Source organism: Medicago sativa, chromosome 7, assembly GCF_051527215.1.
Source record: "Medicago sativa cultivar Bolivia chromosome 7, Bolivia_mono, whole genome shotgun sequence".
NCBI classification, from domain to species: Eukaryota; Viridiplantae; Streptophyta; class Magnoliopsida; order Fabales; family Fabaceae; genus Medicago; species Medicago sativa.
The window spans coordinates 52,843,764-52,896,523 of NC_140755.1; the positions used below are offsets into that span (position 1 = coordinate 52,843,764).

Below are 52,760 nucleotides of genomic sequence, written 5' to 3' on the forward strand. Positions count from 1 at the left end.
GCTGCAATAAACATCTAACTAAACAACATTCATACCACAATCTTAATCATTAAAATCAATTCATAAGAAAAATGTCCAATTTATAAGTTTTTTTCATGATAAAAATTGGCTAATGACAAAATAAATAAAATTTTAAAGCGTGTCCATACTCTTTTATAGAGGCATGGGTTGCAATCTTTTTTTCTAAAATCAATTTGTATGTCAATAAAAGAAATTATATACTCGAATATGATTTAAAATGCCAACTCAAACAGCAAAAATCACTTTTACAAACCTTGCACAACATCACATATTACTTACTTGACATAAAATCTGACTGCAATAAACTCAACAAAAAACACAGCTTGCATCAAACAAAACGCAAAAAGAAATAGTTCTTATCGCACAAACCTCATCTGGATTGTACTCGACATGATAGGTACACCACTTAAGCCTCAAGAGCTACTTATAAGCCATATATGTTATATCATATACATTCCCATAGTGCAACATCTGTGAAAGCATGATTCAGACAAAATACATTAGAAACAAATAACAAAACCATGTATGATAGATACACGAACCAGCAAAACGAAACAGAAAATGCTAACTAAAAAAGAGCTTGTCAGCTTTTGAGAATGATACTTAATTCAATATCATTCTCTGCAAATTAGCTTAATTTTGTTAATCTGATAGTGTCAATGGCTAAATGGCACATGCATGATCTCCTTTACTCATCTATAATGCTTTTCAAGAAAAATCTAGAATGATAAAATGTCTTAAAGAATTAAATATAGTTGAAGGTAAGGAAAATTAACAAATTCTAAATGAAATAAAATAGAATAGTAAGCTATATACAAAGGCAATGTATACATGATATATCAATTGCACAATGGTGCAATGCATAACTCAAGACAAAAACTATAACATGTTATAGTTTTTAGACAAAATCAATGATCAGTCTAATCCATAACTCAAGAATGATGCATTAAGTAGTTAAATACACATAATTCTCAAACATAAAAAATGTCAAATTCAGCAACAACTATTAACAGCCACACCCTTGAATATTTGGTTTTAGAGTTATAGGCTTGCTTCTGACTCTAACAAATGGGATAATTTGCTTATACAGTATATTATATTGAAAAGAAATAAAGGTGGTACTAAAAACATAAAACAAAAATACTTCTTTAAACCATTGTTGATAAGTCTGAGCTTACTAACGAAAACAACTTAAAATCATATAACTGAAATACATAGAAATAACCCAACTTAAAAACAATTTACAAATAAAAAAAAAATTCAACTCAAAAATCAATTTCACGATAGAATTCAAGGTAAACAATTTCATTTTTGCCAACCATCAGAGCATCCAACTTGATCTGTGCAGCTTCACAAATTCTGCGCACAACTATCTTCCGTTTCCACTTGCCGGCAATTTCCTGTGATCGTACGATATAGATCCAAAAAAAAAAGAGTGCAGTTACGGCAGTTAGGGAAAGAAGCGGAGGAGTAAGGAGTAATAGATTGAAAAACGTGGTTGGGAAATTCAATCAGCTTATACAACATGTATATCAAAAGGTCTGTTACTCAAGTCATCATCAAAAATTGGTATTTGATATTGAAAGTAGCGGCAACGCAAATCGGCCACAAACAATTGCAGAACTCTTAAAAACTTGGTGTTTATTCCTATTCAACTTGGTACCAATTCTATGGTGATTCTAATCATTTTTAATAAGAATGCAAAATATGCTGAATTTCAGTTCAAAACAATCAAATTATGATACAATAAATTCAAGAACAATGATCACAAAAATACCACAAATGAATGAATCCAAGTTATCAAATTCATACCATTATTTTCAACCTCTTGCTTAGATGAACGGTGTTCTTGATCAGCATCAACAGATTCCTCAATTTTAGCTTCTTTGACCTTCCTATCCTTCTCCTTCTCTTTCACCACGTTCTCCTTCCTCCCAGAGCAATATGAAAAGGAACTTCAGTTCCACTATTAAACTCAACAACAAACAGCCACCTGCGTTACCATGAAAAAGTACATCAACCAAAAATCATGATTCAGATATAACAAAACACAAAATCTCTACCTGATAGATATCAACATAACTTAGAGTAGGGAATTGCATAGAAAATGATTTAAGAAAAATTGAAAATACAAAAGGAATGAGAAAGATGAGGCAAATAGACTAACGCAAAAATGATCGAGGCCGAAAGATTAATAGATAGAGATTAAAATTTGATGAAAGGCATCACATTAAGAAAAATAACGTGATTTTATTTGTTGGGTTTTTCGATTAGTATTAGCGGATTAGAGGAGGGAAAATAGGGAAAAATTGTTAGGCTTTTGGAGTGAACTTTGGTTCATTGTATGGGGTCTCAAAATAGGTCAGGGGTAATACAGTAAAAGTTAGCTTAGGTTTTAGGTTAAAATTAGGACTAAAATAATCACCCGGGTTAACTTTTATATATAAAATTTGATGAAAGGCATCACATTAAGAAAAACAATGTGATTTTATTTGTTGGGTTTTGGGATAAGTATTAGCGGATTAGAGGAGGGAAAATAGGAGAAAATTGTTAGGCTTTTGGAGTGAACTTTGGTTCATTGTATGGGGTCTCAAAATAGGTCAGGGGTAATACAGTAAAAGTTAGCTTAGATTTTAGGTTAAAATTTGGGCTAAAATAATCACCCGGGTTAACTTTTATATATAAAATTTGATGAAAAGCATCACATTAAGAAAAATAACGTGATTTTATTTGTTGGGTTTTGAGATTAGTATTAGCGGATTAGAGGAGGGAAAATAGGGAAAAATTGTTAGGCTTTTGGAGTGAAGTTTGGTTCATTGTATGGGGTCTCAAAATAGGTCAGTGGTAATACAGTAAAAGTTAGCTTAGGTTTAGGTTAAAATTAGAGCTAAAATAATCACCCGGCTTAACTTTTATATATAAGTTTATAGTAGGTGTCTTTTTATTAATCTTAAATGGAGGGGTTATTAGTGGGAAAATTCTGCGGAAGAGAAAGTTAAAGAAAAGTTGAGAATTCGATTTATTTTTTTGGCATGTGTTGAAAACAAATTACAACTCCCTTTTCCTAACTACACGATGACAATACCACATCTCACCCCACTATCTTGAGTTCCACTCTTTTAGGCAAGGAAGTTAATGGATGATTACTTCCTATTAGTTAGAGTTCTCTCTCCCTCATATTATTTTCTTTTTACGGATTTCACCCTAAAACAAAAATAGAGAGAAATTTAGAGTCTTGGAGAAGGTAGAAAAGAGGACCAAGGATCAACCTTAAGGATTAGCAATCAGACTTCATCACCAAGTAAGACTATTTTCTCGCCATTCTTTCTCATTAGTAACCTATTGTTAGAAACCTGTGAGTTTATGAATCATTTTCTTATGTCATATTTTAATTGAAAAACTCTCCCTAAATACGTAGAAAAATTGTGAGTCTGTGTATTATTTCATCATGAGGTTATGCTGTTGTATTGAGTAATGAAAATGAATGATACACATATAAACTATAGAACCAATTAATGGTAATTGGTTATTAGAAAACTAACAATTATATGTTAGGAAAATTATCAATATAGTTAACTTTCTGAAAATTACTTTTAAATTACAGGTTTATGATGAAACTTTTGTTAGTATTAGAATTGCTAGAAGGAGCTTGTAGTTCTTTCCCGGTTGAAAACAATTTTCTTGAGTATACCTTAATTTTCTACTAGTTATTGAGCCATAGAATCTTACATCGAGAATAAGTCTCCTTTAACTCATGGTGTTATAGTCCATTTGGAATTATAGAGATATTGGGCCATATCTTTCAAGTGTTGAGTGTCTAATTTCTTCCTGATGGAATAATCTAGGCCACCAGCGGCCATTTCGACTAACTCATGTTCAGACACTTGAGTGAAACATCTTGCCTTTAACAGTCTGAATCTATTGAGATAATCATCAATTGATTCAGAAAGTTTTCTCTTGACAGTCGCGAATTCTTTTAGACTTATTGACAGAGCCAAACCGCAAGTGCACGGCCTATCGAAGTAATAGTAGTAAGAAGAGTATCGTTCCGCTAGGGAGTTGTGAATTCAATTAACTTTTAGAGAATGATTAGAAGATAGAGAAGTTTATAAAAAAGGGGGTTTAATTGCTGAAAGTAAATAACAATAATATAAAAGAGTCTTGGGATTATTGGTTTGCCATAATAACAAATCCTTCACTAGACAAGACTTAAACATCTAATTTCATGGTTTACACACTAACTTCTAAAGACCGGTTTCCCTTAGCCCCTCACCTTTCCGATGAAAGTCCGGTGAGAGTTTACTTCTAGCAACCAAGCCTATTTCGCTGACATGATTATAGAAGATGCATAGAGGATTGAAACTACTCTTTGTCTCAATAATTGCAAAGACTATTTCACTGTTTTGCAATTATTGTCTAGATTCACTTGTTCCAACATCGAGACTCCGCTCTCGCTTTATGAATTGATGTTTGGGATGATGGATTAACGATTATCAAACCCTCCGCTTTCGCTTCCACAGTTTGATAATTGTTAATCCACGTTAAGACGGTGAATCTAGATTAGAAATTAGGGTTACATAGAAATTAGGGTTTAGGCTTGTTTTGTTTAGGATTGAGTCATTAGACTCCCCAACAATCCCAAGACGAAGAAGTCTACTCACTCATGTTCATCGTAGACATGGGGGAAGAAGAGAGAAAAAACAGTAAAATAAATTGCAAAGAAAGTAAAAGAGAAATAAAGACTTTTTATTAAAATAATACTTGAAATAAACAAAGTAAAGGTGAATGTTTTATGGTGGAGAGCTACTCTATTTATATCTTTACAATCGACTTAGAAACTAAGCAACTAAAGGGATAAAACGGTAAAGCTGCAACAGGGTAACTTGGGCCTGAAGAAAAGCAGCAAAAGAGTGTTCTGGGGACGGGCACGGCCGTGCCACATGTTGGCACGGGCCGTGCCAAGCTTCTGACTTTGGGGGAACATATTTTTGTCTCGTATCTTCGTATTCTTGCGCTGTATTTGCTCCAGTCCTCTTTCTTTCGCTTCAAGGCACCTTCCACCATATATTTATTCCTAAAATAAAATAAAATACAATTTGAAGTAAAATATTCTAAACTAAAATAAAATGCAATAAAATAAAATCAAATCTAAAATAAAACTAAACTAAATAAGGCAATAAATAAGACTATCTATGACTCATCAAACTCCCCCACACTTGAATCTTTGCTTGTCCTCAAGCAAAAGGCAGCAAACATAGCAGCAACAAAAGATTTGACTATGGCAATATTAAGAACAAATGTCTCAAAAGAAAGGCTTTCCTTTCAGTACACTAATTACAACTTCAAACACTTCTCATGAACCTATTCTACCCAACATCAAGTCTCAAGTGAGTGTGTGTGTGCAGTCCAACCATTTTCTTGCTCCTGTATAAGACAGATATTATGAGGAATATGTTCTATCTCTAGTGCTAAAGTAACCGAGAAAAGTCCTTTCTTTATTTCATATAAGAGTGATGGGAATTTAAGTTAAGATTGATTTAATTTAACAATTAAGCACAAGGGGCTGCAGATGCTTAGGGGCTATCTATCCTCGTAGGAAGTCTTCTCGGATGTAATTGTCCTTTCCCCCTAGATTCAAAATCACCTTAAGCAGTGCTGCAAAATTATTTATTTGTTTCATCTCCGGGTAGGAAGTCTTTTTGGATGTAATTGTCCTTTCCCCCTAGAATTGATGAATTTGTTTCACTTTTAAGTTCAAATTAAGGAGTCACCACCACAATTAGGAAGTTACGATGTAATTGTCCTTTCCCCCACATGTTGGTGCCATTCTCCCGCCCCATTTAACATTAACAAATTAAGAAGAATATAACAATTAAGAATCAATTTGATTAATTTTCCCACACAAACTTATACTACTTTTACTCTTAAGACTTTAAAGGGTCTAAGTTAACACTAAAGATAGAACGTGCTCCTTAAAATACCTATTCATACATTTACTCAAGGATTGCAACCGGGTGCTTTTCTCATTGGAGAATTTCACAATAAAACAAGACATGGGTATAGCAAGTACAAAAGAAACACAAGAAACTACTTTTATGTACAAGAAACAACCTTTAAAGAAGAGACAAAACAAAAAATTTCATGCCATATTTACATTAAAAACAAGCTACTTAGTTATGCCTCTTGCTATAAAAACAAAACAAAAGAATAAAGTTCAAGGGAGTTTGGACACTACGACTCTAGACACTTTATTAGCCCCCCCCCCCCCCCCCCCCCCTCCCCCACACACACACACTTAGGGGAAGTATTGTCCTCAATGATTCAAAGAAAAAGAAAAAGAAGTAGAAGGGGAAGAAAGGGGTGCAGAAAGCTCACAGTGTGCTATGAATAGCAAAAATTGATTAATTTTGGGATCTGCAATCTGGCACGGCCGTGCCAACCTCAGCACGGGCCGTGCCAACATTCTGTTTCTTGCCCCCCATTTTGCTTAAAAAAACATGGCACGGCCGTGCCAACATCAGCACGGGCCGTGCCAACCTTCTGGTAAGGAGGCTTCAAAAATTTTCAATTTCTTGAATTCTTGTCGAATCATACTTGGACAATTACCTACAAGACAACTTAGAACAAAGAAAAACAAAACAAAAGCGGTTAAAAGCGTGGGTTGCCTCCCACGAAGCGCTCTTTTACCGTCATTAGCTTGACAAAAAGAAAAACAACTTTAAGGCGGGTCAATAAGTCTCCAAGCAGCCACTACTTCAATCCCTTCCCCTACATTGTAAACCTTTAGTCTATGTCCGTTAACTTTGAATGGTCCGATTTTTTCAGAAAAGATTTCAATAGCTCCATAGGGATAGACCTTACGGACTTGAAACGGACCAGACCACCTAGACCTTAGTTTTTCTGGAAAGAGCTTCATCCTAGAATTAAAGAGTAGTACAAGGTCACCAATTTTGAACTCCTTTTTAAGGATATGTTTATCATGCCATTTTTTTGTTCTTTCTTTGTAAATGCGAGCATTCTCATAGGCATCTAACCTAAGTTCTTCTAACTCACTCAGTTGAAGTTTCCTTTTTTGACCGGCTAGTTTTGGGTCCAAGTTAAGATTCCTAATTGCCCAATAAGCCTTGTGCTCGAGTTCAACTGGGAGGTGACAAGATTTCCCATAAATTAGCTTAAAAGGAGTCATTCCAATGGGAGTTTTGTAAGCCGTTCGATAGGCCCAAAGAGCATCATCAAGCTTACTTGACCAATCTTTCCTAGAGATAGAAACTGTTTTTTCAAGGATGGCCTTTATTTGTCTATTTGACACCTCGACTTGTCCACTAGTTTGTGGGTGATAGGGTGTTGCAACTTTATGTTTCACTCCATACTTTTGTAAAAGTTTTTCAAAATGTTTAGAAATGAAGTGAGACCCTCCATCACTTATGACAACCCTTGGCACCCCAAACCTTGGAAATATAATTTTCTTGAACAATTTCATAACTACATGTGCATCATTGGTGGGGGAAGCAATGGCCTCAACCCATTTGGACACATAATCAACAGCCACCAATATGTATTGATTACCAAAAGAAGAAGGAAATGGCCCCATGAAATCAATACCCCATACATTGAAAATTTCAACTTCAAGGATGTTGTTTAAGGGCATTTCATTCCTTTTAGTAATATTACCGGTGCGTTGACAATTGTCACATTTAGAAACAAAGAGATGCACATCCTTAAAAAGTGATGGCCACCAGAAACCAGATTGAAGTATTTTAAAAGAAGTTTTTTGACTACTGGCGTGGCCACCATAGGAGGAGGAGTGACAATGGTGAAGAATACTACTTACCTCGCTTTCAGGGATGCATCTTCTAAAAACTCCATCCGAGCCTCTTTTGAAGAGGTAAGGCTCATCCCAATAATAGTGCTTGAGATCATGGAAGAATTTTTTCTTTTGCTGGTAGTTCAAGTTAGGTGGTAGTACTCCTGCTGCAAGAAAATTAACAAAATCTGCATACCAAGGTGTGTTAGCTTGTGCCAATAAGAAGAGTTGGTCATCCGGGAAGGAATCATCCAAAGGCAACTCATCCTCATTGGGTTCCCTAAGGCGGGACAGGTGATCAGCTACAACATTTTCAGTGCCTTTTTTATCCTTTATTTCAATGTCAAATTCTTGGAGGAGCAAAATCCATCGGATCAATCTTGGTTTGGCATCTTTCTTGTTTAACAAATATTTTATTGCCGAGTGATCTGTGTAAATAATGATTTTTGATCCTAGCAAGTATGGCCTGAATTTGTCAATAGCATAGACTACTGCTAATAGTTCCTTCTCAGTTGTAGCGTAATTTACCTGTGCCTCATCAAGGGTCTTACTTGCATAATAAATGGCGTGCATCTTCTTGTCTTTTCTTTGCCCTAACACAGCCCCAACTGCATAGTCACTTGCATCACACATTATTTCAAAAGGTAAATTCCAATCTGGTGGTTGTATGATTGGGGCAGTGACCAGGGCTTCTTTTAACCTGCAAAATGCTTTTAGGCATGCATCATCAAACAAAATTTGCATCCTTAAGGAGCAAGCTTGTTAGTGGCTTAGTGATTGAAGAAAAATCTTTAATGAAACAGCGGTAGAATCCCGCATGTCCTAGGAAGCTTCTAACTTCTTTGACCGAGGTAGGAGGAGACATTTTTTCAATAATTTCAATTTTTGCTTTATCTACCTCTATACCTCGTTCAGAGACTAAGTGTCCTAGGACAATTCCTTCTCTTACCATGAAGTGACATTTTTCCCAATTCAACACTAAGTTCACCTGTTCACATCTTTCCAAAACTTTTTCCAGGTTAGTCAAACAATTATCAAAACTAGATCCATGCACAGAAAAATCATCCATAAAAACTTCCATTATATTTTCAACAAAATCAGAAAAAATAGACATCATGCATCTTTGAAAGGTAGCAGGGGCATTGCAAAGACCAAAGGGCATTCTCCTATAGGCAAAGGGACATGTGAAAGTGGTTTTCTATTGGTCATTAGGGTGAATGGGTATTTGGAAGAGTCCAGAATATCCATCTAAGTAACAAAAGTGTGAATGCTTAGCTAACCTTTCTAACATTTGGTCTATAAAGGGGAGTGGGAAGTGATCTTTACGGGTTGCTTTGTTAAGCTTCCTATAGTCAATGCACATTATCCAACCGGTGACGGTTCTAGTTGCAATGGATTCATTTTTATCATTCTTAATAACTGTAAGACCACCCTTTTTAGGTACTACTTGAACCGGGCTAACCCATTTAGAATCAGAAATTGGATAGATAACACCTGCATCTAGGAGCTTTAAGACTTCTTTTTTCACAACTTCTTTCATGTTAGGATTTAGTCTTCTTTGGTGTTCAACGGAGGGCTTATAGTCCTCTTCAAGCAATATCCTATGTGTACACAATGAGGGATTTATTCCTTTAATGTCATCAATGGTATAACCTATAGCTTTAGGGTATTTCTTGAGAACATAAAGCAATTTTTCAGTTTCTACCTCATTCAAGCTTGCATTCACAATAACAGGGTAGGTTGAGTTAGGGCCTAAGAATTCATACCTCAAGCTTGGTGGAAGTGGCTTGAGCTCCACCTTTGGTGCCTCTTTTGGTAGAGAGGCTGCTTCTTCTTTCATTAATTCTTCCATGCCCAAACCTTCTATGGGAGGGTTTTCATTCAATAACTCCTCGTAGGCTTTGGCATCTCCTTCTAGCTTTGTACCTGCATCACTAACCAAGCATACCTCCAAACCATCATGTGTAGTTGATGCTAAGGAGCATTCTTTCACACAACGGTCAATTATGTCTAACATGCAACAAGAATCTTTAATGGAGGGATTTTTCATAAGTTTAGCAAGTTCAAATTCAACAGTATCTTCACCAACATTAAATTCCAATTTCCCATGTTTAACATCAATTATAGCCCCAGCGGTAGCAAGGAAGGGCCTCCCCAAAAGTATGGGTACTTGGTTATCCTCCTCTATTTCCATCACAACAAAGTCCGTAGGGACGTAGATTTCTCCTACCTTGACAGGGACATCCTCTATGATTCCAGCTGGATACTTAAGGGAACAGTCTGCTAATTGTAGGGTCATCCTAGTTGACTTAAGCTCCCCCAATCCCAATCTCTCATAAAGAGATAAAGGCATCAAGCTGACACTGGCTCCTAAATCACACATTGCCCTCTTTACTATTTCAGACCCTATGACACAAGGTATTGAGAAACTTCCTGGATCCTTAAGCTTGGGTGGCAACTTATTTTGGATGATGGCACTACATTCCTCCGTAAGGTTCACCGTTTCACTTTCCTCAATTTTTCTCTTTTTTGAAAGAATTTCTTTTAAAAATTTAGCATAGGTGGGCATTTGAGTTAGGACATCGGTGAAGGGAACATCAATGTAGATTTTATTCATCATTTCAATGAACTTTTTAAATTGCTCATCAAGCTTAGACTTGGCAAATCTTTGAGGGAAAGGAATCTTTGGTTTGAAGGGAGGTGGTGTAACTTCCTCACTTTGTGGTTTCTCACTCTTTTCTTTAGCCATCTCACCTTGCAGTTCACTAGTCTCTTCCTCACTAGGCTTGACTCTTAATGGGTCTTCTAATTGCTTACCACTCCTAAGTGTAACGGCGTTCATTCTAGGTTGGCAAAATTGAACAAATAGAGAGAGCTGAGCCTCTAAGACCTTATTGTGAGAGGAGATAGAGTCTACTTTTGATGTAAGTGAAACAAAAGAGTCATTCAAAAGTCTAGTTTGATTTGCAAGCTCTTTGAGCTGCTCGGATTGGTTAAGAAGATAATTTTCCATTAAAAGTTCAAGATTAGACTTTTGAATAACCTTTTGGTTATTAGCATAACTTGGTGGTGTTGTTCCTTGAACCAAGGGATTTTCATTAGGGCTTTGGTCAAAACTTACCCCTTGGTTATTTTGAATAAAGTTTATTTGCTCAACACTACCTAGTTTGCATTCACTACATGTTTTACAAGGGGATGTAGGAGTAGTATCACTAACATTAAGTTTTTCAAATTTGTGGGTTAGTGCATCAATCCTAGAAGCAAGGTGGTCATAATTAGAGACTTCGTACATACCTGCCCTCTTTTTGGAGGGTGAAGACTTTGTAGCGAGTTCTTCATCAGTCCATAGAAAGAGATTTCGAGCCATGTCTTCAATCAACGCATAGGCTGTTTCGAAGTTTTTGTTCATTAGAGCACCACCTGCAGCTGTATCAACAAAGATTTTAGTAGCATGAGATAAACCATTGTAAAAAGTGTGGATGATCAACCATTCCTCTAGTCCATGGAGGGGGCAAAGTTTAAGCATATCCTTAAAACGTCCCCATGAAGCATGAAGAGATTCCCCTTCCTTTTGAGTAAATTGAAAAAGCCTTGCCCTTAGTTGGCCGATTTTTGATGGGGGAAGGAAACGGATGAGAAATTCACGCTTCAATTGGTCCCATGAAGTGATGGAACCAACTCTTAGGGAATGGAACCAATTGAGAGCCTTATCTTTTAGAGAAAAAGGGAAGAGTTGTAGTCTCAAGGTTTCTTGGTTTTTCTTATATGTTACGGTGAGCCGCCAAAAGGTTGAGATATGGAGATTTTGATCCTCATCGGGGGATCCCGAAAAATAATTTTGCTGCACCATTTTAAGTTGGGCAAGCTTAATTTCAAAATCTTCATCTTCAACCGTTGGATACACAATAATAGCATATGGCTCTTCCATTGAAGGAGTCACGTATTCTTTAAGAGCACGTCTTTCAGCCATGTTTGGTATTATTTTTATGCTTTCCAAGAAGTTAATGATGAAGGAAAAATAAAAAGTTAAAAAAAATAAAAAGAAAAGAGAAAGAAGAGAGAATTCTAATCACTAAGAAAAAGCCAATTAAATTAGTTAACTCCCCGGCAACGGCGCCAAAAACTTGACAGAGCCAAACCGCAAGTGCACGGCCTATCGAAGTAATAGTAGTAAGAAGAGTATCGTTCCGCTAGGGAGTTGTGAATTCAATTAACTTTTAGAGAATGATTAGAAGATAGAGAAGTTTATAAAAAAGGGGGTTTAATTGCTGAAAGTAAATAACAATAATATAAAAGAGCCTTGGGATTATTTGTTTTCCATAATAACAAATCTTTCACTAGACAAGACTTAAACATCTAATTTCATGGTTTACACACTAACTTCTAAAGACCGGTTTCCCTTAGCCCCTCACCTTTCCGATGAAAGTCCGGTGAGAGTTTACTTCTAGCAACCAAGCCTATTTCGCTGACATGATTACTAGAAGATGCATAGAGGATTGAAACTACTCTTTGTCTCAATAATTGCAAAGACTATTTCACTGTTTTGCAATTATTGTCTAGATTCACTTGTTCCAACATCGAGACTCCGCTCTCGCTTTATGAATTGATGTTTGGGATGATGGATTAACGATTATCAAACCCTCCGCTTTCGCTTCCACAGTTTGATAATTGTTAATCCACGTTAAGACGGTGAATCTAGATTAGAAATTAGGGTTACATAGAAATTAGGGTTTAGGCTTGTTTTGTTTAGGATTGAGTCATTAGACTCCCCAACAATCCCAAGACGAAGAAGTCTACTCACTCATGTTCATCGTAGACATGGGGGAAGAAGAGAGAAAAACAGTAAAATAAATTGCAAAGAAATTAAAAGAGAAATAAAGACTTTTTATTAAAATAATACTTGAAATAAACAAAGTAAAGGTGAATGTTTTATGGTGGAGAGCTACTCTATTTATAGCTTTACAATCGACTTAGAAACTAAGCAACTAAAGGGATAAAACGGTAAAGCTGCAACAGGGTAACTTGGGCCCGAAGAAAAGCAGCAAAAGAGTGTTCTGGGGACGGGCACGGCCGTGCCACATGTTGGCACGGGCCGTGCGAAGCTTCTGACTTTGGGGGAACATATTTTTGTCCCGTATCTTCGTATTCTTGCGCTGTATTTGCTCCAGTCCTCTTTCTTTCGCTCCAAGGCACCTTCCACCATATATTTATTCCTAAAATAAAATAAAATACAATTTGAAGTAAAATATTCTAAACTAAAATAAAATGCAATAAAATAAAATCAAATCTAAAATAAAACTAAACTAAATAAGGCAATAAATAAGACTATCTATGACTCATCACTTATCTTAAATTGGGCAATGTAAAATTGTTCATGGAATAGCCTCTATAATTGAGTCCAAAGTTGAATCAAATGTGGTGCAAGTGTGGTAAACCACGTAAAGGCATTCTTTGTTAGAGAATTTGGAAAGTATTTCAAACTTAAATTCTCATCATTTGCTAGATCTCCTACCTATGTCAAATATCGTGCAATAAGTTCGACAGTGGACTCACTGGTATCTCCTGCAAACTTAGCGAACTTAGGAATCTTGTAACTGCTAGGAAGTTCAGAATGCAATACCAAATCTGACAAAGGAGAAACAAAATTTGGCCTATGTAGGCCAACATTCAAACCATTTTGAGCCATTATGTTTTCGAACAAATTGGCTATATTGTTGTATGCTCCTATGTTCTGTTGTTGGACATTTCTAACAAATTCATTGGCATCTTGATTCCTATTTACTAAGACAACTTCAGGTTGGACTTGAACAACTGGTTCGACAGAATTTAGTTGAGGCACATGTTGTGGCCTCTGAACCATTGGTTCGATCAACCATAACGGTTGTGAGTTTTGCACTTGTGGAATCGGTTGATGAATAGGTTGTGGAGGAGAAAAGAAATATGTTGTTCTCCTCATTTGTGTGGCTAAGGCCTGGTAACTTCGGTTTGTGTTCTGTATCAAAGGATTAAACACTATACCAATTTGTTGTGTTGACAAATTAACAATTTCGTGATTACTCTGATCCATTTGTTGCCTTAAGGATCTCATCGAATCAGTAGTTAAGGCTGGTAGAGAGTTTCGACCAAAAATGATAGAACATGAAGGGTTGTGTGCGTTGTGAATTGTGAAAGGATTTGCTTGGTCTGCAAATATGGACGCACTATTTTGTATGTTCGCCATCATCGAAGTTGGCATACCATACGGTTGTTCCCTAGAAAGGTTCTGCGTACTTACAGTTCGATCATCAAGCCTGAGCCTGACTGAAGGAAGAGGAGAACTTGGGACATTGTTGGACAAAGTAATACCAGCAGGGAATGGGGGTACAAAGGTTCCCATTTCTGGTCGTGTCATTGGTGCGGACGTTGAAATGGTTGAGGGAATGGTTACTCTCGTTTTCGTCAAAACTGGCATAGCCATGGTTGCCCCCACGGCGGTTGACACGTTTAAATATCGTGACAGAGAAGTCGCTTGTAAAGATGGTGCTTGTGAAGATGATTGTGAATAGGTAGATTTGACGCGAGCCATAGATTTACCATTTCTCATATGCATACACAAACAACTTGGTGTTTTTAACAATCAAGTTACCCGGAAATAGTAACAAAATCCTAAAAACGGATCTCTCAAGGAGATGAGTTTTGAAAAAGACTTTTGAAAAAAGGGTTTTTCATTAGAAAAAAAGTTTTGAAAATAAATTTCACAAGCATGGTCCCACTGGGCGTGCCAATTTGTTTACCAGTGTTTTCGACAAAGAGAAGTGGTTTCCTCAATGGAGAACGTGGGAGACAAGCGGTTGTCTACATGGAATAAATGCTGATAGTGGAGTTTTCCATAGAGAAAACGGGTCGCAAATCACCTACACATAATTCTAAACACTCGAAGCACCAGCGCGAGAGAAAAGAGTCATAATGAATGTATGTAAAGGATTTGTCGAACCACCTTTATTTTTAATGCATTGTATTTTACCTTTCGCTTTAGTTTATGCAATTTAAACTAATGCCTTTACTTTGCTTTTAAAACCCTTTTTCTGTTGAAAGACACCACACGGCCTCGTCCTGTTCGTAAATAAACCTATGAACTTGATGAATGCACAAAACCAAAATGAACAACATGTCCTAGGATCTCTGGTTTGGTCCTGCTCGTAATAATCAAAACCAACCCGTATTGTTTACCAAAAACACCAGTAAACAAATTGCCACTCCCGGTGGACCCTGTTTGTGCATCATTTAAAAAAAAAACTTTTTCAAAACCTTGGGAACAAATTTCCATTTTAATTTTTAAGAAAACTAATTTTTTCAAAACCTTGGAAAGAAATTTCCATTTTTTTTTCAAAACCCTTGGAAGAAATTTCCATTGTGAATATTTCAAGCATAAAACCCTTTGGAAGAGATTGCCATAATCTTCCGAAAAAATTCAAAACTTTTTTATAAAAAATACTTGTTTTTCGAAAAACATTTCTTGTGAAAACGGTTTTTTTTTAAGATTATCAACTATTTTCAGTGAAGTTTTTATGGGAAAGAATCCACATTTTGTGCATGCATTTAAGAAGTGGTAAAGCTTTGAAAATAATGACTAAATCTGCCAATACTGGTGTTCTATGTCATCACAATCATCACAATCCTCTTCACAAGCACAAATTACACGGGCATCCACCCCTGCAGTGTGCAAGTGTATCGACGGCCGTGGGGGCAACCATGGCCATGCCGGTATAAACGAAAATGGGAGTAATGCTCTGATTGTAACCGCTCAGATAACACAACCAGAAATGGGGACCTTTGTGCCACCGTTTACTGCTGGTGTACCCGTGTCTACAAGTGTCCCTACTTCAAACCCTCAAGTTAGGGCCTGATTTGATGATAGGGTTATAAATATGCAGAACTTTTCTAAAGACCAACCATACGGTATGCTAACTTCACTGATTGAAAATTTTCATAATATCCATGCATTTACAGAACATGCAAATCCATTTACACCGTTTAACACACATAGTCCTTCAAGTTCTAGCGTGTTTGGCATAAATGCTCCACCAGCCTTATCTACAGATTCTATGATGTTGTTTAAGCAAAAATGGATGAGAGAAATCATAAGATGGTTAATTTGTTGACACAACAAATTGGTACGATGTTTAACTCTTTGATTCAAAACACGAATCAGGGTTACCAAGCACTAGCCACTTGTTTATCGATGTTTTTGGTAAACAATACGGGCTGGTTTTGATTATTACGAGCAAGACCAAACTAGAGATCCTAGGACATGTTGTGCATTTTGTTTTCGTGCGTTCATCAAGTTCATAGGTTTCTTTACGAACAGGATGAGACCGTGTGGCGTCTTTCGACAAGAAAAAGGTTTTAAAAGCAAAGTAAAGGTATTGAGTTTAAATTGTAGAAACTTAAAAGGAAAGGTAAAATTCAATGCATTAAAAATAAAGGTGGTTCGACAAATCCTTTAGAATTCTGTATAGGTGATTTGTGACCCGTTTTCCCGATGGAAAACTCTTATTTATACATAATAAAATAACTGGAATAGCCTAACTCCACGGTCAACACTTCTTCCATGTAGACAACCGCTCGCCTCCCACATTCTCCATTGAGGAAACTGCTTCTCTTTGAAATTTGAATCTTCCCGCCTCGGATGTAAGTTGTTCGACTTCGACGGATTTGCCTCCTTAACTTGCACCGCGTCGAACTTTAAGGCATTTAGACCTTTTCGCTCTAAGTCCAAATCTTGTCGAACTCCTAATGTCAATAGACTTAAGGTATGCCACAATGCATACATTCTAGTAATCATAGTTGGGCCCATCCAGAATAGGTGGTTTGTTAAATTGTCCTCATTCCAATTCCATAGTACCAGAAAATATCTTCCCTAGAGCTCACCCAGAAACAGAACAGGGTGCCTGATCTGATGCCAATTAAAATTCTGGCACGCAGTAAATATGTTATATACGATGTCAAGATGAGTGCGATGTCAAGACGTCATGATAACGCAAATAACAAACAACAAATGGAGATAAATGATACATGAAGTAAAATGGCACTAGTTGTTTGTTAACTCAGTTCGGTTCAACTTCACCTACGTCTGGCGGCTACCAATCCAGGAAGGAAATTCACTATAGTAGTATCAATTCGAAGCATACATAAAAACTATCTCCTGTCTACTAGCTTCTCACTTAATCACTACTCATGCAATTTCTATCTAAGACTCTCCTAGATATGAGATCCCCTACTCACCTCCTCTCAATCACAATCCCAGTGGTCAAATTAATAGTAAAATCATTAATTGAAACACTCTCCTAAATATAAAATCAACTCATGCTTACAAGCTTTGATTGATTCAGAGTTTACAATTCAAATAACCAGTACAACTCCAATACGAGAGTAGCTCACAAATAACAAGGATAGACTAAAAACCCTAATTACCTCTTATGTGAATGGCAGAATCAGTGACAAATTAGGTCTTGAGTCTTCCTTTATATAGCCCGATTGCAGAATGGGCTTGATGCACTAATCGAGTTAGACATCCAGCTGAATCAGGAAATTCCAGCACAAATATTCTGAAGCAGATCAGATTTCCTTAAATGTTGTAACAACATACTTAAGAGACACGCTAAGTACAATCCGTCTTTCTCTGCTTCTAGAAATATCACGCTTCTTGGTCAACTTTTCACGTGATACAAATCTTCAGCGATCTTTCAGGAATCTTCAAGTTTTATATTAATCTCCAAGAAAGAGGAACAAGCCACACTATGATGTCGTACCAACATGTCTAGACATCATGTCCGACATCTTGTTAGAACACTTGTTTTAACAAAATGCAACCAACAAAAGTCTACAAACCTAAAAATATGTGTTCTCTTTTTCTTTTTTTTTTTCATCTACACCTTTAAATATATATTGATGGTATATAAAAGTGGTCCACCGGTGAACCACTTAATTGATGATTCACCCGAGACATCACCGTAAAATTAGTATCATTTACTAAAATACCCGTATTAATTATAGTTAGTGAAATAATTAAGTTAGATAAAATTCAATAAATAAGGGTATAATAGTGGGAAAAATAATAATAAATGCTACATTGGTATTATAAAAAGACAATTATTTTGAGACAGAAAAATGTCAAAGACACAATTATTTTGAGACAGAGAGAGTATCATTTTTAAATATGTATTGGTTGATTAAATTTCTCTTTCCAAGTTTTTTTTTGACTCAATTTATTTTTTAAAGTTGAGAAGTATACTTACTAGAAGAACCCAGTCTAATATAAAAAAGCAAATAATATAAATAATATAAAAAACTAGTTGGTGATATTTTATTTCTAATCAATTGTTGACCAAAATATATATATTTTTGTTTGACTGCATTGGTTAGATATCAAATAGTCCTTTCTCCAATTTAATTATTTTTGACTTTTTTTTATTGGATTTCAATCTATAAAATCCAATGCCACTATTTTATTCATTCATCACATTTTCAATCTAGTGGTATACACTTGAAATCCAACCTTGTTTTCATTTCTACCTTCATTGTTTTCTTTTGTCATTTTCACCGATGGCCAATTTTGAAAACCAAACCCAATTACTTGAGGAAAGAGAATCCAAAATTGCTTCCTCTGGTAGTCTTTATGAGGATATGATTCAAAACATTTTCACTTTTTTACCAATCAAACATGCAATTGTAACTGCAACAACCGTGTCTCCTAGGTACAAAAGATCATGGTGTCATAATCGCCGATTCTTGTTTGATAGAGACTTATGTTTCCGATATAGCCAACAAAATTTGGCTGCAATAGTTGATCATTTATTCAATTCGCATGAAGGTGACGAAATTAAAACGTTTCAGTTACATATCGATCCTGTTGGGATTGAAGTTTTGCTTAAGAGATGGTTGCAAATATGCACTAACAAGGATCTAGAGGATCTTGAGCTGACTTTTTACCAACCTGGTTTCACAATTGAATCTACTGTTTTTAACGCACTGCACAAGTTAAAAACACTAAAATTGGCTCAATGTGTGATCCAGTTACCAGATGTTCCAAGTGGTTTGCAACTTTTGCAAAAGCTAAAGCTAGCTAACATCCACATCACTGAAGAAATGTCTGGTATGTTGATTGAGCATTGTAAGATGCTTGAAATGATTGTTTTAATTAATTGCTCTACAATTAAGAAATTGAAATTAATTGCTAGACAAAATAAATATTTAAAAAATTTGAGAATCGATTGTTGTGAGGACTTGGAAGAGATTGAAATCGATTCACCAACTCTTCGTTCAATTTTTTATCATGGAAAATTTCCAATTGTTCGAATTGCTCAAGGGATGCAATTGTCCGATGCTTTCTTTCGCTTTACACCATCAAAAGAATACATGCAATCTACTCAGCTAGAAGCTCTTGCCAAAGATTTCTCGCATGTCAGCATTCTCACCACTACACCTCAACTTATTGAGGTATATATATAAACAAGCATATGCTTATTCTTATTTATTTACATTTCACTATTTACTATTTTATTTAATTACTTACAAACTATATCATGCAATATATCTATATACATTTTTTTTGACCAAATATATGCACTTATTATTATTATTTGAATTTATTGATGCCTTTAATAATATGCATAAATTATTAAACCTTGTAATTTTAGGGAGTGGCTGTAAGGATTCGTGATGGGGTATTTCGAGAAGCACAATATTCTTTTGGAAATTTGAGGGAGCTTCAATTGTTGATGGATGGGGCTATATTTTGCAATCCATACGATATAACTATGTTTCTAAAAAATTGTCCATCTTTGGTGAAATTGTTCATTGATGTAAGTACTACTACTTCATTCTATTAGTTAAGACTAAAATTTTAATTAATCTTTTATTGATATGAATCTAAAAGTATATGTATTATTTTTTTAAGATTGGTTTTTAGATCTCAGCCAATCCATGGAATTTATTCTTTTGGTGGACAATCCACCAAAGGATAATTGAGTAATTCTAAATGGATAGAATTGCTTGCAATCTTGATTATTATTTTTTTAATTATAAAATTGAAGGTGAAGTCAATATTTATAAATAATGGTTGTGAAACAAAATAATAAAAATATTGTTAAATAGGAAGAAGAAGAAGAATATATGTGTATATACTTTTAACATTGATGTAAAACCCTAATTATAAACATAGGTAGAAAATTAAAATTAAAATGATAATTTCGAATAAAAAAATACAATTTATATAAATAAAAAATATAGGCGTCTACTTCTGATCCCTTAAGTAATTTATGATATTTATTTCTTTGAGCTTGACTTTAACCTATATTTGCAGCTAAAAAAATACAAATTTGACCTTGGAATGTATTGGGAATTGCACCATAAACCTCAGCTTGACAAGTGCAATCACAAATTTACTCAACTTAAAGTTGCAGTGGTGAGAAGTTTTAATTTTTTGGCTTCTGAACTTGAGCTACTAAAGATAATTTTGCAAAGAGCAACAATATTGGAGATGGTATTTTTAATTCTACCAGAGAATGGATGTAGCGAGTTCAGACCAGAATATGCAAAACTTATTCATTCTTGGAAAGCATCAACAAAGGCCAAAGTATATGTATATGAAAGTTATTATGATGAGAGTTTCGGTAATCCAACTCATTCAAAACGTTGGATCCTAGACGAATTTTGAGTTTCAAATTTAGTAGTATGTGTTTCTCCTATAGAGTTGTAATGTTATGATGTTATAATGGCAATGTGCCAATTTTGCTTTATGTTCCCTTGTTTATTTCATATGTCTTCGGTGTAACCAACAACTCTATATTTCAATCTTAAACTTCATTGTTTTTCCTCCTTAACTATACTTTGATTTTATGATTTATTATTCATTTATCCATTCTTTTTCCCTTTTTAGGGATACAATGCCGACGATGTATTTATAACTTCACCAATGCACACATATATAACACTCTTTCTAATTAAGAAGTTGAAATGGTTAGTGAAATTAAGGTGAAATATTTCAAGATATATACATTTACCATTACATTGAAGGTCATTCCAAATAGAGTACATTTTATATGTGAAAGTTACATAAAATAAATATACTGGAAATTATTGGGTAGCTATTAATTGATTATGTTAAAATTCGAATATTAGATTATCAGAGTATATATTTGCCACTTAAAACCTTATTCGATTCCCCTCCATTCATTAATATTCGGTGGATTATGATCTATCAGATGGATGTTCAAGTCATAAAGATTTTTTATAGAATAACATGGACTTGGTTGTAGCAAACTACTCCCTCAGTCACTAATTATAAACAAAAAAAAAAAAAAAAAAAAAAAACTCAAATCATACTTAGTAAGAAGTGTATGCTTCGTAAATCCTATGTAACAGACCAGAGCACACCCTTCCAAGTTTCCAGCTTCACCGCAATTTATTAAAAATAGCACGAAAGTGAATGCATTTCAATTTACCCCTGAAAATATTAAATCGCAGATATTGAAAAGGAATGACGCACATAGTGATTCCGAGTAAATTGGCTATCACTCATACGATCAGCTCAACCCTTCAATACCTTTGCTCCAGACATTGTTATTGCCTTGCCTACCCCTGTACCCTCCACCCAGGGACGGAGCTACCTATAAGCAAAATAGGGCAGCCGCCACCCTTAACTACATGCAATACTGTACTTCTATATGCATATACAGTGATCGCCACCCCTCCCTTGGCAATAAATGAATGCAATACTCACACCTTTTTATAATATTGATGTGGCTTTCCTTGATGGATACACCCTCCGTTTCAAAATATAAGCAAAATTCACTTTTTAGGTTCATTCATTTAATGATGTATATGGTCCATATTATGAACCACATTCATCATTAAATGAATGAACCTAAAAAATGAATTTTGCTTATATTTTGAAACGGAGGGAGTACTTTTTTATGTGCATTTACTTTTGTAGGATATATCTATTTATTTGTCTTCAAACTAATTTTATACAATTATGAATAAAATTTAATTATCGTCGATGTTGTTTATCATGTGTTATATTTTCGCCACCCTTAATAATTTTTTCTGGCTCATTCCCTGCCTCCACCATCCCTGTAACAAATGTATTTCACATACTCATAAATTCCCTGTCAAATTCTATTGAGTCTGTTGAACTTCAAACATCTGTTATATCCGACCAACTTCACTCAAACTGACCAACCTTTTGACACTAGCACTGTTATTCGTAACATAGTTCATAATCCTTATTTTGACTATAAGAGAGCTATAATCTCTCTCATAAGTTCATCAGATCTGCTATTCAAAAGGAGGAAGTATAGATCAGAGGAGTTGTTGGCGTTCAAGAAGGAACAAAAAGAGCTGAAGAACAAGATTAAAGAACTCTCTCAGAGAATATCAGATTTTTTTCATATTCAAGAGAGATTTATGCAGAATCAATCAGATTTGAAGGCTACTAAAGATGAAATCAGCTTAAACATGATGATTCTAATGGATCTGCTTTCTAAGAAACCTTAGGACAGTATTTATATGCTTTAATATTTGTGCAAGAGAGCTTTTATATTGTATTTTTGTGTAAAATCTGTTGTTATATACAATTTTCTTCTATTACATGTTCTTAATTACTTTTGTTGATAATAAAAGGGAGAGAAAATGATAAGACGAATTAATATATAGTAATAATAAGGGGAGACAAGGTGGTATTGGCTTGGGTCTTGGGAGTGTGATCTTCCGCAAGGTCTCAGGTTCGATTCTTTCCGTGCCAATTTAGGTGGGCTATTTAGCTTCTTCGAAAGAAAGGGAGACAATACATAATTATTGAAGCTTGTTTAAAGGGGAGGAAGACAAAAAATATTAAAAGTTATATCCAAGTCTGAAACAGAGAAATAAACATGTTTTAATTGTGTGTTGTTTTTAACTTTTTGAATGGGTGTGAAATTTCAAAATACTCAGTCTGATTCTAGCGAGACTTGGTACTTAAGAATTTTCAAATTGTATCCAGACTCTGAATGAGTGTTCTAATGAGATTCAGTACCTAAGAGTTCTAATCAAACTAGACTCATAAAGAGTGATTCAAAATCCTTTTAAAGTCTAATACAGGTTTAAAGTTCTGATATGTTTATATTTATATGCTCTGATGCGCTTAATTGTGATTAAGAATGAATTTAATTGACCTGGATATGACTTAGGGGGATCTTACAAACCTCAGATCTTGGGACTGGGAGATTCAGGGGGAGCATACGAATCTTAGACCTGAAGTCAACCTGTTAATTAAATTAACAACAATTGGTCCAAATACTTGTGTTTGTCATCATCAAAAAGGGGGAGATTGTTGGAACAAAATTGGTTTGTACAATTCATCTAAGGTTTTGATGATAACAAAGTATTGAAGAACAATTGTATATGCTAATATTTCTTCAAGTGTGCAGGACCATAAAATAAAACCTATAAATGGCTTGGATATGTATAAGAGCATCAGAAGCATAAGAGAAGCTTAAAAGACTATGATAGAAGATCCGAAGAAAGGTCACTAGAAGCCAACATCTTGGATCAGAAGAAAAGATGCTACTCATAAGTTGAAGATTAACCTCATCAGACTATGAAGATCATCAGACTCAAAAGACCTCGTCCGACATGGAAGACCTCCAGACTCAAAAGATCTTGAGGGACCCATACTCCACGTCAGATTTATCGTCTTCTGAAGCTATCTCTATCAAGGATATGATATTACAATTTTTTCTTATTCTAACCACATTTAGAAACAAACAAAGAACTTCAAGGAGAAAGAGAATGAATAGATAATTCCAGTTTCAACAAAGGAATTTCAAATGACTATTAAATGGAATTATCCATATCAGGCAATGGTCAAACCTCCTTGATTCAAAACTTCTCAATGACTCTGAATGTGTTGGAACTCTTAAATATTTACTTATATAAGGAGTTGAAGACCTGAAGTAGATCAACAAGACTCTGCTATTTTTATTGTGTCATTACTCTGCAAAAATCAAATAGCGCAAAATCACTTATAATATCTTATCATAGTTTGTATCATAGAAATTCTAAAGCCTTAAAAGTATGTTCTGTATTGTTTAGTTTACACCTCTGATTGTTTATAAAATGTAAGAACACATTTGTTTTTGTAAACAAAAAAAAGTCTCTTTCAGTTGTGATTGAGTATTGGAAGTCTCCGATCTGCGTGCTTGCTCATTAAAAAGTGTCTTTGAGAAATTGGAAGTCTCTTGCAGTTGTGCTTGAGCAATGGAAGTCTCTTTCAGTAGTGATTGAGAAATAGAAGTCTCTTGGTTGTGACCTTGAGCATTTTGAAGTCTCTTGCAAGCGTGCTTGAGAATTTGGTAGTCTCTTGGAAGAGTCCTTGAGCAATTGTAATCTAGTGAGATTATTGTTAAATCCCTTGGAAGTGCAAGGGGACTAGAGTACTCATGTGTTGTGGAAGAAACCGGTATAAATTGTTGTGTATGTTCTCTCTCTCTCTCTCCCCTCCCTTTATCTTCCTGTTCTGTTTTATCTGCTGCATTCAGACTCTGTATCCATCAGACTTTGACCAGTGTTAACACTTCGAAAAAGAATCAGAAAAATCAAACACAATATTTAACCCCCTTCTTCTTGTGTTTTTCTGACCTGTTCTGAAACACTTAGAAAAGTTTTTAGAAAAAGCAAACGCAATTCAACCCCCTTTTTGTTTTTTTTTCCAACCTTCACATAACATCCTGCAGAACATCTATACTATGAGAACTATAATTTCAATAAACAATTTATCTTTGATAAAATTTAATCTATCCTTAAGGAGTGGTTTAATGAAAATATTAGCTAATTGAAGCTTTGTTTCAATAAAATTTAATTCCACATCTCTCTTCTGAGCATGTGATGGGACAAACCGCAAGTGCACGGTTTATCGAAGTAGTAATAAAAGAGAGTATCGTTCCAACAGGGAGTTGTTCAATTTAATTAACTTTTAGAGAATGATTATAGAAGAAAGATTGTAAAGTAGAGATTTCAGTTGGTTGAAAAGAAATATAATAATAAAAAGGAGCCTTGGGATTATTGGTTTGTCATAATGACAAGTCCTTCACTAGCCAAGACCTTAACTTATAATTTCATGTTTTATACCTAATTTCTAAAGACCGGTTTCCCTTTAGCCCCTCACCTTTCCGACCATGTCCAGTGAGAGTTTACCTCTAGCAACCAAACATATTTCGCTGATTTGATCACTAGAAGAAGCTTATAAGGATTGAAACTACCCATGTCTCAAGAATAGCAAAGACTATTTCGCTGCCTTTGCAATTCTTGTCTAAATTCACTTGTTCCAATATCAAAGCTCCGCTTTCGCATTATGAATTGATATTTGAGATGATGGATTAACAATTATCAAACCCTCCACTTTCGTTTCCACAGTTTGATAATGGTAAATTCATGTTAAAACGGTGAATTTAGATTAGAAATTAAGGTTACATGAAGTTAGGGTTAAAGCTTGGTTCGATTAGGATTATGTCATTAGACTTATCCAACAATCCCAAGACAAGAGAAGTCTACTCACTCATGTTCATCGTAGACATAGAGAAGAAGAGAGAAAGCATAAAGTAAATAACAAGAAAGTAAAGAAATAAAAGGATGAACTTTATTGAGAAAGACAATTGTCACTTATTGAATTCCATGAAATAAAGAAGAATATTTGTGATGGGAAGCTACTTTATTTATAGTTTACATTCGACTTAAAATCTAAGCAACTACATGGGCTTTTCGGTAAAACTAAAACAGAGTAGATTAAGTCCTAAGCAAAAGCAGCAAAAGGGCATTCTGGGAGGTGGCACGGCCGTGCCACATGTTGGCACAGGCCGTGCCAAGCTTTTGACTTGAGGGAGACTTATTTTTGTCTCTGAATCTTCGTATTTTTGCTCCGAATCAGCTCCAGTCTCCTTTCTTTTGCTCCAAGACTCAATCCATCAAATATTCTTTCCTGAAATATAAAAATATGCAATTGAAGTAAAATAGTTCAAAAAGGAAATAATATTGAAATAAAATAAACTTAAATCTAATTAAAACGAAAGCAAATATTATAATAAAACTGACTAATTATTGACTCGTCAGCATGATTTCTAATAAATTGATGTTTAACCTCAATATGATTAAACCTAGAATGTTTAATAGGATTCTTATAAATATTAATTACACTTGTATTATCATATAAGATATGACTAAAAGTGTACCTTAGGGAGTAATCTTCCAACTTATTTCTTACCCGCAAGACTCGAGAACATCAATTAGAAGCATATGCATATTATGGTTCTGCAGTTGAAAAAACAATGGTGTTTTGCTTTCTACATGACCAACGTATTAAAGTTTTCCCACCAATTGGCATGCTCCACTCGTGCTATTCCTTTCATGCTTATCCCCAACAGAGTCATTATCACGGTAGGCTATTAGATCAAAATATGAACCCTTGTTGTACAAAGGCCAAGATCTACAATTCCTACCAAGAATCTGAAAATTCTCTTGACAGTTGTGTGATGAGATTCTTTTGGACAAAATTTAAATCTTGCACATAACCCCACTGAAAAGACTATATCAAGCCAACTTGCAATCAAATGAACTCCACTGCAAAGACTATATCAAGCCTACTTGAAGTCAAGTGCAAAAATGATCTAATCATGCATCTAAATTACTTTTTAGAGATATGTTCCTATTTTCATCTTTGTCAAAAGTACACAACATTAAAGATTTTAACAAAGAAAAAATAATTACAGATTCTAACAACTGAAAAAATTATTTACTATGTTTGATTACAATTGCTCCAACACACAAGTTAGAGACTTCCTTTCCTCACACAAAAAGACTTTTACAATCAGTGTTTTATAGAAGACTTTGTATGTGTTTAGACTTTAGAACTCATAGAGTGGTAAACTTACTTTAAGTTCAAGAAACTTCTAACACTAGGAAAATCTAAGATACTAAGTTTGTAAGAATTTTTTAAATGTTTGTGAGCTTTTGAATTTGACAAAGTTTTGCACTTGTAAAAATGTGTAGTCTCTTTCTGTTTCTTCAAACTGCTCATGTCCTTGTATAGGAGAGAAAATAAAAGAGTTGGTGTTTGAAGATTACCACCTCATCAAATTCGTCCTGAGAAGCTCTGATTCAAATTTGAAAACTTTATCTCAAATGGATAATGTTGTTGATTAGTACTAGGCAAGTATTTTCCTTCTTATGGAATGATTTATTACATTCTCTTTTCCATTGAAGTTGCTTGCTTGTTTCTGCATGTGGTCAAAATAAGACAAACAATATTCCCAGAACTTTGAAAGCGACGTTCCTTCAAAAGAAGACAAAATTGGTCAGAGTGACCCAGCCTGCTGGTGTGTCCTTCAGAACTTGCTTCCTCCTACAAACCAGAAATAGTCCAGTCCCCTTGCACTTCCAAGGGATTTCACTGCAATCACACTAAATTACAATTGCTCAAGGACACTTCCAAGATACTTTTTTATGTGCATTTACTTTTGTAGGATATATCTATTTATTTGTCTTCAAACTAATTTTATACAATTATGAATAAAATTTAATTATCGTCGATGTTGTTTATCATGTGTTATATTTTCGCCACCCTTAATAATTTTTTCTGGCTCATTCCCTGCCTCCACCATCCCTGTAACAAATGTATTTCACATACTCATAAATTCCCTGTCAAATTCTATTGAGTCTGTTGAACTTCAAACATCTGTTATATCCGACCAACTTCACTCAAACTGACCAACCTTTTGACACTAGCACTGTTATTCGTAACATAGTTCATAATCCTTATTTTGACTATAAGAGAGCTATAATCTCTCTCATAAGTTCATCAGATCTGCTATTCAAAAGGAGGAAGTATAGATCAGAGGAGTTGTTGGCGTTCAAGAAGGAACAAAAAGAGCTGAAGAACAAGATTAAAGAACTCTCTCAGAGAATATCAGATTTTTTTCATATTCAAGAGAGATTTATGCAGAATCAATCAGATTTGAAGGCTACTAAAGATGAAATCAGCTTAAACATGATGATTCTAATGGATCTGCTTTCTAAGAAACCTTAGGACAGTATTTATATGCTTTAATATTTGTGCAAGAGAGCTTTTATATTGTATTTTTGTGTAAAATCTGTTGTTATATACAATTTTCTTCTATTACATGTTCTTAATTACTTTTGTTGATAATAAAAGGGAGAGAAAATGATAAGACGAATTAATATATAGTAATAATAAGGGGAGACAAGGTGGTATTGGCTTGGGTCTTGGGAGTGTGATCTTCCGCAAGGTCTCAGGTTCGATTCTTTCCGTGCCAATTTAGGTGGGCTATTTAGCTTCTTCGAAAGAAAGGGAGACAATACATAATTATTGAAGCTTGTTTAAAGGGGAGGAAGACAAAAAATATTAAAAGTTATATCCAAGTCTGAAACAGAGAAATAAACATGTTTTAATTGTGTGTTGTTTTTAACTTTTTGAATGGGTGTGAAATTTCAAAATACTCAGTCTGATTCTAGCGAGACTTGGTACTTAAGAATTTTCAAATTGTATCCAGACTCTGAATGAGTGTTCTAATGAGATTCAGTACCTAAGAGTTCTAATCAAACTAGACTCATAAAGAGTGATTCAAAATCCTTTTAAAGTCTAATACAGGTTTAAAGTTCTGATATGTTTATATTTATATGCTCTGATGCGCTTAATTGTGATTAAGAATGAATTTAATTGACCTGGATATGACTTAGGGGGATCTTACAAACCTCAGATCTTGGGACTGGGAGATTCAGGGGGAGCATACGAATCTTAGACCTGAAGTCAACCTGTTAATTAAATTAACAACAATTGGTCCAAATACTTGTGTTTGTCATCATCAAAAAGGGGGAGATTGTTGGAACAAAATTGGTTTGTACAATTCATCTAAGGTTTTGATGATAACAAAGTATTGAAGAACAATTGTATATGCTAATATTTCTTCAAGTGTGCAGGACCATAAAATAAAACCTATAAATGGCTTGGATATGTATAAGAGCATCAGAAGCATAAGAGAAGCTTAAAAGACTATGATAGAAGATCCGAAGAAAGGTCACTAGAAGCCAACATCTTGGATCAGAAGAAAAGATGCTACTCATAAGTTGAAGATTAACCTCATCAGACTATGAAGATCATCAGACTCAAAAGACCTCGTCCGACATGGAAGACCTCCAGACTCAAAAGATCTTGAGGGACCCATACTCCACGTCAGATTTATCGTCTTCTGAAGCTATCTCTATCAAGGATATGATATTACAATTTTTTCTTATTCTAACCACATTTAGAAACAAACAAAGAACTTCAAGGAGAAAGAGAATGAATAGATAATTCCAGTTTCAACAAAGGAATTTCAAATGACTATTAAATGGAATTATCCATATCAGGCAATGGTCAAACCTCCTTGATTCAAAACTTCTCAATGACTCTGAATGTGTTGGAACTCTTAAATATTTACTTATATAAGGAGTTGAAGACCTGAAGTAGATCAACAAGACTCTGCTATTTTTATTGTGTCATTACTCTGCAAAAATCAAATAGCGCAAAATCACTTATAATATCTTATCATAGTTTGTATCATAGAAATTCTAAAGCCTTAAAAGTATGTTCTGTATTGTTTAGTTTACACCTCTGATTGTTTATAAAATGTAAGAACACATTTGTTTTTGTAAACAAAAAAAAGTCTCTTTCAGTTGTGATTGAGTATTGGAAGTCTCCGATCTGCGTGCTTGCTCATTAAAAAGTGTCTTTGAGAAATTGGAAGTCTCTTGCAGTTGTGCTTGAGCAATGGAAGTCTCTTTCAGTAGTGATTGAGAAATAGAAGTCTCTTGGTTGTGACCTTGAGCATTTTGAAGTCTCTTGCAAGCGTGCTTGAGAATTTGGTAGTCTCTTGGAAGAGTCCTTGAGCAATTGTAATCTAGTGAGATTATTGTTAAATCCCTTGGAAGTGCAAGGGGACTAGAGTACTCATGTGTTGTGGAAGAAACCGGTATAAATTGTTGTGTATGTTCTCTCTCTCTCTCTCCCCTCCCTTTATCTTCCTGTTCTGTTTTATCTGCTGCATTCAGACTCTGTATCCATCAGACTTTGACCAGTGTTAACACTTCGAAAAAGAATCAGAAAAATCAAACACAATATTTAACCCCCTTCTTCTTGTGTTTTTCTGACCTGTTCTGAAACACTTAGAAAAGTTTTTAGAAAAAGCAAACGCAATTCAACCCCCTTTTTGTTTTTTTTTCCAACCTTCACATAACATCCTGCAGAACATCTATACTATGAGAACTATAATTTCAATAAACAATTTATCTTTGATAAAATTTAATCTATCCTTAAGGAGTGGTTTAATGAAAATATTAGCTAATTGAAGCTTTGTTTCAATAAAATTTAATTCCACATCTCTCTTCTGAGCATGTGATGGGACAAACCGCAAGTGCACGGTTTATCGAAGTAGTAATAAAAGAGAGTATCGTTCCAACAGGGAGTTGTTCAATTTAATTAACTTTTAGAGAATGATTATAGAAGAAAGATTGTAAAGTAGAGATTTCAGTTGGTTGAAAAGAAATATAATAATAAAAAGGAGCCTTGGGATTATTGGTTTGTCATAATGACAAGTCCTTCACTAGCCAAGACCTTAACTTATAATTTCATGTTTTATACCTAATTTCTAAAGACCGGTTTCCCTTTAGCCCCTCACCTTTCCGACCATGTCCAGTGAGAGTTTACCTCTAGCAACCAAACATATTTCGCTGATTTGATCACTAGAAGAAGCTTATAAGGATTGAAACTACCCATGTCTCAAGAATAGCAAAGACTATTTCGCTGCCTTTGCAATTCTTGTCTAAATTCACTTGTTCCAATATCAAAGCTCCGCTTTCGCATTATGAATTGATATTTGAGATGATGGATTAACAATTATCAAACCCTCCACTTTCGTTTCCACAGTTTGATAATGGTAAATTCATGTTAAAACGGTGAATTTAGATTAGAAATTAAGGTTACATGAAGTTAGGGTTAAAGCTTGGTTCGATTAGGATTATGTCATTAGACTTATCCAACAATCCCAAGACAAGAGAAGTCTACTCACTCATGTTCATCGTAGACATAGAGAAGAAGAGAGAAAGCATAAAGTAAATAACAAGAAAGTAAAGAAATAAAAGGATGAACTTTATTGAGAAAGACAATTGTCACTTATTGAATTCCATGAAATAAAGAAGAATATTTGTGATGGGAAGCTACTTTATTTATAGTTTACATTCGACTTAAAATCTAAGCAACTACATGGGCTTTTCGGTAAAACTAAAACAGAGTAGATTAAGTCCTAAGCAAAAGCAGCAAAAGGGCATTCTGGGAGGTGGCACGGCCGTGCCACATGTTGGCACAGGCCGTGCCAAGCTTTTGACTTGAGGGAGACTTATTTTTGTCTCTGAATCTTCGTATTTTTGCTCCGAATCAGCTCCAGTCTCCTTTCTTTTGCTCCAAGACTCAATCCATCAAATATTCTTTCCTGAAATATAAAAATATGCAATTGAAGTAAAATAGTTCAAAAAGGAAATAATATTGAAATAAAATAAACTTAAATCTAATTAAAACGAAAGCAAATATTATAATAAAACTGACTAATTATTGACTCGTCAGCATGATTTCTAATAAATTGATGTTTAACCTCAATATGATTAAACCTAGAATGTTTAATAGGATTCTTATAAATATTAATTACACTTGTATTATCATATAAGATATGACTAAAAGTGTACCTTAGGGAGTAATCTTCCAACTTATTTCTTACCCACAAGACTCGAGAACATCAATTAGAAGCATATGCATATTATGGTTCTGCAGTTGAAAAAACAATGGTGTTTTGCTTTCTACATGACCAACGTATTAAAGTTTTCCCACCAATTGGCATGCTCCACTCGTGCTATTCCTTTCATGCTTATCCCCAACAGAGTCATTATCACGGTAGGCTATTAGATCAAAATATGAACCCTTGTTGTACAAAGGCCAAGATCTACAATTCCTACCAAGAATCTGAAAATTCTCTTGACAGTTGTGTGATGAGATTCTTTTGGACAAAATTTAAATCTTGCACATAACCCCACTGAAAAGACTATATCAAGCCAACTTGCAATCAAATGAACTCCACTGCAAAGACTATATCAAGCCTACTTGAAGTCAAGTGCAAAAATGATCTAATCATGCATCTAAATTACTTTTTAGAGATATGTTCCTATTTTCATCTTTGTCAAAAGTACACAACATTAAAGATTTTAACAAAGAAAAAATAATTACAGATTCTAACAACTGAAAAAATTATTTACTATGTTTGATTACAATTGCTCCAACACACAAGTTAGAGACTTCCTTTCCTCACACAAAAAGACTTTTACAATCAGTGTTTTATAGAAGACTTTGTATGTGTTTAGACTTTAGAACTCATAGAGTGGTAAACTTACTTTAAGTTCAAGAAACTTCTAACACTAGGAAAATCTAAGATACTAAGTTTGTAAGAATTTTTTAAATGTTTGTGAGCTTTTGAATTTGACAAAGTTTTGCACTTGTAAAAATGTGTAGTCTCTTTCTGTTTCTTCAAACTGCTCATGTCCTTGTATAGGAGAGAAAATAAAAGAGTTGGTGTTTGAAGATTACCACCTCATCAAATTCGTCCTGAGAAGCTCTGATTCAAATTTGAAAACTTTATCTCAAATGGATAATGTTGTTGATTAGTACTAGGCAAGTATTTTCCTTCTTATGGAATGATTTATTACATTCTCTTTTCCATTGAAGTTGCTTGCTTGTTTCTGCATGTGGTCAAAATAAGACAAACAATATTCCCAGAACTTTGAAAGCGACGTTCCTTCAAAAGAAGACAAAATTGGTCAGAGTGACCCAGCCTGCTGGTGTGTCCTTCAGAACTTGCTTCCTCCTACAAACCAGAAATAGTCCAGTCCCCTTGCACTTCCAAGGGATTTCACTGCAATCACACTAAATTACAATTGCTCAAGGACACTTCCAAGATACTTCTAAATGCTCAAGCGCACAATCAAAGGACTTCCAATGCTCAATCACAACTGAAAGAGACTTCCAATGCTCAAGCGCACAAGCAAGAGACTTCCAAAGGTTTACAAATAAATAAGATTTGTTCTTACACTTGATATACAATCAGAGGTGTATATAGTATAATTCAGGACGAACTCTAAGACTTAGAATATATAAGCTAAAAACTTTGATAAGAAATTATTAAGTGTTTTATGTGCTTTTTAATTTGACAGAGTAATGCCACAATTAAAATATCAGTCTTATTAACTTTCTTCAAGTCAGCAGCTCCTTATATAGGCAAGTGTGTGTGCATTAAGAGTTGTTGAGAAACTTCAAATAAAAAATGTTGGGCCTTTGCCTGATATGTATAATTCCATTGATTAGAAATTTGAAATTCCTTTGTTGAAACTGGAATTATCCTTTCATTCTCTTAGTCCTTGAAGTTTTTTGTTTGTTTAAACACGTTGCTAGAAGAGGACATACTGTACTATCAAACTTTGATAGAGGCAGCTACAAAAGAGGACAAATCTGACGTGGAGTATATGGGTCTCTCAATATTTTCTATACTTCTGAGTTTGAAGGTCTTTAGAGTCCGATGTAAATCTCTAGAGTCTTAGTATCATCCTTTCTTCAGATTCAAGGTGTTGACTTGTGGTTGACCTCTCTTCAGATCTTCTACCATAGTCTTTGAGCTTCTCTTGTGCTTCTAATGCTCTTATACAAGTTCAGACTGAAGGTGAGAAAAATACAAAAAGGGCAGGTGGAATTGTGTTGGCTTTTCGTGGTTTCTTTTTCTAAGTGTTTAAAAGCTGGTCTGAATCTGAAGTATACAGATTCTGACTCAGAGTCTGAATGCAGCGGATAAATATATAACACAAAGATGAAGAGACAGAGAAAGAGAAAAAGAGAAAGAGAGAGAGAGAGAGAGAGAGAGAGAGAGAGAAAGCAGACACAAAGAAATTTTATATAGGTTCCAAAAGACTTCATTGCTCAAGCACAACTTCCCAAGACTTCCTTGCTCTAGGACACTACCTAAAGGCGTTCTTGCTAAAGTACAACTCCAAAAGACCTCCCCTCGCTCAATCACAACTGATTGATACTTCCTAAATGCTCAAGGTTTAACAAAGAGACTTATCTTCTCAAGCACGTAGGTGAGAGACTTTCTAAATGTTAAAAACAGTAAACAAATCAATTTGTTCTTACACTAGATTTTACAAAGGTAGTGTAAATTGTTCAAATGAACAAACTCGTTAGGATTTATAAGATATGAACTTGAATATAAAAGTCCTAAGCGTTTTGTGTTGTTAGATTTGAATGGGTAATGGCACAGTAAAATAGCAGAGTCTTGTGAATCTTCTTCAGGTCTTCCGTTCCTTATATAAGCAGTCAGTTGAGAGACATTGGAAAAGAGTGTCAACGCAAATAGAGTCGTTGAGAAGCTTCAATCAAGAAGGTTGACCATTTGCCTAATATGGATAAATCCATGGAATAGTCCTTTGAATTTCCTTGTTGAAAGTAGAATTATCCGGTGAATTCATTTTGTTTTTAAGGTCCTTTGTCTGTTTGCGCACGTAGACATAAGAAGCCAAAAGAACTCATCTAGAAGATCCTTTGATAGGGCCAATTCATAGAAGAAGATAAAACCTACGTGGATTCTGGGTCCCTCAGGATTTTCTCAAATCTGAGGGGTCATCCAAGTTTGCAGTTAGCTTCTGAGTCTTATGATTTTCACAGAATCTGTCGAGGTATCTCTCCAGCTACTGTCTGGCATCTTTCTTCTAAGGACGCTAATTTCTAGTTGACCTTTCTTTAGTTCTTCTACCATAGTCTTCTAGACTTCTCATAGTCCTTTTGATGCTTTTCATATGTTCATCCTTCAATGATAGATTAATTCTTTGGTTCTGGACACTTGAATATATGTTAGTAATCCAATTGTTCTGCAATACTTTGTTATCATCAAAACCCTAGAGGAATCGTATGAACCACTCTTGTACATTTCAACAATCTCCCCATTTATTATGATGACAAACACAAGTATTTTGAACAGTAGTTGTTAATCTAATTAATAGTTAGACTTCAGGGTATGAGGTTTGTAAACTCCCCATGAGTCTGACAGTCTCATGTTCAGAGGCTTGCAAGCTCCCCCTGAGTCTATCATAGTCCATTATGGTGTGGTTTGCAAGCTCCCCCTAAGTCATATCCTGGTTAATTAAATTCATTCTTAATCACTCTTGAGTGAATCAGAACAAATAACAATGTAGCATATTAGAACATCAACAAGATATCAGATTTTTGGTCACACAGAGGTTTGCATGGTTCACTTAAGTCCAGTCTGATAATTTATCTTAGTCTGATAAGATTTCAATTAAGCACAATATTTTTTATTTCCATAATTTTAATTTTTTTTTTACTATGTATGTTGTTTACCTTTTGTTATCACTATATATTACTTTCCTCTTATCTTATATTTTCTTCCCCTTTTGTCATCAGTAAAAATAAGGAAGAGTTTATATATATATATATATATATATATATATATATATATATATATATATATATATATATATATTACAATGTAAAGAGATGAAAAGTATCCCAAGGTTCCTTGAAGAACAAATCCATCATAATCTTCACATTTGACTTCAAGTATGCTAGAAGATGCTTGAGATATGATACACTTTGAGCAAGACTTCTCAATTATTCCATCAGATATGCATTTCTCTTCTCATACATCAGAATCCCTTCTGAGATGGATGGTTCTTAAGCTTGGTTATGATTGACAGTGCTATTGGTGGATGGAATAGGCTGATTAGGTAGTGTTTAAACAGATTTTGTGTTGGTAAATTGAGGTTCAGGATTTGTTCTAGGTGTTGAAAATGTAAGACACAGGAATGATGTAGAGACTTATGTTCGAATCAAACCATTGTCTGGGTTGATGAAGGTATTCGGTTCAAGATCTTGTTCGTTGTTGGTTGGAGGTTCTTGTATAATTTCCGGTTCTGGAATAAGTGCAGCTGCTTCTGCAGATTCAAAAATTGACAGGTTCTTTGGTGGAGTTTGGATGATAATAGAGATATGTTTAGATGTAGGTTTTCTTTTAGATCTTGGCTTAGATGGATGTTTAGATAATCCACTTTAAAATCTTGCCTTGAGAGCTTCCATCCTGGCTAACAACATTTTTCTATAATTGCTAATATTTTTAATAATAACATTAGAAGCTTTAGCATGTTGCAGAATTTGCATAGATGGAAATTGAATGCCAACTAGAAGCTCTTAATCGAAAGTGCTATCTGGTGTGGGAATGGGTGGTGGTGAAGCATTTTGTTTGAATATGTGAGTTACATCTTTTATTGAGGATACACTTTTAGCGTCTAAGGTATGATTTAGAGGATTGGGATGAGAGAATTTCATCTAAGGTATGATTTATGTGGTTAGGTCAAGGTGGGGATGGGGGTAAAGCATTGACATCCATAATAGTTTCAGAGTTACCTGATGGGTCTGCTGCAACTTCTTGTCTTCCTATTCCTGAAGACTCAATTTGTTCATAAGTAGTCTTATGTATCTCCTTTCCTGTTTCTGGTTGAATGATGACTGGAGGTACTTTGTTCTTTAAACTTGCTTTCAATAGCAGAGTTTCCTCTCTCCAAAGTACTGTATCAATTGCTTTAGGTCCTGTTGAGTTTTCTTGATCTGTAGTATTGTCATCTGCTCTTACAGGATTAGTTGCTTCTGCTTCTGTTTGAACATATTCTTCAGACTGAAAGGTCTTTGGTCATTTCTTAAGAGGCACTTCTTCTTCCTCTTCACCATCTTCTTCATTTACAACTACTGAGACTTGAGTTGGAACCTCTATATCGTTCTTCCTCTTCTTAAAATTCTCTTGTGATGCAGCTTCAGATATGGCTTCTACCTTGACCTTCTCACTCCTTTCGTGAGGTGATTTGATAGTAACAAAGTCTACAATTTCATCATCAGCAGTTTCTCTTACAATGTCCAGTCTTACCCTAGTAGAAGAAATTGCCCTTATTAGCCACTCTTTCAACATGATTCAATGCTTTGATTGATGGTTTAGAAACTACTTTGCCTTTGCCATTCCCCTTAAATTTATTACGCTTTTTGTGTTGCTTTTTGAATTTTCCATTATTGACCGTCATAATGGCCTTTTCTTTGTTCATGTTCTTTTCAATAGTTCTTAACATGGATACATGTTGTGGAAGAGATTTGCCTGTGTCATTCATGAGGAAATTCATGATAAAGTGACTGAAGTTTTCTGACAACAATTGCAAGATAAGATCAATAGCAAGTTCCAGCTCAAGAGGTACACCCAATCTCTTGAGCTTCTCAACATAACCAATCATTTTGAGTACATGAGGTCCTACATGACTTTCTTCTGAAAGCTTAGTTTGGAGAAGGACCTTGGAAACATCAAACCTTTCATGCCTTTCTTGCTCTTGGTAGAGCGTCCTAAGATGTTTGATCATATCAATCACATCCATGTTCTCATGTTGTTTTTGTAGCTCAAAGTCCATGGTTGCATGCTTGATACAGGAAACTTTCAAGCCATCATCAACATGCTTCTTGTAAGCGTCCCATTCAGCTCCAGGAGCTGTAGCCGATGGTGCCGTTTCGAAAACTGGCTCATCAAGCACATACAACTTCTTTTCATGTTTTAGGACAATCCTTAGGTTTCAGTGTTAGTCTAAAAAGTTTATTTCAGACAGTTTGTCCTTCTCAATGATTGATCGCAAAATGTTGTTTGATGTGTTAGTTGTCATCTACAATTTAAAAATATACAAAATAAGTAACATGAAAATTAAAATATTTATTTTGGTATTTAATTAAATATGATCCACTATTTTATTGAAAACAAATTAACTTCAACATTTGATTCGGAAAATCTCGTTGGAAGATTTTCTAGTGGTTGAAATCCTTATTTCACCTTGTATTGAGATAGAGAAGGTTGATCCCCCAAAACTTAGTTACTTAGGTAGGAACTCAATCTAATTGTATCTTATCCAACTTTCAAATAATTTTGGGGGAGTAACTCTTACTCTAATCTATTTGGGGGAGTAACTCTTACTCTAATCTTCCCAATAATTGCTTCTAAATTTATTGTAATCTTATTAAAATTTCTTTAGTTAAGTTAACGTGTTGCAATTAAATTAACGTGTTGCAATGTACTTGTATAGAAAGGGTGCTTCACAAAGGCAAACCAGCACAAAATTAAACTTTAAACTTAATATATTACTTTCGAAGGCCGATTTTATTATATTACTTTTGAAGGATATTATTTAGGTTGATGTCATCTAACCACGACTTATATGTCATATATATAACCGCAATCCAGTTATTCAAGAATGCATAAATTTTATAAAGATAAAAATGACATGATTATGACCTCCTAACGATATGACTCTCTCAAACCAATGAGACAATCTAAATTAATCCTATAAACGACCTTGTTTTTCCAAGCATGTCTGAATAATATTACCATATATTCTAAATAAATTACATATGTTCCCAAGGGGAACAATGCTTGGCCAGTGCGCATGCCTTTACGCATGAGCCGGATTAGTCTGCCACCTTTGCTGGGTCGAAACCGGTGCGAAAGCCAAAAAAATAAAAAATAAATTACATTCCCTAAAAAAAAATTACATATGAGAGAAACCCGTTTTACATACGAGGGAGTGGATGAGAAGAGAATGTACATGTAGAATTCAAGAGAGAGACATGACAACATAGTTTTAAAACCCGGCTCGGACCGGCCGGTCGAACTGGTTGAACCGTGAACCGTATGGGTGTCTGGTTCGAGCCACTTATTGGATCGGCTGTGCAATCGAACCGGTGAAACCCGGTGTGACTCAGCCAAAACCAGTAAAAACCGGTGAACCGACGAGTTCAATGAACGGGACCGGTTTAATGTATAACGTAGAAAACAGAAGAAAAAAACGAGAAGAAAGGTGAGAAAATGAGTTCTTGCTATGATTAGCAGTTGTGGTTCATGGTGGATGGAACAGTTAACCCATTTTTTCATATTCATCATTTTGTTGTTTCAGTCATATTAAAAGAAAGATGAAGATAAGAGGAGTAGATCTAATATTTAATTTTTCATTTGTGGTATAGATGGTTGCAAATATAGAAAAGAGGTGTAGTCTTATTTTGGGGTAACAGAGAAGAAGATGAAGGTGTGGTGCAGCAGTGTAGTTTCAATTAGGTTTGACTAGAGTTTGTTTTATTGCTTTTAGATACACAGGATTTTCAATAGTGCTACAATCGGTTCCTTTACTCTTATCTAATCTAATAATAATAACAATTATTAGATCTAATATTTCCCTAAAAATAAATAATAATAATAATAATAATAATAATAATAATAATAATTGAACATTTTTATTTAATAATTGTGAAAATTCATTTTACAATATTAGTTCTTGTAAAAGTATAGATGCATTTTAATAGTGAATAATTAGACATTTTGTAACAAATACATCGTAAAATTTTATATGGATATAACTGAAATGAGTCATCCGATTCAATTTTGTTTAACACAAAAACAGATTTGTTATACCGAGTCATATGATCGAGTCATCTGATTCAATCTGGTTTTGTCATGCGCTTCATCCAGTGACCCAATAGTTTAACCAGTGACCCAATACCTTTATCGAGTCGATCACCGGTCTGATTTTTAAAACTATACACCACATACAAACAGTATTTCAAATTTCCAAATAAATTAAATGCTTAATTAGACTTTTGACCCCTTAAATATTTTTCAAGTTTGGTCTCTTCTTCATTCTGTTGCTTTGTGTTAATCAGACGTAGCATACCAGTGGCTTTCTTTATCGTTTTTACATCAAATAGAGAGAGAAGGGAATACGAAGGAACAGAAGAACAAAAGCGAAGGTAAGAAGGAATCAGAATCGCAAGTGGAATGCTGATGTGAACCGCGAATCAAGCTAAGGTTTGTTTATATTTTCTATCTTCTCTGCGTTTTTGGATTATTTGTTGGAGAAATTAAATTTAGGGGACCATTATGAACAAATTAAGGGACAAATAAAGGAACAAAACCTAAACCAGAAACAAGAAAAAGGAACAAATAAACCAGGATCCCTTAAATTAAGTCATTATGGACATTGATCATGTATTCGTATTTTTTTTTTAATAAATGATTTTCTGTTATTTGTTCCAAGAAGCTTCGAGCTTTTCAAGAAGCCTTGAAATTAGTTCCAGTAAAAAAATGAATTAAAACAAACTAATCTTCGCAAGCAAACGAATCTTCCTATTAACAGTCTTAGTTTAGCTCTTGGCATCTAAACTTCATTAGTATTTGCAAACAGTACCGACTCATGGCTAGTGAGATTGCTGAGGTGAAGCCAATCCACTTTTTCAAGATCATCCTTACTGAAAACCTTCTCCAAGGAAAGCTTGTAAGCCTTTAGATTATTTGTTGTTGTTGTTTATCTTTAATTTTATTTTTATAAAGAGCATGTTATTTATGTTTGTATTTGGCTTGAAGAAACACGAGAGGATAGTGCAAACTTTATCATGTCACAAGAACACCTTATGATGCCATATTATAAATGTTTATGTGACATCCTAACAGTAAAACCAGTAATTTCAAATTTAGAGTTAAACTTAGTTTTAGTTGTATATGAAATAGAGCTGTCAATTTTGGTCAAACCTAATGGACTGCACTCCTAAATTACATGAACAATTGATTCATTTTGCCAGTCCGGTTGGTTCACTCGGCTTTATTTTTATGCTTCTTTTAAGAACGTTTCTTTTTAGGCCCCGCAAATATCTCTAAGGCCCTCTAATACAAATAAATAACTCCTGTAATAAACATAATCCGGTAGATAACTACCTGATGAGTATTTAGGGGGCTTAGAGATATTTGGGGCCTAGAGAGAAATTTTATTTATTTATATTTTTTTTGAAAAAATATAATAGATTACTTGTTAAAAATTTGGGCTTAGCCAAACCCAAACTGGTGTGTTTTAGGCTATGAACGGTTTCTGTCAATTTATTCAATTTGTCCCATTTGGCTAGGGGGGTTTGTGTGGAGCTGCCAGTATTTCCTAAAGTAATGTAAAATAATTTGATGAGTTATATAATTCATATTAATATGGTGTAATTAATTGACAGGTGATGCCAAGAAAGTTTGTGGAAAAATATGGAAAAGGTCTACCAAAAGCTATACGTGTAGAGACTCCAAATGGTGCAAAATGGAAATTAAATTTGGTAAAAAGTGATGGCAAGATATGGTTTGAGAAGGGTTGGAAAGAATTTGCAGAGCATCACTCTCTAGCTCATGGCTATCTTCTGCTTTTCAGATATGAAAAAACTTCCAAATTTGAGGTACAAATCTTTGGAAAGAGTGCTTTGGAGATAAACTACTCTATCAAAAAAGTTGAAGCTAAGAAGGTCTCCAATGGTCAAGGAAATAAACCTCCGAATGGTGAAAATCGTAGAGCAGCTCAAAAGAGGAAAGATAACTCCTCCTTTGAATTTCATCAACAATGTGAAATTGGAAGCAGTAGTTGTGTAAAACATGGAAAATCACAGGTGGATGTGCATCAAATTGATAGAATGTCCAAAGGTATACGATTTTACGTCTTCTTCATTGTGTCAGGAAAGCTTCACATTAACATAAATTTATTTGTTTTTGTTCTCTTCATATCATATATTATCATTTTTATTTTCTGGAGTTCGAATTCAATCTGAACAGTTGCAAAACAACTATTAGAATAACTTAATTAGTTGGCATCTATTTTACAATGTTTAAATTTTTAGCAACCTTGAAGATTATCGTCAAATATGTGCCTTAAAATGTTCCAATTTTGCAGGAAAACAAGTTATTACAACTGTTGAGAAAATTACAACTCTTGAAAGAGCAGAGTCTTTCAAAATCTATAATCCATCCTTTGTTGTTGTCATGAGTGCATCATATGTTGAACACCACTTTCTTCCGGTAAGCTGCAAAGAAACATTTGGCTTGTATAATTTAAGTTAGTAGCCAACAGCAATAAAAAAATTTCCACCATATATGATCTTTTTAACATCAACATTTACGATCGAAGGTGTGTTCCTTGTTAGACACATGTCCGTGTCCGATATTGACACATGTGATTACATTTTGTTTATTTAATTATTGAAATTATTACACTTGGTTAAGTGTTGTGTGTGATTTCCGTGTCAGTGCCACATTATGTAGCCAATTGTCACGGTAAAATTGATTTACAGAATTATGCAGTTAAAGATGATCATCACATAGATGTTAATTAACTGAAATATTATAGGAAACAATCTAGCAAAGTAACATCATGATAAAATCTGATTCCCAGTCTTTTGATCACCAAAAATAAAAATAAAAACACCCCAGTCTTTTCATTCATCAACATTTACATTTTCTATTGTTTGGCAGAATATACCATCCTTGTTTTGTAAGACACACTTTGATTTGAATAAGAAGAGAGGAAATATTCAATTTCAGGTGTTGAATGGGAGAGTTTGGTCTGCTAGGTATTCTATCAGGATGTGCGCTAAAGGACTAAAATTTGAACTCACAAGTGGATGGAAGGCATTTGCAAAGGACAATAACTTGAAAGTTGGTGATGTTTGCAAATTTGAGCTCATCTCTAGCACTACACTTACCTTCATTGTTCATATCTTTAGAGAGGAAGACAATGACAACACAAATTGTTTAACATTTCAAAGTAGGATCAATTGATTTAATTTTCATTTCATCTTATTTATTTTTCTCATATACAAATGTTAAATTTAATATTTGATCTTCGCAGATTCTTCCCAAATGAAAGGAGAAGCTACTCAACGATATTGAAAGGGATGGATATATCATCACTACTACCAAATCACCACCACCACTAAAGAGTTGGTTCTAGTAATTGTTTAAGGAATACTGACAAAAGAAAACACTACTAGGAAATTCAATTTCCCAAATTACTATTTTCAATTTATAGACTTATTTGATGATATATGCTCTTTATTTGAATGAATGTTATGCTTCTTCCTATGATATTAACTTTTTGGGTGTTATATTTTAACGGATTCATCTAAAGTGAGAAATATTAACCATTAAATAATAAATTAAAAATATATGTACATCATAACCATAACTCGTAACTTTTTGAGACTTGGACGACCTAAACGACGATAAAGAATACTTGGGGATTCTGTAGTAGACGAGGATGCAATTGTAGATGAAGACTGAAGGTAGTAAAGTCCATGTGACTCAAAGCCTATACCAATCATTTGCTTCATACTCCGATTCTGTATAACAAAAGAATCATAAGTGAAATTTATAGAGCAAATACCTCTTTGTCAAACGGCTAACATAAATCAAATTGAACGGACAGTTGGAAACGAAAAAAACATAGTCAAGATTTAAAGATGAGGGATTATAGGTTGGGTTAATTTTGATAAAAGAGATGGATTACCAACCACATGGCCAGAAGCTCCAGAGTACAAAATCCAAGGGCCAATAGATGATGATTGGGAGAGACAGACCGTAGAATTACCCGTGTGAGCAATTGTTGCCAATGATGAGGCTTGTGAAGCCTTAAACTGCATGTATGACTTGTACTCCTCATCAGATGTGACATTGTTTTTGTTGTTTCCATTATCAATAGACTAAGCCACATTCACCGATTTTTCTTGGAAGCCAATAATGGAGTACCACTAATCTTCATAATAACTAAAGTGTTTACAATAAGTACATTGAGGGCGATCACCACCACGACCTCCCCTATGACCACGGCCGCGTCCTCCACGACCTGCAAAATTTGAAACAAATGCATAAGATTCCATGTCGGTTTGAGACCCGTTCCCACCTGATCCTTTCAGACTAGGAAGGCGTATGAGGCGCCTGATGAGATCCTCTTCCGAGGGAATATCTGATGCAGAAAGAATATTGCTTCTAGCTGACTCATACTTTTCATGAAGACCGTGAAGGACATAAACCATGCAAACATTATCTAATTTCTCAAGCATCTTCTTTGGGTCGTTATCGGTCACAAGGAGCTTGAACTCAGTTACGGCTGACTGAGCGTTATTAGCATAAGTCTTGATGTTATCTTTTGTCATCGGCAGGGTGGCTATATTATGAATCACACCATAAAGACATTGGATATCTTTAGAATAGACATTCTTAGCTTTTTGCCAAATATAATAACAAGTGGTGTACAAGCGATAATGGACCATCAAGGAGGGCTCAATGGTTTGCCACAAAAGAGAGATAAATTGATAATCATCTTGCTCCCATTCATCACACAGATCTTTTTTCAATTTCTGAGGACTCTTAGTGAGGTTATTTGAGAGCTTTTGTCCAAGAAACCACATGTTAACTGTAGCCAACCAATTGAGATAAGTATCACCATTTAGCTTCTTTGACGTTAGAGGGGTTGCCAGAGAAAACATAAGATACAAGACTCTTAGCAGAGGATTCAACCTTATATGATGTTGAAGTCATCTTTGACAGCACTTCGGTGTAAGGCGGATCAAGGACAAATTTAGAACAGTGCAAAAAATTGTTCACAAATCACCAAAATAGAGAAAAAAAACAGCGGAAACGTGGAACCTACCGTCCAAACTCAGTCAAAGAAGGATTTACTATCAGATGTTGTGTAACACCTAGGGACAGCGGTATAGATCAACCAACGGGACAACTAGGTTTGTGACTTGACGGCTAGGATTTTGAGATTTTAGACTTGCTCTTAGGCCCACTGATCGCGAGCTCTGGTTCCAAATTGAGAACAAGATTTTTGGTGCTGAATTACTTGAGAGATTAGATCTCAGCCTTTTGTATCTATAATAAGAATATGTACAAAGTAAATCCCATGATCATAAGGGAGTAAATCTACCCTTTTGAGTTTTTTCTTTGTCCCTATTTAGAAGACCCTTTTAAATTTTCAAAGTACATTAATTATTTCTTCACCAATATACCCCTATTTATTTTACATATTTTTCTTTAATATGTAATAAATACTTTTGGAAACATTGACAATCCCTCTCTCCTAAAGGGTAAATTTGTAAAACATTAGCAATTGTCTAAAAATTTAATATAATAATCAACTTTCATAATTCCCGAGTTTTTCACAAAAGGGTTCTTATATTTTGGGACGGAGGTAGTATTTATAAGGAAATGAATATTATATAAATAAAGAGATAATATATCAGTCAATGATACTATTTATTACGCATATCTCAACGGTACATATTTATCATTATTTTTTTCTCTTTGAACATATTTACCATAAAAAAATACATTAATACGTATGCGTTTAATAGATATTATTGTTTTAATATGTATTAATATAGCATTAATTGTCCTCGCGACCTTAGCTCACTTGGTAAGGGATAATGCATTATGTATGCAGGGGTCAGGGTTCGAACCCCGGACACCCCACTATTTCACCATGTGAATTTCTCCAGCCGTTAGGCTACTTGACCCAAAAAAAAAAATATAGCACTAAACCATCCCACACCCCCCCCCCCCCCCCCCCGTCTCATTTTAATAGTCGTTTTAGAGTCGTGTGCGGTTCTTAAAAATAGTTGAGTTTACTTTAATGGTAAAATTGATATAGTTTACTAAAACACTTTTATTAATTGTAGTTGGTGAAATAGTTCAGTATAGTGTAATTCAATACATAGGAATTTATTAGTGGAAAAAAATAATAAATGTTTCATTGATATTCTTAAGTCACGATTATTTTGAGACATAAAGAAATTTCTAAAAAAACAATTAAAATGAGACGGAGGGAGTAAGTTTTTTTTTTTGACAAAATAAAATATATTCATTCATTCAAATTGAAAGAGTACATCGATATAATGCAAATTCGCTAAAAACAAAAAGGATGAATCTGTGAACAGGCTCACAGCATCCATGTTAATAGCATAAAATGGCAAATTACAAATGCCTACACATATGGCTATATTTAAATCTCCGGAATAACCATGTTTTCGGATCTGCAACGTGGATGACGCAAAAGTCATTGATTGGATCTGCACTGGATCGAAGCTGATCTGACAATCTGAAATGATCAAATACCCGAGAGTAACAAGAAAAACAAACAACGTCGCACAAAGACGACGAACAACCAATGTCGCACGAAGACGACGAAATCACAAAATAAAACGAAATAGATGTGAAAATCACTTATTTCAATAAAAGGGAAATAGAAAAACGAGTTAGAGGGGTGATTTGTTAGTCTAATAGTTTGATATACTTCTCCTATCATAAAATAATTGTCTATTTAACATTTTTTCCCCAAAACGACTCATATCTTTAATGCATATAGGGGAGGAGCCTCTTGTTAGGATGGGGTTGCCTTAATTTGGATACCCCAAACAATTTATTTACATTGAATGATTTGAGTACATTTTATTTTAAGCTACCATAATAATATATTATTAGTCACCTCAAACAAATCTATTTCCCAATTAAAAGTAAGAAAAACAAAAAGTTTGAAATTATCCCAGGATTGATAAGTTTATTTCTCTTACTTTGACACTTTCAATCTCTTTAATAGATGTAGAGAAATATAATTGTGTAGAGATTAAAAATATATTCAACTCTTAAATTTAATATAAGTCTTTTAAAAAATCTTTATATTTGGCCCCCTCGTGAAATTTACTCATCGTTGAATGTATATATGTATAGACGGAGTAGTACTTTTTATTCACTCGAATTTATTTTCTCTCAAAAATCGAAAAAAAAACCGATATCATACCCCTTTTGTGTGAGGACACTAATAAAAAGATGAGAAATGATATTTATTTCCTCTCTTTATTGTTTTTTACCAATAAAAAAGAAGAAAAGGAAAATTGCCACAAAAGTTTTATATAGTGATCGTTTAAAAATCACTGCTTTCAAAATATGCACAATTTTTAATTATTGACATTGATCTTGTATATATGCTATTTTTTCGTTTAAAAAGAAGGGAAATGATATCAAGTGCCTTATGACACTCTTTAACAATCTTAAATACTCTCTTCGTTTCAAAATGAGTGTCGTTTTAGGGAAAAAAATTGTTTCAAAATGAATGTCACTTTCAGTTTCCAATGCAATAATAACTTTTTCTTTTCAATTGTACCCTCCAATTAATACTCTGCACACTACTTTTAAAATATTACTTTTAAAACTAACCAATAGTTAATAAGGATAATTTGGTAAAATAACCATTCTCTTTCTTTTAATCATTGCATTTCTTACTATGTGTGTAAACACCTAAAACAACACTCATTTTGAAACGGAAGGAGTAGTAAGTTTTGATAGAAAGTGATGAATTTAATGCATTGAAAATTAAATTATTTAACTTTTTCAATAAACATTTTTTTAATTAAGAATCTTTAAAGAGTGCTTTTAGGATACTTGTTAACAAGACCTTAAAAAAAATACTCTCTCCGTTTCAAAATGAGTGTCGCTTTAGCCAAAAAAAATTGTTTCAAAATGAATGTCACTTTCAGTTTCCAATGCAATAATAACTTTTTATTTTCAATTGTACCCTCCAATTAATACTCTGCACACTACTTCCAAAGTATTACTTTTAAAACTAACCAATAGTTAATAAGGATAATTTGGTAAAATAACCATTCTCTTTCTCTTAATCATTGCATTTCTTAATATGTGTGTAAACATCTAAAATGACACTCATTTTGAAACGGAGAGAGTAAACAAACACTTTAGATGTGATGTTCTGTTTCTCATTTTCTTGAATAAATGATTTTCTGTTACGTGTTCGTGTTCCAAGAAGCCTCGAGCTTCCCTCTAAAAGAAAAAAAGAACCCTTGAGCTTTGATCCGGTAGAATAATGAATTAAAGCTTTTGTAGAAAAGGGGTCATGAGCCTCTCCATTTGGAAAGAGATAGACACATAAAAAATAATGATGGTGGGATCCACTTAGTGATAAGACTCACCATTTATTTTTTTTTTTTGTTTATCTCTCTCCAAATTGCAACAAATGGAAAAAGTTATAAATGGAGAGGATCTTTGCCCGTAGAAAATAGTAGGGGTATAGTAATCAAGAGTTTTAATTAAAACAAATCAATCTTCCAATTAATATGGAATATGGAAAATCGTAGTTTAGTTATTCCTCTTGGCATCTAAACTTCATTATCTCCAAACAGTACTCACTCATTCATAAGATAAGATTTTATACCTTTATATTAGGCAAGATCATGGCTAGTGAAATTTATGAAGTGAAGCCAATTCACTTTTTCAAGATCATACTTGCTCAAAACCTTCACCAAGGAAAGCTTGTAAGCCTTTAGATTCTTTGATAATGTTATTTTTTTATTGTTTTTTTTTTTTTTATAAAAGAGCATGTTTGTTACTTTGTATTTGGCTTGAAGAAATACGAGAGCGTAGTGCAAACTGCAAACTTTATTACTCCCTCCGTCTCACAATATTAGTCGTTAAAGGTTTTTACACACAAATTAAGAAATGCAATAAATTAGCCAAGAGACATACTAATTTTACTAAATTAACCTCACTTTTTTTTATTATTTAAAGTCACATTTACTTAAAGTTAAATTATTAGAAAGATTAAAAGTCACATTGTTGGAACATGTGTGGAAATTGAGTTAAAAAAGACTAAACACAAATTCTCATGTTGGGTAGAACTAGTGTTGTGTGATTTGAAAATAGTGGAAGTCCCACATCGGATGGAACACACACATTAGTAGTGTTTATATAGTGGGGGTGTACCTCTAATTAATGGGGGGTACATAAGCACTAGAGAAAAATATATATTGATATATATTTTATTATTTGGAAATGATAAATTAAATAATTAATTTAATCATTATTAGAAAGTGCTTTCTTAGTTCCCAAGTTTTGCTAAAATAATTTTGTACTAAATCTAATATATTTTGGTACTCAATTGAGATATTTTTGTACTAGATCTAATATGTGAATTACTTAATGACAAAGTAATGTATTACTTGTTCCCAAAGTTTCTCACTTATTAGTTGTGAATTTTCTCTATAAATAGAGAGCTCACACAGTGCATTCCATACACCAAAGAGTTTCATTGAGTTGTCGGGAACTCTTTCTCTCTTCTCCCCTTTGAGTTGTGTTGACGAGTCTTTCATCTCTTCTCCCTCCTTCGACTTGTTTAACAAGTCCTTCTCCTTTTTCTACTCCTTTTTGTCCCTTCGGAATTAAGAGTGTTCTTAAGACCATAGTCCCTTTTCGGTTTAATGTCCCTTCGGAATTAAGAATGGTCTTAAGTTCATAGTCCCTTCGATAATATATGTCCCTTAAGAATAAAAAGTACTTTTAAGATCATAGTCCCTATTTGGAATAAACAATGTCCCGTCGGAATCAAGAATGATCTTAACGGTATATAAAAATTATTCTATAATTTTATTTGAGGATAAATGGTGGTAACACCATATTTGAGTGGTCATAGTACCATATTGATAGTTTGGAGAACTTAAAGGTTAGAATGGTGGAAACACCATATTTGAGTGGTCTTAGCACCATAATAGAATGGTAATAATACCATATTAAAGTGGTTTCAGTATTAAAGAGTGGTCTTAGTACCATATTTGACGGTGTAATTCTCGAACGATTTTCTACAGTGCAGTAGTTAATCGAACAGTTGTAGTTGAGCTTGTTTTATCCTGGAGGCGGCGTGGTTGATAGTCTACCTTGCACAATTTTGGGTAGTGCCACGAAACGTCTTAAAGAGAGCGACCTGGTCGTGACTCAACCTAGTAACAACTTCGGTAGATAATAGAATTTGGAAATCCAAATACAACAGTTTGGAAATCCAAAAACAACAATTTTAAGACGTTTCGATATGCTATGTCTACTGAAGAAATTACTTATTGAGATTTCGTTGTCCCTAAATACAAGAAGGATAAATCAAGCTATAGAATTACATCTTTCGACTGAAACAATGAAGTGATTGTTGTTATAAACAACAACACTAAGAAATTCACATATGCGACTTTGAAATTTATATTCAAAAGTCAGAACCGCATTCTGAATAAATACCTTTAGCTATTTTGAGATTAGAACCCTCTTGTGTTGCTTTGTTTGACGCATCGTCCTTAAATTCTCTACTTGAAAATTTGCAAATACAAAAATATGACATAACAAACTAGTGGCAACAGCAAATCGTCGGTCAAGTATCAATTTCTTTTGTATTGGGCGATGGCAAATGAAAGTGATGCTAAGGTCCTAAATTTGAAGGTTGAGTGTACCACGTCAGAAACATAATGTGCCTGCTTTACCAAAACCAATTTCAATTTTCAGATTGAACTATTTTTTGGTAAATTAAAGCATAAGCGTATCGTTATGATTTTGATTATAAATATGAACTCGAGCACTCAATTATTTTAGGATTTTGATCCTATAAGATCAGGTCTAGTGACTTGTACTCTATGCATTCTTGTGGAAAAAGATTGCACCTTTAATGGTAGATTCAAAATTAAAATTCTCCTTCTATTTTATTAGTTGTGTGATTTTAATATTTGACATATCAAAATTGATCACGAACAAGTGTTTAATTTTAAACTTGAGTAACTTAAACTTAATTCTAAAGTTATATGATTGAACAATTTTATTTATTGCAGTCAAGATATATGAACCAAAAGTTCATATAAATCAGAATTTAGAGAATATGAATCTCTAAACATAATAAATTATTATATGTGTGAATTTGATGACACATAAATTAGAAATGATAAAATGATATTTTTATCATATTTATTGATGACTGTGAATTTTGGAAAATAAAATTGACATGCTTGAATGTTCAATTTTTATAACGAAAATTGAAATTTATAGAGTACCCAAGTCTAAGAACAAAAATTCTAATTAAGAAATTTTTGAAGAAAAGACAATCCAACTTGTCTTATTTTTGAACTTGGGATTGTCCGGACTATATTTGGCTTCAGGACCCCAAGAGAGTTAAACTCACTAGTAGAGCCTATGAATGTGTATTCATTAGGTATGTTATAAATAACGAAGCATATAGGTTTTAGGACCTAAATGTTAAAGTGATCATAGAATTAAAAGATGCTGATTTCTATGAAGTAAGTACCCCTGTAAATTAAAGAATAGTGGGGGCACTAGTGGGGGCTCTAAGTGGGAGCATGACATTAGTGGGGGCAAAATAAATTCCCTTCTAAAAATTAAGAGCTAGTGGGGGCACTATATCTAATCACATTCATGTAATTAGAAATAGTTATGAGAACATCGTACGGGATGTTATAGAACCTCAAAGAGGTAAGAAAGCAAGAATTGCTAATGAGTATGGACCTTATGGTTTATACATTGGAAGAAGATCCATTATGCCTTAAAGAAGCTATATCCTCATTGGATGTTGAATTATGGCAAGAAGCAATAAACGATGAAATGGATTTTCTAGAGTCTAACAAAACATGACACTTGGTTGACTTGTCTCATAGTTGCAAAACCAATCGGTTGTATTTGGATTTTGGAAAAGGAAACTAAAACCTGATGGTACGGTTGATGAATACAAGGCTCTCCTTGTAGTCAAATGTTTTAGACAAAGAGAAAAATATAGACTTCTTCGACATTCATTCACCAGTCACGAAAATCATATCCATAAGAGTACTAGTCCCTTTAGCCGCCGTTCATAACTCGATAGTACTCCAAATGGATAAATCCATGGAATAGTCCTTTGAATTTCCTTGTTGAAAGTAGAATTATCCGGTGAATTCATTTTGTTCTTAAGGTCCTTTGTCTGTTTGCGCACGTAGACATAAGAAGCCAAAAGAACTCATCTAGAAGATCCTTTGATAGGGCCAATTCATAGAAGAAGATAAAACCTACGTGGATTCTGGGTCCCTCAGGATTTTCTCAAATCTGAGGGGTCATCCAAGTTTGCAGTTAGCTTCTGAGTCTTATGATTTTCACAGAATCTGTCGAGGTATCTCTCCAGCTACTGTCTGGCATCTTTCTTCTAAGGACGCTAATTTCTAGTTGACCTTTCTTTAGTTCTTCTACCATAGTCTTCTAGACTTCTCATAGTCCTTTTGATGCTTTTCATATGTTCATCCTTCAATGATAGATTAATTCTTTGGTTCTGGACACTTGAATATATGTTAGTAATCCAATTGTTCTGCAATACTTTGTTATCATCAAAACCCTAGAGGAATCGTATGAACCACTCTTGTACATTTCAACAATCTCCCCATTTATTATGATGACAAACACAAGTATTTTGAACAGTAGTTGTTAATCTAATTAATAGTTAGACTTCAGGGTATGAGGTTTGTAAACTCCCCATGAGTCTGACAGTCTCATGTTCAGAGGCTTGCAAGCTCCCCCTGAGTCTATCATAGTCCATTATGGTGTGGTTTGCAAGCTCCCCCTAAGTCATATCCTGGTTAATTAAATTCATTCTTAATCACTCTTGAGTGAATCAGAACAAATAACAATGTAGCATATTAGAACATCAACAAGATATCAGATTTTTGGTCACACAGAGGTTTGCATGGTTCACTTAAGTCCAGTCTGATAATTTATCTTAGTCTGATAAGATTTCAATTAAGCACAATATTTTTTATTTCCATAATTTTAATTTTTTTTTACTATGTATGTTGTTTACCTTTTGTTATCACTATATATTACTTTCCTCTTATCTTATATTTTCTTCCCCTTTTGTCATCAGTAAAAATAAGGAAGAGTTTATATATATATATATATATATATATATATATATATATATATATATATATATATATATATTACAATGTAAAGAGATGAAAAGTATCCCAAGGTTCCTTGAAGAACAAATCCATCATAATCTTCACATTTGACTTCAAGTATGCTAGAAGATGCTTGAGATATGA

The 52,760-nt window shown here is 34.2% G+C and overlaps 3 protein-coding genes across 3 annotated transcripts; 2 read left to right on the forward strand and 1 right to left on the reverse strand.

Annotated features, from left to right (window-relative positions):
* Positions 1-6,739: 6,739 nt before the first annotated feature.
* LOC146906698 (uncharacterized) lies at positions 6,740-11,795 on the reverse strand. The gene is made up of 5 exons (XM_085728939.1): positions 11,146-11,795; positions 9,996-11,001; positions 9,106-9,773; positions 8,354-8,525; positions 6,740-8,221 (listed from the first exon to the last, which is right to left on the reverse strand). Exons 1-5 carry the CDS (start codon positions 11,793-11,795, stop codon positions 6,740-6,742), a joined length of 3,978 nt encoding a protein of 1,325 aa, XP_085585065.1.
* A 6,614-nt stretch (positions 11,796-18,409) lies between these two features.
* On the forward strand, positions 18,410-36,051 carry LOC146906699 (putative FBD-associated F-box protein At1g61330). The gene is made up of 5 exons (XM_085728940.1): positions 18,410-18,959; positions 19,173-19,303; positions 19,504-19,668; positions 20,169-20,478; positions 35,768-36,051. Exons 1-5 carry the CDS (start codon positions 18,410-18,412, stop codon positions 36,049-36,051), a joined length of 1,440 nt encoding a protein of 479 aa, XP_085585066.1.
* Positions 36,052-40,258: 4,207 nt separating this feature from the next.
* LOC146906700 (B3 domain-containing transcription factor VRN1-like) lies at positions 40,259-42,642 on the forward strand. Its single transcript, XM_085724765.1, has 4 exons — positions 40,259-40,339; positions 41,058-41,511; positions 41,759-41,883; positions 42,337-42,642. The coding sequence occupies exons 1-4, from the start codon at positions 40,259-40,261 to the stop codon at positions 42,640-42,642; spliced, it is 966 nt and encodes a 321-aa protein (XP_085580891.1).
* The last annotated feature ends 10,118 nt before the right edge of the window (positions 42,643-52,760 follow it).

Excerpts from the sequence above, each read along its gene's own strand:
- LOC146906700 (XM_085724765.1), top strand. The coding sequence starts at position 40,259 with ATGGCTAGTGAGATTGCTGAGGTGAAGCCAATCCACTTTTTCAAGATC. Across the intron at positions 40,340-41,057 it reads ACCTTCTCCAAGGAAAGCTT|GTGATGCCAAGAAAGTTTGT; the intron begins GTAAGCCTTTAG and ends ATTAATTGACAG. Across the intron at positions 41,512-41,758 it reads AATTGATAGAATGTCCAAAG|GAAAACAAGTTATTACAACT; the intron begins GTATACGATTTT and ends CCAATTTTGCAG.
- LOC146906698 (XM_085728939.1), bottom strand. The coding sequence starts at position 11,795 with ATGGCTGAAAGACGTGCTCTTAAAGAATACGTGACTCCTTCAATGGAA. Across the intron at positions 11,002-11,145 it reads GATGAAGAACTCGCTACAAA|TGAATGCAAACTAGGTAGTG; the intron begins GTCTTCACCCTC and ends TAAAACATGTAG. Across the intron at positions 9,774-9,995 it reads AAATAGAGGAGGATAACCAA|GTATGCTTGGTTAGTGATGC; the intron begins GTACCCATACTT and ends GATGGTTTGGAG.
- LOC146906699 (XM_085728940.1), top strand. The coding sequence starts at position 18,410 with ATGGCCAATTTTGAAAACCAAACCCAATTACTTGAGGAAAGAGAATCC. Across the intron at positions 19,669-20,168 it reads TGGTGAAATTGTTCATTGAT|CTAAAAAAATACAAATTTGA; the intron begins GTAAGTACTACT and ends CTATATTTGCAG. Across the intron at positions 20,479-35,767 it reads TTATTATGATGAGAGTTTCG|GATTTGTTCTAGGTGTTGAA; the intron begins GTAATCCAACTC and ends ATTGAGGTTCAG.